Source organism: Macrobrachium rosenbergii, chromosome 13 (genome assembly GCF_040412425.1).
Source record: "Macrobrachium rosenbergii isolate ZJJX-2024 chromosome 13, ASM4041242v1, whole genome shotgun sequence".
Classification (NCBI taxonomy): Eukaryota; Metazoa; Arthropoda; class Malacostraca; order Decapoda; family Palaemonidae; genus Macrobrachium; species Macrobrachium rosenbergii.
This window is the reverse complement of record NC_089753.1, coordinates 19,619,832-19,691,920: the sequence shown is the minus strand read 5'-3', so window position 1 is coordinate 19,691,920 and position 72,089 is coordinate 19,619,832. Positions and strand designations below refer to the sequence as shown.

General features: G+C 38.2%; 2 protein-coding genes and 2 long non-coding RNA genes across 4 annotated transcripts in view; 3 read left to right on the top strand and 1 right to left on the bottom strand.

Moving 5' to 3' along the window:
• LOC136844955 (NADPH oxidase 5-like) overlaps window positions 1-11,483 on the top strand; it is a 107,749-nt gene extending 96,266 nt beyond the window's left edge. The window contains exons 5-12 of the mRNA XM_067114378.1: window positions 1,698-1,871; window positions 3,179-3,366; window positions 3,632-3,764; window positions 4,116-4,780; window positions 5,057-5,181; window positions 5,803-5,887; window positions 8,075-8,281; window positions 8,892-11,483. Of these exons, the coding sequence (XP_066970479.1) occupies window positions 1,698-1,871; window positions 3,179-3,366; window positions 3,632-3,764; window positions 4,116-4,780; window positions 5,057-5,181; window positions 5,803-5,887; window positions 8,075-8,281; window positions 8,892-9,023 (1,709 nt within the window). The 3' untranslated portion in view covers window positions 9,024-11,483. The remainder of the gene's footprint in view (window positions 1-1,697; window positions 1,872-3,178; window positions 3,367-3,631; window positions 3,765-4,115; window positions 4,781-5,056; window positions 5,182-5,802; window positions 5,888-8,074; window positions 8,282-8,891) is intronic.
• A 10,844-nt stretch (window positions 11,484-22,327) lies between these two features.
• Window positions 22,328-34,318, top strand: LOC136844954 (THO complex subunit 4-like). The gene is made up of 7 exons (XM_067114377.1): window positions 22,328-22,749; window positions 27,579-27,671; window positions 27,867-28,053; window positions 31,981-32,082; window positions 32,264-32,392; window positions 32,530-32,574; window positions 33,481-34,318. Exons 1-7 carry the CDS (start codon window positions 22,447-22,449, stop codon window positions 33,636-33,638), a joined length of 1,017 nt encoding a protein of 338 aa, XP_066970478.1. The 5' UTR covers window positions 22,328-22,446; the 3' UTR covers window positions 33,639-34,318.
• Window positions 34,319-37,522: 3,204 nt separating this feature from the next.
• On the top strand, window positions 37,523-49,553 carry LOC136844952 (uncharacterized). Its single transcript, XR_010855019.1, has 5 exons — window positions 37,523-37,949; window positions 41,383-41,469; window positions 41,693-41,800; window positions 42,008-42,077; window positions 49,242-49,553. It is a non-coding gene; the product is annotated as an uncharacterized lncRNA (long non-coding RNA).
• Window positions 49,554-49,602: 49 nt separating this feature from the next.
• Window positions 49,603-59,893, bottom strand: LOC136844953 (uncharacterized). Its single transcript, XR_010855021.1, has 2 exons — window positions 59,592-59,893; window positions 49,603-50,059 (listed from the first exon to the last, which is right to left on the bottom strand). It is a non-coding gene; the product is annotated as an uncharacterized lncRNA (long non-coding RNA).
• Window positions 59,894-72,089: the final 12,196 nt, after the last annotated feature.

Genomic DNA, 72,089 nt, shown 5'->3' with positions numbered 1-72,089 from the left:
TCCAGGAAACACATCAGAAATCAAGACAATATTAATACTGAGAGATAAAATAAGGTTTTAATGTATGAATACTTTTTAAAGATAATTATTCCACTAAAAGGAGTTCTCGTATCTTAAACAGCACAGTCCGTGTTTCCAAATCAATATTTTCACAGGGTATTTTGATCCCGTTTGAGGAGGAGCTGGCACTGGTTAAACCTCATACACTACTTTTGTTTCCTATTCCCAAAAGAATGAATTTGTCTTGTTTTGTCCCTGTGCATGAGACACACCCCTTCTGTTTTAACCCCGGTGCCTAGGGAATCTTTCCTGTATGAGTGAAGGAAAAAAATACATCTTTACAATGGTACTGTTTACATTTTTCGCCAATGATTTCAGAATCAGAATGCGCATCATATGTCCTTCCTGACAAGGGTGTCACATTTGCCGAATCACCACAAACTACTGTCTTACAATAGAATTTTGAAGAGATTTAGAAGCATACTAGAACGAACAGTGGCCGATGGCTATTTCTGAATGGTTTCAAAGAAACAGGCTAACTGCTTGTCATTTGCAAGTATTTTCACAGCACGATCTAAGCTATTTAGTGTGACCTCCTACACAGGAAGGACGTGTGATTTGACCCCCTTACTTCCCTGTCATCTTCATTTCTTATCACAATCTCTCTTATCTATATAACTTTTTTTTATTACGTTCTACGTGTTATTTTTTTTCTGTCAACTTATCAGGGAAAGCAGATGACTAAAAAAAATGTATAATTTAGGTGAAGCAGGAAATTGTTATTTTCTCCAGACGTGGAAGGTAAGGAGTTTGCACATTACTGTGATCTTCTTGAGTATCTGTCTCTCCCTCCTTCTCGCCTCTGTCAACTCTGTTTGAATAATATCGTACTCATACTAAGTATGTCTCTTACATCTTTATCCTAGTGGTATGTGACTATTTAGCAATTCTGGCCGTGTGTATGGAGTATTTATTAGAATGTGATGTATTTTGTGCATGATATATGTAGAATCACTAACTTTTAATACCTTGATTTATGACATGAATATTATTGTCCTAAAGATGTCAATTTCTAAACAACTGAAGCAAATGAAATGGTTACTGTTTCATATAAAATTATCAGTGGCTTTCTTTACATGCCTGATAAACGAATAAAACTCATTGCAACGTCACTAAATTTATTTATTTGCTTTAGTAGCAAGAAAATCACTATTTTTATAATTACAATCACATTCTAAAAACTATTAACAGCATCCTTCTTCGACACAATGTAAAAGCAGACTTCCCTATAAGAAGTTTATGTTACCTTTGTTGATTTCAATTGTGAACTCACATACTTGTCAGTAATTTCCATTTCCAAAGCTTGCTTCATTTGTCATAGAGCAACCTTATTGTTTTATTTGTAGGGTGTACCAATCAGATAAGTTTTTTTATACGACTCTTGTGAAGTGTAACTTCTAGAATGGATTTGATCATAACTTTATTGTTTTGTTTAGTCACCCATTAAATGAGAATCATAACACGACCTTAGTCTACTACTGCATCTAGCTCTTGAAGGAGACTACACCTGCACCACCAATGGAGACAGCTGGGGGCAGTGCCCCTCAGTTCGTCACCATTGCTGGTGCCCTGGGTTGACCTCGAATGACCTTATTTTCCTTTCTCCCCTCTTCTCTCGTTCACTCTACGAAATGCAGTGAACCTGAGTGAAGCCACAGGGATCAGCATGGCCACGTACATTTGGGACACTAGCCTAGGCATCGGCTGGATTGGGGGATTGGCTAATCCTACGGGCGTGGCCCTTCTCGTCATTCTCACAATCATCGTTGCCTTCAGTCACCGTATCGTCAGGAAGTCCGGATATTTCGAGGTAAGGACACTAAAACGCAACCAATATACATATATATATATATATATATATATATATATATATATATATATATATATATATATATATATATATATATACCTAACAGACTGCTTCTAAGTAAAGGACGGGAAGTCGAAAGATCTTGCAGTACTCCATTGTTTCTCTTTCCTTCGTGGATTTTGTTTTTATTTATATATTCATCACGTTCCATATTTTCGTGACTCAGTTATACACAAATACACACACACTCACACACACACACACACACACACACACACACACACACACACACACACACATATATATATATATATATATATATATATATATATATATATATATATATATATATATATATATATATATATACATATATTTTCACACACATAAAGCTGCGAGATTGTTACTGATTTTATTGTCCGATATCCAACAGGAGTGAAACGTCAGATTACCGTAGGTCTCAGAAGAACATTACTAGCTGACTCTGGGATAAAAACGCAGTGACCCAAGGCAAAGTGTTGCCTAGAGGAGGGTTGTGAACCCCATGGAGGGAGGAAATGTGCCCTAAGTGGCCTTTTTTGAGACCTACGACATTCTGACGTTTCACTCCTGTAGGATACTGTATAATAAAATCAGTAACAATCTCTCAGCATTGCATGGTGTGAAAATAATACCTGTACTCCTTTTATATGTAATGCTTTAATCTACTGCTGGTCACCCATAAACAAAGTTAAATATCGTTATGTCTGATCAGTACTAGAATCAGTGATTGATAAAAAAAAAATTCCAGATACCATGAGTACATGGGCCTTAAACATCAGTGCGGCAGAAACAGAGGCTAACAGTTTCATCTCGAAACAGAAAACAGAGCTAACAGTTCATCTCGATAACTATATATATTGAAATATCACTAAAATATTTTCTTTGAAAATGCATATATATATATATATATATATATATATATATATATATATATATATATATATATATATATAATATATATATATATATATATATATATATACTGTAAATATTTTTATTAAAACAGAATCCCATCTAATAAGGATATTATATATATAAATTATGGAGGGAAGATATCACTAAAATATTTTCTGTTGAATATATATATAAAGATTATATATATATATATATATATATATATATATATATATATATATATATATATATATATATATATATATATATATATATATATATATATATATATATAGACTGAGATAGTACTCAAACAAAATGGAGCCTTCCACACTATCTGACAACGAACGACTGACGGTGACGTTCTATCTCTCTTCTACTGGACCCATCTGCTGTCCCTTCCCTTCTGGGTCCTACTCGTGCTTCACGGTCCCAACTGCTGGAAGTGGCTCCTTTTCCCCGGATGTGCGTTCCTGCTCGAGACAGCGGTGCGGATCGCTCAGGTGTGCTCGGCAAGAGGGCAAACACACGTTATCAGGGGATCAATCATGCCCTCCCATGTAAGTTTGTCTTGAAATTCAAGCTCCCAAAGATATGATGCTCATTAGGAAGAAGTAATGTTTATATGTGTAAGAGTGAGTGGGCGAAACTGCAGCTGACCCCAGCCAGAAATTCTACCGATTTCAGCATTCAGTTATAATTCATTGATGTTTATCTCAATTATCCCAACACTCAAAGACATCTCTTGGCATCAAATTTATCTAGATCATATACACAATTCAGTACCTTCTACTAATCTTTTAATCATTAAAAAAATCCCAACAGGTTGTCAAGTTACTTATTCGTAGACCGAAAGATTTCGACTTCAAACCAGGTGAATATGTCTACTTGAACATCCCTTCCATCGCACGCTACGAGTGGCATCCATTTACTATTTCTTCGGCTCCTGAACGAGAGGGTACGTACATAAGGACGTTGTCTTATTCGACAATAGATACAACGAAGTTCACTTCTGCATTCTCTTGCTGGTATAACTAGACCATTACAAAGAACTATTGTGTTCCTTCTTCTGTAATTATCTTCTGGAGTAGATAACTACACATATTGTAACTAACTGTATGAAAAAACCAATCAATTAATCTACTGCATTCTTCGGCCATTTTAATCCATGGCTGCTATTTCGTTAATATATATCAGTTATACAAATCATGAGGGACTGTGAACCAATTCATCAAGAAGTGCTTTACTGCATAAAATTTCACTACGTTTACTGGATGAAGTTTCACCAGGCATTACTTTACCATTTCAGATGTTTTCACCGTACACATCCGATCGGTAGGGGAATGGACGCGGCGCGTCTATGAAATGTATCAGCCTAACAGGAAGATCACCGAACCGACGAACAGCGATTCTCCCGAGCAGTTGCAAAAGAAGATTACGGGCATTTTGAATCCGGCATTCACCACCGACAACGACCAGGACGTCCCAGAAGACCACACGGCCATTAACGTGGACGACGATGTGGACAATACTAAGGGAGGAAGATACATCAACAACCTGCTGGAATTCAACCGGAAAATGAGCGTCTACGCGAGGCCAGCCCTGCTGCAGGTCGAAGCCGAATGCAAACCGGCTGTGATTCCCACCTCTTTCGAGACGAAGACCCAGCCTGTTGGCAAGTTGGAGCGCAAGAAGTCCAGCAGCTTGTCCAATCTAGCCGCCTTGAAGGCCGCGGAATGTCATTCTCCGCAGCAGACGGATTCCGGCAGGTCCTCCTGTAACGGCAGCCATTCGAGCTTGGATTCGCTGTCAGACAGCAACTGTACTGACATCTTCCAGCAACATCAACACAGCATGCACTGCGCGACATCGGCCGAATGTCAGCTCGCGGGCGACACCAGAAAGAGGAGACGCTCGTTGGGTTCTCAGAGGATTGACGTACAAAACTCTGGGCCTCAGAAGAAGCAAGTCGTGGTAAGATATTAGAAAACAGTTAGTGCTTATGTCACACATTCATGTAACATACTGATATTCTCGTCTTCAGTTGCAATCATAGGTTGAATATATGATCTGTAGTACCACTGTTCTGTTTATTCAATGAGAATGTGCCTTTAATGCCACATTAATATCCTGTTTAATACTATCAACATTTCCCGGCTTATACACCCTCACAGAGTCCATTTACATTTAAGTTATAATCTATTGTTTCCTAATCTAGACATGTCTTACCACTCGTTGCAACTTCGGCAGGTTTTGGTAGATGGGCCATATGGCACCCCATCCACAAGGATTTTCTCCGTGAGTCACGCTGTCCTCATTGGTGCTGGCATTGGGATTACTCCTTTTGCTTCTATTTTACAGAGTGTCATGGCCAGGTAAGCATTTCGTGGAACTTTCCGTGTGTTATTAATAAAGGTACATAATTTTCTAACTGCAAAAGTAAGGTTAAGCTCTGCTTGGGGATATGTCATGAGCCTACCTCTACTTTTGCATGGATATACAGGCCAAGTGAAAAGCATAAGACTACATAACATTTGGCAACATTTAATACCGTCCCTCCAATTGTGAATGAACGATAACATTCAAGAAGTTCAGAGGTCATTCTATTCAAAATACTTTTTCTCTAGTAACAGAGCTACGAGGGTTATTATAAAAACTTAACACTAACTATTTTAGTAATAGGCAAATATGCCAAATTTTACCCGAAAAGGTAACGAAAGGGTAATGGATATAATTTATATAAACCAATTTATACACACACGTTGCCATAGTGGGTCAGGGGAACGCTTGCCTCACATTTTATCCAGGAGAAACAATTAAATTATGAAAACCATAAAGAAAACTAAATGTAGCTTGTAATTACAGTAAACAAAATGCATCTATATACTCAACTCTTTGGCTAAAATCATGGCTACGGTTATGTGACATTTTCACTGGAGGTTCTGCAATAACTGCTTATTCACCTATAAAAAAATTAAGATTTTTTTTTATTACAGGTATCGTGCAGCAAAAGCACCTTGTCCATATTGCCATCTGCCCAGCTGTGTAGCACTCCCAGCAACGCTAAGGAAGTTACGAAAGGTATTTTTCCGTTTACTTAAATCATCTCTTATATTGGTCTCAGAAAGCAATTCGATAATGTTTGTTTCCGGTCCTAACATCCCTACTCGATTTTTTATATCTTTCGAATCTTTATAAAAAATAAAAAAAATACTCTATATACATAATTCTTGCAAACTAATATTTGTCACAATAAAAATATATATATGTAAATAATTGAGGATTTTTTGTAAGTTTCAATTTTGCGAAATGCACTTTGGGATACTTGAAGGGGCCTTTGATCACCCAGGGGCTAGTATTAAACACGGCGAAATACATTTGACCCCCAGGGGCTAGTACTAAACACGGCAAAACAGTTGTAGATGAATCACTGTTTCGCCGTGTTTAGTACTAGCTCTCATGTGGATGGAGTTCGGACCGGAAACGAACTTTTACCAGCAATTCGGATATCTTACCGATAAATACTCTGGAAATACCCACAGCTTATATTGTGAGGTTATGCCTTAATAATAAAACAAACAAACGCTCCTAGCAGCTGTGAAATGGAAAGTGATACCTTGCTTTCACTAGTGCGAGTAATCATACCCAAAAGTCGTAGGCTATCTCCTACCTCTAATTCCACCTTCATTTAAAAAAAATACGACTGAAATATCCAAAATTCACAAACATTTACAATATTCTCGCTCGCATTTCATACAGAAAGTGTAATCGGTATTTTGAAACAAATTAACGACATTGAACGAATTGGCGATTTCACAACATAGGCCTAAACGTCATCTGCGGTTTTGGCGCCTAAAAGTGACATTCATATGAGCCTTCAACGTTTACAACAATTTCATCCCTAATTACAGCCTTTGCTGTTAATGAGGCCGCGTTTTGCTTTAATACTTGAAAGAATTTATTAATAGAATTCATAGACTGAGTCACTACCTTTGCACAGAAACAATACAAAATACTGGAAAGATGATTATTACCTGGACGACAAGATGATCCGCCGTTTGTCGTCGTCTCTCTCGTAGGATAAAACTTCAGTAGCCTATAGTTTGCGGTACGCTTTTCTTAGAATCATTATTCTGTTACTGCAATATGCTTTTATTAACCTCGCCCATGGAACACAAGATCGATTTTTGAAAGTGATATTCCAGCACTTCCGACCTTAGAGTGATATTCTAGCACTTACGGTCCGTAAGCAAACTGATCATCATCGTCATCTTCGTTATGTTTTACCGAGGAATCTAGGTCGGAATAAAGTCACACATTTCAGGCTTGAAAAATGTATGAAAAGGTTTCGTACATATGAAATACTTATGTTTCTAGGTTATAGTTCCATGTTAATAATTTATTGTCTACTCTTTTTCATTCCTTTTTAATACCTATTGTGGTAGTTTATATTAAACAGCGGGTTGACCGTTTAGAATGTAACCTTGCTCCCTGCGTCACTAACGTTATTAGCAATAAGGAAGGAAACAAATTTAGTTCTCTCCATCCATAAAAATAAAGTAGGTTCACACAAGGATGATTATCCGGGCAACTGTGTTTTGCTCAGTATTCCAGATATTATCAGGTAAACCGATGCAAAGGCTAAGAACCAAGCTCGGTGAAGCAAGATTGAAAGAACAGCGACACCACCATTTAAAGACGTCGGTTCCACGAACCGATGTTAGTACCATTATCGTTCACATGCTGAATGAAACAGCAACCAAAGCAGTTCATTACTATAATTATAGTTGTTGCTCAAGTGAGAGGTATTGGAAAACTACTTAAGTCTAACAGGCGGCAACGAAGCTGGAAAATGGTACTGTGCTGTGAAATCACGCTCTAAGCCACATGTGTCATGTCGGACGCAGATTTTCAATATTAAACGGGGGTGATAATGGAGGTACCACTATGTTCCTCGGCCTAGTACTGTGCAGTACTAGAGATTATTTATTCCCTTCGCTGCAACAGCGTGGAAGTCATTGCCTTAACTGTATTCTTTCGTATTACTTCCTCTAAAGTTGATAATACATTTAAGCCCATTTATTTGCAGAATTATTTATCATAATTTTCTCATTGTTGTAATTTTATTCTGTATGAACTTGCTTAGCATGTTAATCAAGGAAAAATTAGTGTAATTAAGGAGAGTGTGATCTGTGACTAAAGCTTAATCCTTATATAGGATTCTCACGCGTAAGTAACCTATGAACTGAGTCTGAACTTTACCAACAGGTCGATTTCGTTTGGGTGAACCGCGACTTGGGTAGTTTCGAATGGTTCCTGGAGGTGTTGGCTGCCATGGAGAAGGAGCAAAGGGTAGAAGGAGCAGCCATGGAGGCTTTCCTCAGCCTTCACTTGTACAAGACAGGCTCCATGCCCTTAAGACCATCCTTGCCCTTGGCATCCTCAATCAGGCATGGTAGACCCGACTGGGACAAGGTGAGGACACATTCCTTGGTTTTGCTGTACAGATGGAATAGAAAATAACACAGGCAGGGTGTGGTGTTCCAAGTTTTAGCAAGGAGAAAATGTTAAATTGTGAAAATCTAATACATTATTTGAATTAGCTGAAATCTTCACTACGACCATAGCCATGGAATGGATACATGGTAGTTAGTCCTATAATCCAGGCCGTGAGTAGTACATAAACTGTTGTTTAATGACAGAGAGAAATTCTCGTTATAAAGCAGCCATTATTTATTAGATTCAAATGGTCCTGGGGAACAAAATTTATTTTCACGCCAATACTATCTCTCTCTCTCTCTCTCTCTCTCTCTCTCTCTCTCTCTCTCTCTCTCTCTCTCTGCACAGATCAAAACTGCGAAGCGCTGTATCTTTCCGTGAACTGTTTTTACTTGCCAAAATTCAGTGTGAAGGGATAGCGCCTCTCTTACCCTCTATACGACCATGGTTATGCGATGCATATTGATATATTTATAACAAAAACATTTCATGAAACCAGCTCAAGGTACATTACGCAGTTACACAAGCAGTCCTATCCATCCCAATATTTCACAGACTTGTTTAACATCGATATTCCTTTTTGCAGCTCTTCAACGGCATACGTGAGTCGAGGATAGGAAAGGTCTGCGTGTTTTACTGCGGCCCCCCAGCTCTGACGGGCATCTTGAGGGAGAAATGCATTCAGTACAAGTTCGAATTCAAACGAGAAATGTTTTGATGATTCCTTGACGTCATAGCCACGATCTGCAATTGCCAGAAACACCCAGGTGGTGAATCTCAGCTTGTGATATATATATGAATATAAAAGTGGTGTGATGATACTCTTCAAGATAAACTTAAAACACGTGGTTTTTTTCAGTTCTCATACTGTAATGAGTCGTTTTATCCGTGATACTTTATACAGTCTAACTCTGAACAGAAGTGTCGAAGCACCGTACTCTGATGCAATAATCCAGAATATTGTGCCAGTTCGTTAGCCATGGTGTTACTCCATTGCCAATGAAATATGTCGACACAGAATCGAACTATTACTAATAAACTTTTCGGAACCGAGAATCTCTCGGTGGACTTGGAAAAGACCTCTACTTGATTGCTTCGTGTCGTGTGTCATACGTTTGACATCGAGAAAATCTTGTGTATTGTGTGCCATGTACGAACAAATAAGAAACTGTTGCTAAAATTTATGAAAAAAAGAGAAGAGCTTAGACTTGCTGGAAGGAGAGACGGTGACGTCACTGTCAGTAGAAATGATTACTGATCTGTGATCAAAGCTTTTTTCGTGACGTCACCTAGAGTACAGATTTGAATCTCCTAGTGTAGTGACGTTACCGTGAAAAGAATAGGAACTAATCTGTGATTGGTGGTATTTTCATGGTGTCACCAGGTTCATTTATAATCTGTGATTGGTGTTTTCTCCCTCTCCCTTTCTCTCTCTCTCTCTCTGAATGTGCTTCAGAAGTTCTGTGCTCAGTATTCTGTTTGGGCATCCATCTCCTCCTGGGAGTTTTAAAATGGATGGTGCCTTCCTATACTCATTGGAAAAAGTTGCTTACGTCACTCTTTGAATTAAAAGTGCTGCTCTAAGTCATCTCTGCGATTGTAAATGAGTAAATATTTGTGTAAAGCATTAGTAAATTATTATTATTATATTATTATTACGAAACTTTATTCTTACTATTGTTACAGCCTTTTATTGACTGATCAATCACTTATTTGATCTCTGCTACCGTAGGTTCTCAATACTTTACATATTTTTATGTACGTAATTGTATATATATAAAATGATCTTGTGATAGTTGTATATGATCAGATGTCCGCATGTCTCGTGAACGTTATTTACCTCCGCTTTTGTACATAGCTTATTTTTTTAAATTAATTTTCAAAAGAATTCCCTGAGCTATTATTATCGATAATGGTCACGTAGGCCTATAGAGGGATTTGTGCTACATTGTAATGGCAGTCTTATACTTCACTTTCCAATGTTTTTCGTATATTTTATTTTTTTTATAAGACATTCATGTGATTTATTGAGTGAAAATTATCCTGACGATCAATGTTTTCTCTCTCTCTCTCTCTCTCTCTCTCTCTCTCTCTCTCTCTCTCTCTCTCTCTCTCTGAATTTAAAAGAATGGCAGGATCGTTTTCAGCTTGCACAAGAAAAGTTTGAATCGTCTCATAGTACTTTTAAAAAATACTTAAACCCCATCTAAAGTACGAGGATAATCATGGAAGCTCTCTATACTTGTTCTGCGATTTTTTTATTTGCAATGACAGTTCCTACTTGATCACCATACTCATTTCTTAGCGTGTTTGAATGATTGCTTTGACTGTAGATGGGTCTAGATAAACATAAACATTGAAGCAGTACTAACAGGGGAAAATTATAAAAAAATTATTATTATTATTATTATTATTATTATTATTATTATTATTATTATTATTATTATTATTATTATTATTATTATTATTATTTAAACTGCCTGAGGAGTTACATTTAGGCTCATACGGTTCGGCCACAAGATTTGTTCACACGAGAATTAAAAATGGAATAACGAGACAGATCAGAGAGAACAGATGGCAAGTAAAATACAGAAAGCAGTGCACCGTGATGTCTGAAAAAATGGAACCGGATGTCGTTTTGTGCAGTTTAAAATGGAAACCATTTTGGTAGACGGAGCTAATTGAAGGTATCAAGGTGCAGATAGTCTCACGGTTTAAAGTAAAGTAAATGAATACACAATAACGCTTGCGGGAGATATAAGAATATTACAAAATAAAAAGCTTCAGAGACTGTATGCTGAGCATACGAATCCATTTGAAAATAAGTGGCGTTATTTATTTTGTTCTTATGATTATTATTATTCTTTGTTTGCCGCCTTTTTTATCTTGCAAAATGGCTCTGGGAGTTTGGTTCCTTAGTTTCAATTTTGGGGTCAAGAAGAAGCGTTATGCCTAAGCTGGTCGCACAGATTTTTTGATAATTTTTTTTCTATTTTGTTTACATGGAACGTTGCCTCGTAGCTGGGATTTTGTTTCTACCCCAGAGAAAACGGGATGAAGGGTATTTATTATAGATTTCGTAGCCTGCTTTAGTTGTTTCAGTGTTGCATCGAATATTGTATGTTATTTATGTATACACATTTATACCAAGATAATGTGATATTTATTATTAAACTATTTGCTGTATGAAGTGGCATATTATTTTCCTGACCTAAGTGTGAGTGGATCGAACTTGATCACCCTGGAAACCGTCCCGAAATCCTCAAAAGTAGATAGTTCATACCTGTAAAAAAATGTCAGTAAGAGGCTTCGTCACTGACTACTTAAAAGGTCTAGTTTGTCTTTTTAGTGGTTATAGCCCAGTTTTGGCAGCGGTTGCCATAGGCTATCCAAGCCCTCACATTAGTTGAGGTTTAAAAGTTGTACACCTTGTCCCGTGGTGAACTACCCATCCTAGTAAGAATGTCCTCTGTCATTCATCCAATGTTGCTTGGTAGCTCGTCTCTCTTTTCAGGTATTTCTCCAGCAGTCTCCACCACTGGCGTTCCCATTGCATTCCTAGTACTGTTGTCCTCAACTAATTCGCACCTATCTTGTACTTGTGTTCGATAGTTCTCTCATTTCTTGACTTCTACGAAGGAGGTCCAAACATAATCATGGTGTTTATTACCTTCCCTTGGCCTCCTTTAACTTAGTATGTATTTATGTATGTATATATATATATATATATATATATATATATATATATATATATATATATATAATATGTGTGTGTGTGTGTGTGTGTGTGTGTGTGTGTGTGTGTGTGTGTGTTAATAACTAAAGGTATATTTTCTAAACCCATTATTTGTTTCATCTGTTTCATTTTCCTTTCACCATTCAATAAACCTAAAACTTCCCTAATTCTTCTCTTGCCAGTCATAGGGTCCTAAAATGTTCTTCACCCCATGCCACTTCATTTACACTGGTTTCTGACTTTACTGAATAGTTTGTGAAAATCATCAGTGTGTGCAGCTGGAGCACACACCTATATCATATTCAGGTCAACTGGTTTTACTTTAAACCTCAAGAGAGTCACTCCTTCCAATAGCACCCAACAGTTTTTCATTACACCAGACAACCATCTGGACATAATGATACCCATACCCCTTTCCTCAGAGTCACCACCTCTATAAACATAATATCGTTAGCTTCGACTGTGTCTACTCTATACCGTCTCACTTCTGGTAGTCCTAAGGGGTTTAACAGTTACTACCCGTCACAGTTGCCATCCCTAAGACGGAGGTCGCAGCTGCAGTAATTGCAGTGTTGCTCCATTGATGTCGTTTTATTATTACCTTGCTTTTCCATGATCATGCTTGGTTATATACATGGTAAGGGCACCACTCCTTTTCTAAATTGACTGGCCAAATATTTTTTTGCCTGCCAATCTCACACTTAAGATGACACATCTGGGCTGTTTCAACATCACTGCCAGTAGCCTTCCAGGTTCAGCTGCCAGTTCTGCCATTCCAGCCTTTGCACACGTCCAGTTTAAAAACTCACAGGCGCAGTGTTATCCAAAACAACTAAGCTCATCTAGTTTTGCCTCAGCTGAGATGGTTATCCAGGGTAAGGACATCAGTGTGTAACATTATAAGAGGCAAAGGTTAAAGATGGATATGCTTTGGTGTCCTGGAATGAGAAACCATCTCCTAGGGATAGTATCTGTTTTTTCACCACAAGTACTAAATTTTCAGCAGTATCCCCTAAACCCTGGCCTAAAAGTAATGAATGAAAATTAAAGGGAAGAAAATATTGTAGCTGGGGTCAAAGGGTCTCAGCAGAGAGCATAGAGTTGCTACTGACAGCAATACCCCAAAGTAAACACTGAAAAAAAGTCACAATTCAAAACTGGGGTTAAGACTTACTGTCTAATTCATGATGGCAGTAGAATGAATGAATGATGTTGAGTTATCTGGCATCGTGATAACTGGGTCATTGACGCCGATATCAGTTAAAAGAACAACATAGCTGTTATAAAAATAATAAAAGGGTAAAAGAAAATGAATGAAAGATTATATTTTTGGGAGAAGACCAACGCCGATAATAAGTCTAAAAATGCTACTGTTATCCTCTCCAAGGATCTTGGCAAGGATGAACCTGCCATCCCGACCAAGAGCCTCGGGGAGGTAACGGCTTCTAATATCCCCAAGACTGGGGCACTCAACCAGCAAGTGTCTCACAGTCAAGGGGACCAGACAGTCCTCAAAAAAAGGTTGATTCTCCCCGGCCATCAGAAAGCTGTGTGAGGCGAGTATGCCCAATCCTTAAGCGGCAAAGAGCCGTCTCCCATCTTCTACTGTAGGCATGCTGCCATACTTCCGAGGAAATATAGCATTTGTAATTTCTTTCATTTCATTTTCTCCTACACTATCCCAATGCTCTTGACACAAATTGATTATAAATTTTCTAACGCTTGAGAAGAAATCATTATATAAAGGTGGACACTTCCTTGGAAGTAAATCCAGAGCTGCTGCTTTGGCCAGTCAGTCAGCTTCTTCATTTCCATGCACACCAGCATGTGCTGGAACCCAGCAAAAACTAATTTGTGTTCCTTTGTATAATACAGTTATAGGTGCACCCATTGCTGAATTTTTAAAACCAAGAGGTTAGTCGAGTTAAAAACATTAAGTGCTTGTAATGCACTCTTAGATTCGCTAAAAATTGTAAAGTTTGTTTCATCTGTAATTGCTGTTTTCAATAGCATTTAAAATCTGAAGCAACTCTGCCGTATAAAAGGATGCTAAAGCAGGGAGTGCACCTCTGGTGCAAAACTTTTTACTAAAAACTCCAAATCCATCACCAGCTCTAGATTTGGATCCATCTGTGAATACACAAGTTGAATCCTTATGAACCTCACAGTGTTCCATAGATATGGAACTGATGGCAGTAGAATGGTGTACAATGCACTCCCCAGTAAAAATACTAGATACTGATAGCAATAACCTGTTGGTTTAGATTAATCCTTTGCTAACAGCTGATGGTCTTATTGCAATGTATTGCAGGTTAGTTTCTACAACAGGGATTAGAAATGCAAATGGTTGCACATAGACATACAGGTGTCTCACGGGCAGAGGAAACACTAGAAGGATTCTGAATGACACTGGGAGAACGAATATCAAGGGAAACAATCTGGACTACATTTGCACAACTGGAGATTCAGATATACAACATAACTTTGTGGTAGTGGAGAGTTTAACATCACGTCATTTTGGTGTAAAGTCTGAGAGCTATTTGAATTAAACATTTAGAGAAAGATCATAGCACAAAAAAGTACAAATTGGCAAAAATAGAGGGAAGGGTATTAGAGAAAGTTTAAATGGTTGCATGATAGTCATAAGGCATTGTATAGAGTAGTATAACTGGGATGTCTCTGAGTTCCTGAAAGAGGAGGCTTTATGGAGAATACATCAGCAGAGTAACTATGAAAACCACTTGGAGCCTGATTGTGCAGTCAAGAGGATCAACTAATAGTACTGCAATAAAAAGAAGAAATGGATGAAGAAACCCACCTCAGAAAACCTTGGGATATATAAAATATTAGAGAAACAAATTCAAGAGATTAAAAGGAACTTAACAGAGAAGTTCTGGATTAAGTTCATGCAAGGTATCAAGAAGAAAACACCACCATGTGAGGATGCAAGGAGAGTACAAAAGATAAGGGGCCATGCTATCTTAATCACTTAGTGAGAAGCACTTAAGAAGGCAGGCATGTGCGATGACCAACCTACAACAGAACAGGGACTGAAGCAGTCACTTACGAGTGCAAAGTCTCAAGCACCAGGATTACATATAATATTATCAGGTTCCTCACAACACTGAATAGAAATCCAGGACGTCAGTTATGCAATGTGATATGGTCAGGACAGCTTATACCAAAGGCATGGAAGAATTCATTGATAATACCAGTCCCAAAGCCAGAAACGTCTGGTGAATTTGACCCATCTTCCTGACAGTATGCTTTTATGAAAGATATTTGAAATGGTGTTATTAAACAAACTCGTTTATCCCATTAAGTCAACGTTATCAAATTGTTTATATGGATGCATACCAGGGCGAAGCATGTACTGTCACTGTATCAATAGAATTAACGCAGCATTGGGATCAAAGTATATGGTATTCGTAAACTTAGAGAGGACCTTTGACAGTACCATTCACATCATTATCTTGACTAGGTTAGGAGAAGTGATAAAGGGAAGATTACTACTGTTGATTATTGAGTACTTAGCAGACAGAATAAGCTATGTTTATTTTGCAGTTATACAACTGAAATGTAAAAAAAATGGAACTGGGTCTCCATTGGGAGTTCTGTCACCTATACTCTAATATTTTCACAAATGTATTTGGAAGAATTAGTAAAACAAGAACCACACTAGCCATATATACATATTATACAGTGATGTAAACAATTACTTAGAAAGGAGTAAAGGAGGTACTTAAAGTAATCACAGCGCCAAGCAACAACATGGGACTGATCATATCGCCTAGGGGTACAAGCACACAGGGCAAGAAAATAGTGAAAGCAACTTAATACAAGTATATGGGCGTCATACTTGGTAATAGTTGCCACCAGTTTTATGAAGTCAAACATATAGTGCAGGCATCAGCTGCAAGGTCACTCCTAATGTGGAAGGGACAATGTGGTCCTGTTAGTGCTTATTGGTGACAGAACTTTGTGTCAATAATGAGATCAGTAATAGACTTCAGCAGCGTTATGTTATTAACCTTGAAGAAAAGATAGAGCACAGAACAACAAAAGAAGCTATAATGCAATTGTATAGATCCATTCCAACCAAACCAAATGAATGATGAGAGGCAAACTGGTTAACAGCTATCTGAGGAGTCTAAGGAATACCTGTTTACAGTTACCACTGTAAATTTAAGAAAGAAAGGAGAGATATACCCCGTACTGATGAAGACAGAGTATCCTAACGGACTGGGCAGTATACGAGGAGGTATGGTATACTACTGTTACACAGCTGGTTCACTAATAGAGGATGGATGTGCAGGTATCTGAGTAGTTGCTTATTTACATGGTGAAGAGGTAGAATTTTCTCTCAATAAGATAATCAGACGGTCGCTCCACACCACGGTCAGAGCTACTAGGCATCTCATGAGCAATGAGTATCCCTCTACGGTGGTAATGTTTTTGGAGACCTGTGTGGTTTGATGAAATACTTTAATTCTTTTATTCTTCTTCGTTTTGAATAATGTTCACCTATTTTGTCTTCACCAGCTGACTATCAGATTTTTATATAAATCTCTGACACCTTCGTTCAGTTAGTTTGCTGTGCATGTTGTATAAGACATTTCATAATTATGCTGACCATCCGTTGGATTCAGATGTTCCCACCATATAATGTGGTTGAAAGTGAATTATAAGGAATCCAGGAGGGAAATTATTAAAAAACACATACTTTGCATGTTATTTTCTTTCATTCACACAATATCAGAGAGGACGAAAACAATATTGCTTCACTTTGTTTGGTTTTATGTATAGCCCTCCACAGAGATGATTCCCTCTCTGGCAGACCCTTGTATGTCTTCAAAATGAGGTGCTTCTTATATTTTATAAAATTGTCTTTTAGTGTTTTCTCGTCAGTATCATAGCTCCTGCAGAATAGGAGAGTCTTTGATTCTTTTTTAGATTTGCTTTCTTGTATGATCTTCACTTCATGCGGTATTTAGTTGTAAGTCTTGGTGCGCATTGAACAAATGCTCTCTCGCCCGACTTAATATTTGTTCTAGGTATATGCTTTACTTGTCTGATTACAATATTCAATTCAGGTCAAAAGATATGTTGGTTCACCATATTTTAGTGCTTTAAAGAACTGTAAGAAGTATTTTATAGTATATTCTAGCTTCTATTGGGAGCCAATGTAGCTCAATTACGTACGAAGTTACGCACTTGGGTGCGGGAGAGTCGGAGAATATATGGCTTTTGCTGAGGTGACTGAACGCTGGGTTGGTGACTTAAGCCGACTGGCGAAGGCGTCCGGTGCTAGGATTTGAGGACTAACCAGTTCAGTGTTACCAAAAATTCCTCAGATGTCCATTAACCACATAATATCGGGTATTACCAGATCTCTTTGCAATAAGTTTATATTTTGAGTATATATCTTGTAAGCGATTTTTCATCTAATTCAGTCTTCCCAATTCATACGTAGATAAGTAAGAGCAAGTCAGAATGAGATATATTATAGCCTGACTAATTTTGAATCTTTCCGTGCAAACTTCTGGCATCAGTGATAATCATGCCGGCTTACTCTAAAAGAAGGACATGATTCGAAGAATTTGCATCCCCACCCATTTTCTCTTTCTCTCACAATCCTTCATACATTTAACATTTTACCTTCCAAACGTGTAAAAGGATATGCGGGAAGCCTTAGAACGCAAGTTATCTTCAACATTCATTTGCAAGCATCACCCCATGTATCAAGTGGTTGTATCCGTGATCTACTGCCTTACTTTGCAAAGCTAACAATAGTACCTCGTCCTAATTGCATCCTAACTACTGCATTATCATTTAAAGGCATTTTTCAAACGTGCTACCATCTGTTTCAGTTAATAATGAAGTAGAATGACACAAGGCTTTTTGTTTGTTTGGTATGCGCAAGGCAATGCTCCCCAGTGTTCCGGTATCAGCTTCATAAATCTTCATTATTCCATAAATTGTGAATTCTTCACGGAAAAGTACTTAAAATTTGAGTATCCAAGAAATTTATTACAGTTTTCATAATTTGCGGAACTAGTTTTAGGCCGAGACAGCTTGCACCCTCTTTTTAGGCTTGGCAACTCTTGTTGCGCCGAATGTTGTTCATTAAATCGGTGTATTGCATTTGCTGTCGTCATAAATTTGTAACTACTTGTAGGAATCATTTTGATGTATTCAATTGTGTATTTACCATTATTGCATGACTAAAGAAATGCGTAGTAACGAGTAAATGTGCGTTTATAAATAATATATATGTTGAGAGTAATTATGGTACATCTGGCAAGCCTTGGCGTGGGAACGCCATGCTGGTCCCATAGAGATATAACAAAGAAAGCGTTATACTAATAATAAGTACGATAACAAACAGTTCCTCAAAACGGGTAAAAATGTTTGAGAAAACTTAACGGTGTCTAAATATTGTACAGACATACATATTTCCTGATGCCTCATCAGATCGAATGATATCAAGGTTATTTGTAAAACCGGTGCACAACCAAAGCCTTCAAGCAAGTGCTTCAGGACTTAAGAAGGCAATATGTTAAAACTGTTGCTTCTTAATCGAAATTAGAAATCACTCAGATTTTAAAACCGAAAACAACACGAAAACTTTCTGGAATACCTTATAGGAAAGAATATTTAGAACTATATGCTTCGAAAATTCTTGAATACTTAAGTAACGTCAAATTTTTGTATTATTTACATTTCTATTAATGACTTGAGATTATTTAAGTTAATCCTATGCCAGCACGGGTACTTGCTCTTTAGCAGCTTGTATCGAGTCGTGTTAGATTTCCACGCATGCGTATATGTCAATTTGGTAAATGAGCGCCTCAGCAGACGAGAGAAAATCTATATTCTTGGCGTCATCCTGGGGTCACTTGGGGTGAGAGAGCGTCACATAACATGAAGGTTTCAACAAAGTATTTACAACGCCTAATTGTTTCTTCATTCTTATGATGTACATTAAGCCATCTTTATGCTGTCACTGGCTCCTGCCCTGATAGCAGCCTGCCATGCTCTTAAGTTTTTATGCTTTATAACTGAATCTCTCTCTCTCTCTCTCTCTCTCTCTCTCTCTCTCTCTCTCTCTCTCTCTCTCTCTCACACACACACACACACACGCACGCGCATTTACCTGATCAATCTAGATTTGTTTATTACTTGCATAATTACTATAGGTCTACACAATTTTCAAGACATTCGATAAGTCACACTGCTGGCTTCATATTAACTGTCAGATCCACACTAATATAATAAGTATCTTCAGATTACTGTAAAACAAAAAGTTATATTTTCAGTCCTCCTGATATCAAACGGAATCTTACTGTACGACCAATTTTCGAAGTGCGTCTTGCTCAAGTGACTTGAAACCGCCTTTAGCCAGTCTGTCGTTGACTCCATTCGTTTTGGATATCCTTTATTAATTTTGCAGCTTGCTAAGTTGTGTCTATTACGACAGAGTTTCAATGGTCCGTTCTATAAATGATACAGTTAATCAAAAGTTTTTAATAGAAACTCATTCAGACTTTTTTTTTTTTTTTAGCAAAGACAATATTTTTAAGTTGGTGACCAGTAACCCTCGAAACATTACCGACAGCATTCCTAAGATACGGTCAGCAATCGGACTAGATTACTATTTGTATTCAATCATGTATCACCACGGCTTCTACAGATCTTTTTATTACCCACTAACACAGATTCTGTTTTATTTCCATGTAATCTTAGTTGCTTAAATGTCAGCCATTCCTTAATAATCGTAAGAACATAATCTGGTTTCTAGCGTGTATCCTCAATGCCACTTATTGAGAAATAAAATTGAGTGTCATCGGTAACAGCTTGAACTCCCCCAACCCCTGTCTCTGAAGTACACTTGACAACCCCTGAATCGTATATATACAAATTAGAACTGGACCTAACACTTTCTTGGAGTATTCCTTTTTAACTGAGATGAATATGATTTTCCAATCTATGCACGGTACTTTCTGGCATGCAAGAAGTCTCTCAGATACTTAAAGGCTTCACCAGTAATTGCCACCAGATCATTTGCAACAGTGCATACAACAGTCTCTGTAGAATATAATTGTCTCTAAAGTTGATTGACTGTCCATTGGAGCATTTACCTTTTCCAGGTGAAAAGTTAAGTGCTGAAAAACCGCATACCTAGCTTTTCGGACACGGATAATAGATTCGGAGTAAGTCTGTATGGACTTGAGTTTTGATAATCAAACGCATCTTTCAAAACAGGTTTAAAAATATCCCTAAAAATAAAAAAAAAAGACTGTCAGCCACAGCATCATGGAGCCTTCTTTCCTTAACCTCACCAGTTAAATCATCAAGTCGATACAATTTGTTCATCGACTTTCCGCTTCTCGGATCTTCTAACCATAACATTCATTTGTTCTCCATGTTTTCATGTAACTGTTCTTGTCTACTCTGTATTCTTGTAAGGTTCCCACGCAGTTTCACTCTTTAATCTTCGCCAGTTGTCTTCTTTATGTCTTTTTCCCCCCTCTGTTTTCAAAGTCTCACTACTAGACCAAAGTAACCTGTCCTCGACTATAGAGCTTTTCCCCATCAACGAACACACATCACTTTCGCTTTCATTCGTCCAGTTGTAGCACAATTAACATTATTTAACAGTCAATATGATTCCAGTAATTATTTATAGACGACTGCATTATGACTGCTATAGGATAAAGTCCTAAGCATACAGATACCGCTAGCATCTCAATCGGTTCTATTAAAAAAAAAATTTACACCAGAACGTGGAGTTCTATAAACAACAATAAAAGAGATACTTTGGCCCAAGTATTTGAAGTTTAATTCAATATATTCAAAACTGATTACGTGAGTTCTCTCAAGAATTTTAAGATGAGAACCAAAAGTCCAACTCCTCACCCGGATGCCCACCCACTCCCGGAATGAGAAAGTAAGTATGAGTCAGAGAAGTCATTTCAGTTACCTTAGCGGTATTAGTCACCAAACCACGTTTAAGCAAGAGCTAGCATATCACCAACTGACTGAATATTTACGAACTGCGTTTAAAGAGGTTTCGCAATTTGTCGAATTCTCCAGATGTTCGATATCTCGGCTCTTACAAAAATCATCACTATAATTTTGACGAATGAAATATCCTCTCACTTCAACACACCTGGAGAATACTTGCTAGTGGCATGTAGCGTTGAAACGTAGGCTTCAACATAAAAAAAAAAAATTCTTTCCCTCGTGAACTTCCTGTATCCCTCTTTGTTTCCACGTTTCTGTAATTCCTAGCGTCATAATTTTTTAAGACATAAACCGAGCCATAATAACTCGAATAAAAAAAAACTTAGATTATGGTCAAGTAAAATTTTAAAGCAATGAAAAAACGCCAGATTACCATGAATCTCTGGTATCTCTAACTTTAAATCTCCCAAGTACCGTATCTATCACGTCCCTATGGCTTAGATCCCGCTTTGCTACGACTCATCTTATCTTGCTATTTTATTCTGTAGTCCCTTTTGCATCTTCACTCATGGTAAAGTGTGTTATTATTATTAAATTATATTTCCAGGGTCTGTCATGACTTAACCAATAACTCATCATGGTGTCGTACCTCTTCAACGCCTCTCGCCAACTTCAGTCTTAGCACTCACTTCCAAATTATTAATTTCTTCTGCAATATTATGGATAGCACTTTCCTGCTAAACATTCACTAGTACGTATTACCAATAAAGCACGCATGAATGTACTTATGAAAAAGATTTTGTGGCATTTGCAAATTTCAGCTAGAAGTTATTTTAAAAGGACTTTCGTACAGCGTCGCTTAATTCATCAACTATATAGAAGTGGCAGTCACATGATCAGTGACAAAACAAGTCTATGCAAATTAAGTCTTCGGTTTGATTCTGTGTTATAAAACAGTGAACAGACAAATATTGTGAACATTTTATTTTCCCATTTACAGTTCATCTTGATAGAACGCTTTTTAAGTGACACGATAATGTGATAAAATGATTTAAAATGCTTCTTTATTAACTTTCTAAAACAATATGCTTTAAAAGTCTGTCTTTTGATCGTCCTCATGCGTGGATTATTTCAAAAGCCGTTCCAATTTTCTGCCTACAAATGCTATACTTCTAGATATGCATCTTTTAAAGTAGAAACTATCCTCAAATTTTTAACTACTTGGTGGACAACATAGAAATGCGAGAATACAGTGTAAAATACCAAAAAAAGGCAGAAACAGTTAAGTACGACAACTTTAAGTTCTGGTACGAAACTCTCTGGGCGTCGAGCTCCGGCGCATCAGCCATGAAGCCAAGCGTTGGTCTTCGCGTAGTGGTTATTGTCCGGTGAAGACGTGCTTCTCCGTAGTCCTCTTTTTCTGTACTGTTAAACAACAATGGTTGAAGCCGAGAAAATGGAGACCAGCTCAACACCAGCCGGCGCACTGGACATGACTCTGGCCGACATCATCAAAGCAAATAAGGCTAAACAAAAGACCAACAGAGGCGGTAAAATGAGAGGCCGGGGTGGCGGCCGTGGAAGAGGCATCGTCAAGCGCGGAGGACAAGGAGGTCAACGAGGAGGCATGAGAGGCAAGGGAAACATCAGGGGTGGCGGTCAGAGAGGCAACATGCGAGGAGGAATGCGTGGACGAGGCCTCGGCAGAGGAAGAGGAGGAATTCAGCTATCTACATTAAGGGTAAGTAGGAAGGTGGTTCCGCCATTTTGTTGCGTCTTTCCGTTCGCCGGTTAAGCACCCGCTAGGTCACGTGACCTGGCGTTCCTTGTCCCGTTATAACCCATTGCTGTCCCATTGTTGTTTAAAAGTGTGTTTTATCCTCCTGGGGAATGATTACCTCGGCAGTAAGCAAGTTATGTGGAGGTTGGGCTATTTTGAGGTTTTAATGAAGCGTTCGGAGAATGGCTAGGCCTAGTGACGTCATTGGAAGGTCCTTCGCTACCCTTTGTTCGCATGTGGCCTGGCCGTCGGACTTTTCCTAAAGGCACGGTTGAGATGTTTTGATGTTCACTTTGTATATGTTGATGCGGAAGTCATCGCATCGTGGAAAATCGTGTAGGACCGTGGAAAGGGCTAAAGAGGCATGGCCAAAGGGACTCCGCCTAAAGTCTGCCATTTGGGCAAGGCCGGGTAAACTCATTCCAAGTTGGGCTTGGCTCAATATCCTCTATTATAATCTGGTTTTAATCCATAGGTGATCCCGGCACGAGATATTTATTAGCCAAATAAGATTCTTGAATTAAACATCCAGTAGGCTGTTAACGGGGTTTTATTATTTTATTATGTAAAAGAAAAATTGGGTAAATGATCGTCCGTGACGCATCAATCGCAGAGTTTTCACTTTTCACACTATATTTAATTGCTAAAACAAAAATTAAACCTTGAAGAAAACCTTCCAAAGCTTTTGAAGTTTCATTAACAAAATGACCTATAGGAAACTGACACACGAACTAAAGCTTGTGAAGTCTTGGTAAAACTGTGTAAATGATAGGGTAAGACACATCGATCGCCGAGTTTTCACATTCCACTATATTGGTGCAACGACAAAAATTAATCCTTAAGAAAACCTTCCAAAAGATTAAAGTTTCATTAACAAATTTAGCAATAGGAAACTGCCATACAAACTAAAATAGGCATGTGAAGTTTTCGTAAATAAGTGTTCGAGGCAATACGAATCCAATATGGCGTTCCCCCCATTGATGCACCCTGAACCCCCTTGTTTGCACGCTTCCACTTCTTCCCAGCGCTCAGTTAACGACGTACTGAACACTTAATCACCTATACATGCAATGTTTATCGATAGTACTCAAGAATTTAGTTGAAATCAGCACGATAAAATAGTTACTTATACTAGTGAAAGGATGAGACCTGGAATTCCCGGTGGTCATGTGGTTGAACTGAAATGCATTTTTTACCTTGTAATTCATGGTTTTATCCCTACTGACATTACAACTAAGACTCCACAGTGCTTATTTGAATGTAATGGTACACATTTTGTTTTTAATTCACTCAAAACGCGTGAGAATGGTTTGCAGCACGTCAGTCCAAAGTAGCGAAACTGGCGGTAACGATTTTCCAGCTTTTTGTACAATTACATTTGGCTGTCACAAACCTCCGAGAGCGGACGACGCATTAGTGAATTATTCGTGATAAAAATTTGTTTTTTTTTGCTGTTAGGACCTTTTGTTGATTTGATTTATATGTTGACTTAGTTAATTATGGCTGAAATAAAAGTACCCTTTAATGATTGTGTGCTAGGAAGGGAAAATATTCTTAAGGTGAAATAAAATGCATTATGGAAGACCAAAATATAATTCATAAGATATCATCAGTATTGGAAACTGTGAAAATAATTACACTAATGGTAAACTATACGACGTAATGTGTACTTGTGGATGTGACCACTTTGGCAGAAATGTGGGAAAGTTGAAATCTAGAATTGGTACGAGAGTCAAGATGCATGACATTAAAATACATAATTGAAAGGATCTAAATCCAAAATGATTACTTGGAGCACCATTTTTTTTTTTTTTTTTTTTTTTTTTTTTTTTTTTTACAAAACTTACTCTGAAATATATGTATATATATAATTACACTTATATATATCAACAAATATAAAACAATAGGAAAACGAGAAAAATACGTTGTAATGTTCAAAGCAAAAGCTAAAAAATTTGTCTCAGAAATTGCTAGTTCCCTGTGATGTAAAGGAAATGGTACCCAACATCTGTGGGTACAAATAATTAGCAGATATGACACAGGAAATGAGTTGTTTACAAGTGTCTTGGCAATTATTGAGAAGGCGTTGCTTGTCTGCATTTAAGGTATTTTTGGTATTTTAAGTAAAATTTTTGAGAGCGTCATGGCCGGTTAGTTAGCACCGCCCATGGCTAAACCTTAGTGGACCTCTAATCGAAAAAATGCTTTTTTTTTTTTTTCTAAGAGAAAGGTTGGTATTATTTCACTTATGGACATTAATTGCTTTCAACATAAAATATAGGTTTTCTGTTTGTATTATGATGTGATTTGAATGATTTTGAGGTTTATTTCCATCGCAAATGAATACTTATCCTTCCCCGCAAAAAATGATATACTGTATACAAAATTAATAAAATTACGACTTGTCAGAATACTGCCCCCTTCTATAGCTAATACGGCAAAACTGTGTTTACTGATTACAGTTTTGCCGTATTAGCTATGGGAGAGGGGGTGCAGTATTCTGACAAGTCGTAATTTTATTAATTTTTATACAGTATATCATTTGCCGAAGGATAAGTATTCATTTGCGATGGAAATAAACCTCAAAATCATGTAAATCACATCATAATACAACAGAAAACCTATATTTTATGTTGAAAGCAATTAATGTCCATAAGTGAAATAATACCGAAAGGTTACGTGGATGAGTTTTTTTCCTATGATGGGAGCTAGAGGTCTCTATGGTCTGTGTACATTTTGTGTGGGGGGGGGGATTGGCAGCGGGCATATTCAAGTATATTTTCAGGAATTGTTAAGAGCAGTAATTTGTTTGTCACCCTGTACTGTAACAGCCAGACTTGTATCAGTGTTTGTGACCCTGTAGTAGAACTGTAATATTTATTTTCCATACCTATAGGCCAACATTGGGATTGGTAGGCAGTATGCCACTGTACATAGGTTGAGAGCTAGGTCAAGTTTACGAGTGCCGTGTTTAAAGCTTCGTCTCAACCCTATGTGGTTGGACGTAGAATATTAGAAATGTCTTTACCTATAAATGTATTTAATTTGGAATGATGCTTTTTGTATTAAGCATACCTATAGGCGACAATTAAAAACATTGACTTTTGTAAGTTGCTATGGTCCTACTGCCTTAATTTACTTGTTTGCCACCCTTAGGCCTGCTGTGGAATTAATTGACCCAATATCCTTTACATTGAGAGCGTTAAGTTCCCATGGTAGGGCAATGCATAGGCGACCCCCTTACATTGGTAGGCATTTCAAGAGGGAAAACTCAACCACACTTTATCTTGGAGACACTACCCTTCCTTGGTAACGTTTATACACAATCTCTATTTAGAGGTGGTAGCCACTGTTCTGCTTTAAACTTTTGAATGGAAATATTGGTTATGGTGTAGTGTAGCACCTTTCTAGTTTGGTTAATAAATGTATTAATTATATAAAGTTTAACTGGTATGGTTGAAACTACAAGCTACTATCGTCGTATGATTCCTGCCAGTTGCTGACCTGAATATTTCCTGCCTTTTGTTCGGTTGATATTACTTTTTGTACACAACCTCAATGGTATTACATCAATGTTACTTTCACCGCTAGTTACTGAAATAGTAGTATCATGCCAGTATTGCACTTGAACCAGTAGTTACTGAACTAGGGCGCAGTAGCAGTCTGCAGTTTTACCTGGTGGTAAGTGTACAATTGGTCCATAAGAAAAAAAGATAGAGCAGGGCCAAGTCTGTTGTAGGGGTAAACTTACGTTTCCATGACATTGCATCCAGTCTAGAAATTGAATAATTGTTTAGTGTGTTTTAAACCATATGAAAATAACTTCAGGGATAGATTAGCTTAGTGCCCAATCGGTGTTTGATAAATTTACTGTCGGTAGGCTGGGGCTAGTAAATCTTGATCCAGTTCATGTGAATGGGCAGGAGCTTCCACAATATTTTTTAACAAAACATCTTACAGCCTACATATAACCTGTTCATAACTGAACCTAGATTTATAAATGCATATGATCCACTGGACAATTTAGCATAAATTTTGGATAATTTAGCATATTTCTTAGACCTTAGTTGACCAGTACTAATTTAGGATGCTAGGTGAGGATTTTCTTGGCCAGAAATCCACCAGAAAGGTTTGAAAATTTTTTCATAAAATGTTTGAAATTGTCAAATAGTTTTAGGGATCGTAAGTGTTCTAGTCTTCTGCATACTTGACAAGGAGCCAGTGTTGGTAGGTCATTCAGTTTATTTTTTAACAAAAATGTTTATCCAAGGGGGGAGTGTAGAACAGTCAACGGACTTCACTTCCGTTCGAAGGTTGCCCTGTCGCACTGCAAACTACCCTATCCCTGTTTAAGTAAAGCATGAATATATTTAAAAATTATAATGTTCCAGTGTTCTACACCATTTGAGAGTTGAGTGCATATTTATAAGGTTGTTAGGTTTGTTTCCTTACGAAGACCTTGCCTAGCATTGGTTGTGCTTTACAGGTCTAAACTCATATCAGACTTTTCAGTGGGGATACACCCCCCATTCCTGGCCTGGTGTGTCCAAGTTCCCCCTCTCGCCAACCTGCTCCTCCTTGCCCTTCCCCATCTTCAAGGGTGAAAACAGATCAGTGGAAGAATGCATTGGAACAAACAATTTTGCCTTAATACTGTCAAATTCAGTGTTCAGTGGAGAGTACAGTATATTAAAATTTTAGTTTATTCTTTTAGAAACATATCCTTGTATGTGTATATGTATGTATACACTTTTTTTTTTACCGACAGCTGAGTGTATTTTGTTTTTCAGGCAAAAATGAACCAGGGTGCACCAGTACCATCTGGACCTGCAAAATTGCTCATCTCTAATCTGGATAAGGGTGTATCAGATTCAGACATTTTTGTAAGTACATTTAATTTTTCATATTGAAGAGTTATTGGTTAGGCTGTTTATTGGCAATTTGTGTAATGACAATTACTGATGATAGATGGAAATAGTTATGGTGTTATAAAGTATAGTGCAGTTTACCAATCGTATGCCCAAGTACTGTACTTATAAAACGCTTGCTACAAACTAATTTATTTTGACTCGATGCAGGAATTATTTGCGGAGTTTGGAACTATCAATGAAGCAGCTGTTCACTACGATCGTTTAGGAAGATCTGTATCTACTGCGCACGTTCTATTTGCGCGCCATGTTGATGCACTTAAGGCGCTTAAGCAATACAATGGTGTAAATCTTGATGGCCGTCCAATGAACATGACAATAGAAGCAGGTGGTAGAGGTATGATTTCTGGAAAGGGAAGATCTCCCTTTCCCCCAACTTGTCGGGACAAAAGTTTTGTATCTTAGTACAGTACTACACAAAAAAAAAAAAACTTGAGCTTTAAGCACTAAAGCTTCAAGTAATATAAACCCTTTTCCCCCAAGCCTTGCATCATTGGCTCACTTTGAATAGTTCATTAAATGCTATCTATAGTAACTGTGCATGAGGTTCGGTGGTTATTACAACCACTGCCCACCTACCGTAATTGGCACAGTGAACACTGTGCTCCTGTGTATTCCTTTCAGTAGGCAGTCCTTGTCCTCTGATTGATTACAGCATTAACAGTTTTAGCGGGGTTTCCCACATATGGTCATGCCTAGAATGAGTGCAGTGTATGAAGTGATGCTTCATTACAGCCATATTTTTACCCCAGACTAAAATTGTAAATGGTGGTGGGATAAACTCAATACAGTTTATAACCATGATATCATCAGTCAGTCCTTGACTTGGACGTGGCTTACATTTTGTGAGCTCTTCCTTTGTTCAGTTACAGTAAACTGTCAATGCTTTATACCTTGCAGCCAGTACTTGTTAAATTTTCTTACATGCACAACCAACATTCACCCACTAAAACATCATCTAGACTTGGCATTACCATTAAGGTGAAGTAATACCCATGCCCTGTGAAATGTTATGTTGGGCAGTATTTATTTTTTTAATGTAATATATTCTAAATATGATAGAAATGTTGGTGAGAGCAGTTTAAATGAATTGCTCTCTTAATTTAGTTGGCAGTTGTGAAAACTCATCAGTAATGATAGTTGAAAGCATACTGCATTTGTTAATGCCTTAATTTTATAAATGCCCTTTCAGTTCTACTTAATCAGCATAGCTTTGGGAAGCTTGGTCAGCTAGTTATAGAGGAAAACTCATGTTTAACTGGACAAGCTGTTCAGCAGGACTCCTTACACGCAAAGTAGTGTGTATGTGAATGTTTGACCTAGATGACATTCATATCTGAAGCCTTGGATGTGCCCATGGTCACCAAGTCACTTCAGTTACTGTCTCTGACTGGAAAATGCATTCTTGGTTCTATTGACCACAGAATGCAGTAGAGATTTTCTTTCATAACTAGCTGTATGGTTTGCCATAGCAAGTGTGATTGAATATAAAGTATATTGGAAGGCATTATAACAGGTAAGACTTTTGAATTTCTTTTCTTGAATGTTAAAGCATGATTGTGTAACAAAAGAACATTTTGCTGGAAAAAGTACATTGTTAGTGGTCAGTGAAATGCTCCATTTGAAATGTAATCTAGTACAGTAATTAAAAAAGTGCAGTTTTGATAATCCTTGCATTTACTTACAACACAGTAGCATAAAGCTAACCTTTTGTGCATTATATGTATAATTGCAAGCTTGACCACAGTGGTGAAGTCAGCCATTCACAATATGCCTGAATAGTTGAGCAGTGATCTTTTTCATCAAATTTATACTTTGGAGGATTGTCATGGTTATCAGCTCAAAATTTTCAAGTGTCAAAAGTGGAACTTGAATACTTGGAATCAATGAGCTGCACAGTGGCATTTGCAGAAATGAAGGAAGGCCTTTTATAAGCCCTTGGTACTCGTGACCCTGACCTCCGGAGGATCTGGAAGCATTGCTGCAGCAGCCAGTAGATCATTGGCTTGTACCTGTTTGAAACTTCAGACTATAATTATACACTTTTAAGTGTTATCACAGCCATCAGAAACTGACTGTTGCTTAGCAGGAACTTCCAGGATGCATCCCTGCTGGATTCTCTTGCCTATTTCAAATATATGCTGTACAGTTCAAATATTTGAGGTAATGAAAATCTTCCAGGGCAAGTCTTGTCCTGCAGTGCCAGTTGTCATCAGAAAACCAATTTCTGCATCTCTGCAGTGACATTTTAACACTTGCGACAGCAATACCCCTAAGGACTTACTACAATTGGCAACCTGATGAAAAGCAAGACATTGGGTTGAGGACCAGTGCAGCAGCCAGTTCATCTTTTGGGCGAGACTACTATCACTACAGACTGGCACTGTAATTTTGTCCAGGCTGCTGCTGTAGTAATCCAGCATTGCCAGTTTGCAGTGACTTCACCACTAAATACTGAGACTCCAAGGACTAAACCAATTTGGCAATCTGTGTAGTCTAGGCACTGGCTGAGCACCATGTGTATTTGCTCATTAAAAGTATGACAACTGCCAGTATAACAGACTGACATGGTCTGTATTATCTGCAGCAGTTATTGAAAGACTACAAAGCTTGAAGACTACGATGCAATACTTTCAAAGGCTACTAGTAAGTGGGGAGAACAGTTTATTGTCCCACAAGACCAAATGAAGTTTGGAATGTGAATTTTGACTGGATTGTAGGGCCAAGAGCCTAAACTGTAATGCTGACTAGTTTTGAAAGCTAATTTTGGCTGTTGTCAGAAGACTGAAACAGACAGAGTACTGGATGAAGAGGGCAAAGTGAGAAAATGCCATACAAGTCTTAGGCTGTCTGTAATATAGCATTTGCAGTTTAACCAGTCATAATTCACAAGGTTTGGAGGCCTGAGGACTAGTTCAAGTTGGTGCCAAGAATTTCAGCAATTTGGCGTGGCGTGAGGTACTCTTATGTAGGACCGACTGTGGAACTTCTAAATCGTGGAATCTATCCGTCTTTTTCTCATTAGATACACCAGTTTAGCAATTGAAACTTTTCCATCTAGTGAAAGTGCGTTGATCCATGATGGTTTGAAAGGAGACGAAATTTGGAAAAAGATGTTCTGAACATTTGCAGGAATGAAGTTGAATGTACACCACAACTTGGAATGCTACGAAATTGACAGCTATGCAGAACTCATTGCAGCAACCAGTTGGGAGGAATCATCAATTGTTCCATATCCTACAAGACCGTATGAGTTTGGAATGTGAATTCGTCTTTGTTGTATTAAACGAACTACTGCTGAAGTTGTGGGAGGAGGAAGGCTATCTTTATATGTATACCCATGCTGATGGTTTTGTCTTCAGAAAAGCATTAGTTGTAAAACCTTGTCTTTGATCATCATGGCTTGGAGGCCTGAGAACAGTTGAAAGTTTGTGAGAAGTGCACCGTCCTTTCTGAGGTCATCGTGTTACTTGGAAGAAGTGGAACAAACTTGTGAAATTAGAACCTCTCTTGTACAATTGCGGCGGTTCCATGAAACTTGTCTAGTGTTGAAATTGCGCGTTGATTTAGAATTTTAAGGAACAATTAAGAAAATTTATAAAGTGACATAAGTAAAAATGTCAGGCAACTGCACGGTGCCACTCTGTCTTTATCAGTCGATGTATTTTGTGTTTTGGAAATGTCTGGATGAAAACAAACTTCATGGAAATGTCTGGATGAAATGGAACTTTTCTTTTGCTCTTGTGTGACATTCTAGTTTTCATGTTGCCGTTTCGGTATTTTGGTGGAACTTAATTTTTTTTTTTATAAATAGGGGAAGGATGAGGGATGTAACAATTGAATAGTTTAATTTTGAGCAAGGCCTGTGTCCAGGTAATGTATGTAGCTCTGTTGTAAAAAAAAAAAAAAAAAATGGGATGTTACAATGTGTACCTCAAACCCAGGGACAGACTTTGTACTGTTAGGGTTTGCTACATAGTAAGGTGCTTAGTGCTGTAGCTCGTCTCATGTATGATGTGAAATTATTATAGTGGCTAAAGCTTTTAATTATACGAATTACATGGTTTAGTAAACGTAACTGTTTGACAGTGTCTTATTGAAGTAGTGGCTGTAATCGTAAGATGATGTTTTGGTGGGTTAAATTATGAAGTTAGTCTTCTGTATATCAAGAGGTACATGTAAGTATACTTTGGAAAGTCTGTGCTGTGAGAATTTTTTTCCTTATTCCTGAGTCTGTGTATTTTAACAGCATTATCCGTTTTAGGGCCCATGAGAGGTGGCCTGCAGGGACGTGGTGGCAGTGTCCAATTTAATTTCAATCCTGGTATGGGAGGTGGCGCAGTAAAGAGGCTTCAACAATCACCCCGTGAGTTATAGTAGCATTTTACATACATGAAGCATTATCAGGCTCACGTTTAGTATTAAATGTATGGTAACATAGTGGGGTTATTTTCATGTGTAGTCACTATAAGGCATATCTGATTAATATATGTCCACTAGAAACTGACTCCACCAAATGTTATTTCAAGCATTGTAAATTTTGTCAGGTGGAATGGGTATTCGTGGTCGTGGGATGCGTGGAGGTATGAGGGGCAGAGGTCGTGGTGGCTTCCCACTCAATGTCAACATTGGCTATGGATTCAACAAGAACTATAACATTGGTGTAGGCAGAGGAGGTTGGTATTCAGATGTTGATTGCTTGTTCCTTCTAAGAGATAAGTCAATATTAACAAATTGTGTTGCGTGAATTTTTTTTTTTTATCAGCCGAAATCTAAACATAAAACTTTGCCTGAACGAACTTTTCTTTTACAGGAAACAGAGGCAGGGGTGGAAGAGGACGAGGCATGACTAGAGGAGGTAAGTGAACAGTAATGTTCTATTCAGTGGTCTTTAGAACCTACTGTACATTACATGTAAAGCAGCATATTTTTTCATGTATGAGTGAAAATTCCAGTAGGAAAAGTCTTAGTGAATGGTCCCTGCCATTGAGATAAGGGTTTGAAGTATATTCTGCCTTGTATTTGTTGGTCTAGAGTAGACTTACTCGGTCTACTGAAGTGCAGTCAGCATCACGAAGAATGTCATTATCCTGACAACTGCTCTGATGCTGATATTACCAAATCTTGACATTCCACGTTATCCACATGGGCTCAAAATATTGAGAGATTGAGTAACTTTGAGTGTGCAATTTAAGGCTGGTATTCCTTCTAATTTTTCCTTGGCCCTGTTGGAAAAAAATTGTTTCCATAAACTAGACATTCCCCAAATTTTGCTGTTAAGCGCGTGTAGTTCTGACGACTTCTTGTTACCCATAGGAGCAAATTGCTGAACATAACCAAAACTTTCTCTAATTTTAATTGGTTGTCCTTGTTAATAGTAAAGTTTAGGAGGAAGCGTCACATTGAGTGTGAACTTGAAAGATGTAAGGATTTAGTTCAATTTCCATTCATGAAAGCATTAGGTAGTCTACTGGGTGAGAGAATTAACACTGAGATTTCAGTTAAAATTTTGTATTATAGTTAAAAGATTCACATTGGTGCTTGGTTAACATCTTAAAATATTTTTTTTTTTTTTGTAACTTATTAGCGAATGAAACTTGACACATCAGAGGGAGTTCTTATGCAGCAATATGTGAAGCTGGTATACCCGTTGAAGTATGTTGGGCCCTTGCTCGTGTAAGGATTAAAGGAAAATATGCTTTGAAATGTGTACAGTAGAGCTACGTTTTAAGTTGGTGTATTGACCAGTGTTTTCTTCCTTTAGGTAAACGCGGAGGAAACAGAGGTGGTGGACGCGGTGCCGGACGTGGTGGCAACAGGGGAGCAGGACGTGGAGGAAAGAAGCAGATGCAGCAGAAGAAGACTCCCACTGTTGAAGAACTAGATGCTGAATTAGACTCCTACCTGAACGAGACTGCATAAATGACCGTATAAAACCTCTGGAACTACCAAAGTTGTCAGTCAGCACAGTGAAAACTATTGCTGTTATGGCTTGGTTCTGTTATGACAAAGCATTGGAATTGGTGGCCGCCAGAGAATCACTAGCGAAGCAATCTCCTGTCTAGAAAATAATGCCTTTTACAAAATTTTCTAAGTTGTCCATTTTCAACTTAATATCTTTTATGCCGATTTTTTTTTTACTTAGGGTTCATAGTTCAAGTATTGAATGTTCATAAACATTTTGTTTAAGGTATTAATTTATCGTATACAGTACTAGAAATTACTTGATTTTCCTTATGTACATTAACCCCTTACTGCCCCTTGTAACCGTGTTTTCTATTGTCACTTTTTTTTTCTAGGTTAGGTAATGAAAATGCCAAAGAGGTATCAGAATGAATATGTATGAGTTGTTTTTTGAGTGGAGTAGGGACCTTTTATGAATTCATCGAGTGGAGTTAGGGACCTTTTATGAGTTCTTAAGAGTTTTTTTTATCAGTTTCGAAGGTGCCTGGCTATGAATGGATTGTATAGATGAGCTTTGGCATCCAAAAAAAAAAAGTACACAGGATGAAATAATTATTAAATTTCAGTAAGGCCAATCTGATTTATGAACTTGTACCTGTCAAATGTATGGTAAGTGTATTAAAAACGTGAAAGTACAATGCATATGTTATTCGCCTTTGATTTTCGACCGTGATGGTAGATACCTGTAGGTTACCAGTTGTACATAAGGTAACTGCCTTTAGATTGCCATTGTTCACAGAAACTTAATCCTAACACAAAGGACTCCACTGAACACAAGTGGCTTGAGTTCAACTAAAGTGGAAATTGACATGGCTCATGCCAATTAATTGAATCTACAGTAATGCATCAGTGATATCGTGGTGGAACGACCTTTTGAAGTAACTGGGTTTAGTTTTGTAGTACGATGTTGAACCATTACGGAAAATGATCCGTGACTATTTAGAAACAAGTTAGTCAAAGGAATATTAAAAATTACAGCAGTCTGCCAATTAACTCTGGTAAAACAGTAGTGATGGATGCAAAACGTTCACACTGGACCAGAATACAACCCTAGACGAGACCACCACTCAAAGTAGAACCATGCTTAGGAACATACCAGCTGCAGCTAAATCCTGTACTGCGAGGTTATCATCACTGGTAAGTTGGCCACCCTTAGACTTTTCCCATTGAAGCGGTAACGATGCGTGGGTAGACCGGCAAACATTGTAGGAAGATTGAATTCGAATGGTTCAAGTACTGGTCCACCTTTATGCACATGCACTCGTTTGGGTCGACCCAACGGTAAATATTTAAATAGGCCCAGCCGTGGATAGAGGAATCTTGGAAATTCACTGCCGGTTAAAAGCCTGTCAGGAAGACTGACCCACCCACTGGGAGTTACCAACTTATTGCCAGGCTAAAACTGTCAGCGTTTTTTAAGGATTTGTTTATTTTAAGGGGGCCGGGAAACGGATTTTGTTTTTTAGGAACGAACTTGGTCAAGCTCGCGTTGCACCAGATATTTGAAATATCCGAAGTGACCATTTATCTGAAACATCTCCAATGATGAGCGAAAAGTACAGTTATTCTAGAGGTTAAAAAATAGACGCTGAATGGGCCAACGGCGCACCCAAGTATAGACATAAGAATTAATTCATATGTAGGCTATGCTGCAAGGGTTTTAACTTAAACCCAACTGCTTCTGATGATAAGCCTAATTGGCTAAAAATGCTAATGTGAAAAGTAACCAAGCAGGAGAGTTTTTTTTTTCGTGTTCAAAGGTCGCCAATGGCCGGCAGACAAGTGGCAGATCAGTATCTTTGAAAAGACCAAACATAATGATCAGTGCTTAAGCCCCTTCACCTATTGCAAACCCTTGAGGAGCAAGACCAGTATCTGTTATTTACACTGCAGGTAGACCTCTATACCCTAGCTCACCGGGACAATAAGGTTGTGTACCAATGAAAATCGATGGTTGAGAAAATAAAACCTTGGGCAGTAGTGTGAATGGTTAATGTTTACATTTAAAAAAGTATATGGCCTCACCTTCCTAAACCGACTTGGGGCGCCGTGCCCTGAGCCGAAGTAACTCGGAAGATAGAAAACGGACTAAGCGTCCTCTTGGAGGTAGTGAAGAGCCTGCTCCCGTTGTTCTCAAAACTACCGTATACCCCTTCGGTCTTCTCCCATGTAGCTATCAAGCTTCGACTCTTTCTACCTATGATTTCCATCAATCATTCCTGTACAGTTAGACAATTAGCATGGTGCAACTCATGTAGTTCAGGGTAGGCATTACTACAAGGTGTTTGCAGCATTCCTTCAGCCCCAACCTGCACCACTTTTTAGCTTTTGTACTTTCAAGCCCCTCTTGTATCTTCAAGCTTGCTGGCCACCTCTGCAACTATTACTAAGGTGTTTCTTCCAGTTCCACATCTGGATCCTTACTTAATTTCTTTTATTTTCTGCATCTGTCTTGCTGCCCGTTCCAACTCATTTTACTGTCTTGAGCGCTGAATGATCTGCTTGTTCCCTAGTGCTTGGCTCGATAGCCTAAATTTCGTCAGTCAATTTTCATCCGGCCAAGTTCAGCCAATCTTTGTGAGTCTAGAAAGATATCTACATATTGATTTGGTTATACCTAATTATAATGATGAATACATACTCTCATTTTATACTTAAGGCCACATTGCGGTGTTGGATGACAGTGTCGTACCATAGATAACAGCATGTAATAGCGTAACTGACGCATTTTGTTTTGACCATCATTCACCAGATAAAAAAAATCGCCTACAACTGTAATTTCTAAGATAAATATGTTCCCACTACTTTATGAAGACCTCGTTTGGGTAGTACGCAGACGGAGGGGCCACCGCTTACTTAGGGCAAACTCTTTACTTTGACTGGGTTAGGGGTTAGGCGTCCGAGGTAAGGCTAGTTAAAAAGGTAGGTCATATTCATATTGAAATATCTACCTCAGTTAAGAGATGGTAGCCTAGGTCAGACCGCGTGTCCCCTACATGTACACTGGCTCCTCAGTTTTCAGTAATTATTCTGTTGTTATTTATGATTAAGCTGACGTTATGCCAGCACGGGCTCTTGCTCATAAAGCAGCTGAGTTACCTGTTCGACTTCCAACTGCTGTTTTCTCAGGGATTTCGATGGCAGAAAACGAGATTCAGTTGACCCTTAACAATAGTTAAACGTAGTATCCAGGACGTAGGTTTTCTTTCCATTAAATCGTCGTTGTATTAATGTATGTAAACTCTGCGTATTTGCAGGTATATTTATGAGTGCTTGTTGTATATATATATATATATATATGTATATATATATATATATATATATATATATATATATGTGTGTGTGTGTGTGTGTGTGTGTGTGTGTGTGTGTGTCATCCTGAATATGCCCTATGAGGCTGATGCCCCTGATTAAACCTGTCACAGACATTCCACTTTAATTTTTTGATAATTTTAAAGTCCTATAAATCTAATTTTGCATCAAATTGCAGCCAAGAATTTTAACTAGTCAGTGTCGGACTTGTTTTAGCTGTCTTTTTGTGCCAAAGAGTAATTTATTCTTTGGTAACTGGACTCAAGTCAATAGCCTTTCCGCCAGGTACGTAGGAATACATGCAAGCTTATTACGTAATAAAATCATACGCATACTTAGTCTTGACGGTCCCTCAAATACATAATCTGCTAAACAGATCGAAAGGTTTAGGCCTTAATAGGATTACAATAGACGAGGCCTATTGTTTATTGGTTGTTGTAAAACATTGTTTGCTTGTTTCAGATGACCCTGCATCGACTTTTTATCTCGGTTTTCGTGAGTTTTATGTTCTCATTGCTACGCTCCCAAGTTTACTCATTCTTTTATTGTGCATATTCACTTATATGTATAAAAGTATGACAGAAAATTATGAACATCACTTGAAGTAACAAAATATCCTTTGAAAATGCTTTCTGCTTATACTAGCGAATGGAAAATCGCCTTAAATTATTCAGCCAATAAGGGAATGGCTAACAAGCATCCTAGCCAAACAACAAAACTTTCAACCAATGACAGAAGCGACAGAGACCGGCTTTAAGCTACGTGTGGTGCAGGTCTTTGATTGGCCAAGAAAAAGCTTTGGTAAATCTATGGTAGCAGGCAGAGGGTCCTGGAACGCCATTGCTGTCTGCATACGAAGAACGTGTTAGTTGTATAATGGGGAAGAAAATTTGTTTCAACGCTGATGATGAACAAATTCTACCGCTGCTGAGACTTGCCTAGCCCTTGCTGTCTGCTGTAAGTAATCGTCTAGTGTAATTTGAGTAATTACCAGTCCTGTTTTTGTGGTTTAGGGTTTAGTGAGTCTTCCAGGGGTACCAGAGCCTACTAGCAGATAACTATAGCTTAGTATAGAGCCTAGTAAGTGCGTGATTGCATATTAAAATTACCGTTATTTCAAGTTTAAATTGGTTTTGGCTGAAAGTTTAAGCATTTTAAGTGAATCATTGTAAAATGGTACTTCAAGATTATGCAAGTTGCAAACGTGGCAAGAGATTACGTAGTTTTAGGTATAAATAGCTGAATCCTGATTTCTTTGTACTGATTGAGTCCTCAAGCTACATAGGTTCGTATTTGTTTCTGAATTCTGATTGGGGGTAGCCACCTGAATTTCGTGTGGGTAGGGTCACTGAATTCCTGTAGACATCATGTATCCGTTGGCACATACAGGATGATTTGGCAGTGCAGTAAAGGTCGCTCTTAGGACCCAGTACTCGTGAGTGCTTACAGGAAACCTTATTGATGATTTTTTCTGTACACTTTGAAACGGGGCTGCTTTGCATACTTACCAGGTTCCAGTCTAGTATAAATGAATACTTGTTTTCCCATTTAGTTTGCGCAGTGATGATTATTCTGAAGACCTCATATTAAAAGGTTTGTGTGTAGTGCTCATATACACGAAAAAGGCACTTTTTATCCTTCTCTTATTCGGTTTGGACAGGTAGTTTGACCTTGATATACAAGACTGGGGGTATTTCGCCCAGTTTTATGTGGGTGCCAGAAGTGTATTTGTATTACACAAATATTTTGTGAAGTTACGTGTCAAGACACTTTGGCACTGCCTTATTAAATGAAAGGGAGCCGAGGCTGTGTGACATTACAACGTTACAGTGCTATATAACCTTAGTGAGTATGGGCTGAAGTGTTAAACCACAGGTTTTCATGTCCTTGTACTCGTACATGGGTTTTAAATGCGTTAAAATTTCCTCAGCCTAGGGTCCTATTAAAGTAAAATCTGCATTTGGATAATGGAACCATTCTGTAGCAACGCCACTATCTGAGGAATGTTAATAGTCCAAAGCTAAAATCCAGGCTCACCTCCACCCTCTCCCATTTTTTTTAAACTCCGTTTGAATTCTCAATACCATTACTATATTGCCTGCCGTTATTTGGTGAAAGTGCTACTGAGTCCCCAGTGTTTTAACTTTTTTATTTGCAGTCTATACTTTGAAATCCCGTAGTTATGTTTTTTTTTTTTTTTTTGGAGAGGAAGCAGCGTTGGCGCTGAGCAGTTAACTGGTGTTACATTAGTGATGGGAGGGCCAGTGGTAGTAATCAACGGGTAGGCCGATATGACATTATGAGCAACTGTGTAGCCCTAAAAATCGAAGTTTTAAGTGGCCTTATCATACTGCCTTCGCTTTGACAGTTGGGCGACTACTTATTGACAACGGGTTCGTTGTCTGTTGTCTTTATTTTTTGAGTGTTTATTATTATTTTCAGAACATTTCAACTTAGTGTATCATAATTTCGGAGTTGGTAGGCATGGGGTTGCTGTGGTTGTTAGTGTGTCGGCATAAGAGGGGCACGTAAACCTTTTGGTGAATGTTATATTGTAAACGAACGGCCCTGTGTTTTGCTGACATGCTGAAAATTTCTTATTTGAAGGTTGTTGATCCTGTTTTCAATACGAAACCTTGTTGAAACTTGAAAGACGCTTAGTTATTATTATTATTATTATTATTATTATTATTATTATTAGGTGAACCCTATTCATATATAGACCTCAGATGAACCCTTGAAATTTAAGCGTCCAAAGAAATGTGACTTTCATTTGAAAGAAATTACAGAACATAATAGGAAACACTGGAAGAAGAGATCAGTCATTAGAAAACAAAGATAAATCAATAGATAGAGATAAAAATGTAAATAAATTAAAAGTACAAGACGAATTGTTTTAGGGTAATAATGTACTGCATCTTCGTTTGAACTTTTGAGGTTCTAATTGCACAACATCCTCAGGTAGACTGTTCCACAGTCCAACGGTGTGAGGAATAAAAGACCTCTGGAATTGATGACTTCGACAGCGAGGCGCATTTACTGCATATTGAATTATATGCTGAGACTTATAAGTATAAACGATTGATGAGCAAGCTTTCAGATAGTATGGCATTTTATCCGTTAGGCTCAGTAAGTTAAGTAAGCCATTTTTTTAACAGTTTTTAACAGGGAGTGAGGCAATGGAGCCCCTCCCTTCTCGTATGCATTGCAACATTTTGCTAGTCATATGCATTGTTTCCTACTTTACATTAATACATTTTCTTAAATAGACATTAATACACGTTTGCACATAATATACACTGTTCATGTATATTCTCGTGATGGTAACGTCACCGGTCATTTGGGTTACAGTAGACTCTCAAGTTGGGCAATTTGACGAAGAAAGACACGTCTTGCTCGGCAAGCGTTCCCATATGAAGCTCGTGTATTGTATGTTCCATGGAGGACCTGGGCCAAAGTGTGCTATGGGTTTACCCTTAAAGCTGTCACTTAAAAATGAATTCGTTCTTTAAACTGAAAGTTATGGTCATTCTTGTATATTTCCTGTTTCCTTGTAGTAATTGAAGAATGTTTTAGAGTAGGGAAACATGAGCATCCTTTTATTCACCTACCAGTCAGCAGTGTAGGCCTAAATTTTTTTTTTTTTATTTAATTACTTTTTTTTTGCGTCTGAAGCGCTCAGTACAGTATGCAGTTAAACCCGGGCCAAAGTTTTTATTGGAATTTAGTATGACTTGGTTTTGTCCTTTTTTTTGTGCTGCAGTCTTAACTCATATTTATGGGATACATTCACTATAATTTAATACACTTTTTTCGCGTTATTTAATATAAACAGGTTTCGCGTTATTTAATATAAACAGGTTTCATTAATCTGCAATGGCTTGCGTTCGCTCGCGTGGTGTCTCTTAACAGCCAACTCAAGGTCATTTAGGTGCTTCAAACATATCGGGTAAAAAGTGTAAAAATATTCATCCCCTGTAAAGTTAGAATTTTCGATAAAGGAAGTGTTTGAAGTTGGCTTTAGAAGACTATTTTATATTTGTATTTTAGCCTTGTATTTTAGCCATTTTAAAAGTATATGCAATCTCCTGCAATACATTGATTTTTTTTTTTTTTTTTTTTTTTAGTGGGGCCCTTTAGTCTCAAGTTTCAAGATGTTAATTCGCTGTAGGATTTAGGGACATTGCAAGAATGCTTCGACAAGATCAGGTCCTAGAACTAGTGAATCATGATGTTCTCAGTGACTTTGACGTACTACATCAAGTGGCCTCTTCCCAGATTCCCACTGAAATATTTCACACATTAATGATATGACAACCTTTTCTCTTTCCTTCAACCCTCCCTTTATTTTTTAGCAAACAAGACTAAACCTTTTTCTTTCTTATTACAGTTGTCAGAAGCCGTGACTCAAAAAGAAGTACTGTAATGCTGGTAATAATATTCCGCCATGCAAGTCATGCGTCCAGTGATGTTTTAGGTGAGTGTTTTGTACAAATTTCATTCATAGTCAAGACCCTTGCATAAAGATAGCATGACAGTTCCTGTTTTATTTTTACTCTTCAATATTTGCTCATATGAAGCCTGCTATAATTGTTTACAAAACTCCCATAATCCGAGTGCGTTTTGTGTGTTTTAAGTGGCGTGGTTGTAAAAGTTGTGTAATAATTTTCTCAGGTTTTAATTGGGAATCATGTTATCAGGGTACTGTAGCCACTGATGAAAGTCCCGTCACCCCTTCTGGCTCCTCAGTCAAGGTCCATGGACAGAACTTAAATACTGTACGAAGTCGAGAAGTTTGCCAAAGCAACGTATGTGCCCATTTATTTACTATTTGTTTCCCATGATTTTTTTTACATGGTGTCTTTAGTTATGTTTGTGTACAATAACCATAATCCAAGCTTGTGTGTTTGTGTTATGGTTTGCTCTTAATGTTTGTGTGGATTCTTTAAAGTTTGTTGTAGTTGTGCTTTGTGTGTGTATGTTCTCATTTTTAATTTGAATGATTTCCTTTGTAGGTTTATGATATCTTTGGTGGAAGTCGCGATGATTTATACAGAACTGTCAAGAAACTTGCCTGAGGACAGTGTAAGTTTTCTTGTTATATTAGACTATTTTCCTCCATATTTTCTCCTGTGAAGTCTGCTGTAAACTGAATGTGCATAAGTGATTATTTGCTGTAGGACAAGTGGCATGAATTTGGGGCCCCATTCCGTATTCTTTGATGCAGGAAATGTATAATTTTTCACTCTATGGTTTGTTATTGGAGGCGCCTTAACTTCTGGTACTACATGCGTTGTGGTACATTTTGTAGATAAGCGAGTATAACACATCTATAGTGGTATATTTAGACTTTATATACTGTAAAGGCTTCAAGCTATCTAGACTCTGCTTCATGAATTTCCATTACACATTCACTGCTTGTTAACAGGGGAGTTGCTAACCGAGGTCATTTCATACCCGACATATAAGGAAACACTTTTCCTTGCATCAAAGATTGTCAAGGGACTACATTTGTTCTTGGCCACCTCGATGTCTTTGTCACTCGTGGGCCACCCTAAGTTTTCTCAGCCATGTTTGTCCTAACGGTTCCCAATTTTCTTACGAGCAACTTGTAATGCACGCAGATGCGAACTTGTGTATAGCAGTTTGGAAATCGTGTAGCATTACTTCCCATTTTCTCTGAATATATGTTTGGAAAGTGCAGGTATATCAGCCCACTGATTGTTTTGATTGACTTCACAGCTTTTATAGCTGGGTCTCTACAAGATTCTTCCAGTGTTAGGGATTCTTGAACTCTGTTAGTTGTTAGTTATAATGTAATTGATAAATTCCTCTGCAGTGTCATCCTCTTCTGAAAAATTTTCATCAAACTGGGGTTATGACATAATTGAAATATCTCTTCCTTTGATGTGTTATGCTTTGTGGTGAATATTTTCGTTTGCATAGAACCCATCTGAAGATGTGGGCTGGGGATTTACCTTCATGATGGAACTTTGTCATTGGTGCTAGGCTAGGTAGTCATTCAGAATGGTGAATAATTTTCAGTGTGGAGACGGATGAAATATGCCCTGTTTTCTGTGGTGCATCACTATATTGTGATCGGAAATAGTGAGTAAAAAGCCACAATGATGTAAATGAGAGACTGTATTTTTCCAAAATACAAAAAGGATAAAACAGGGGACCTTTCGACCGTTTGCACAACGGTCGTCTGTTTTCCAAATGCAAGTCGCGTTTTCTGCGTAGGTGATTTCATCCATTCCACTCAAAACCTCTGACTCCTACATCCTTGCTATGGGTTGGGGGTTTCAGAGAACTATTACCTAAAATTGAGTAGCCCTAAACTAAATTATTGAGGCTTTTTCACCTTTCACCTGCACGTTATTTACCGCATTATCCTGTCAGGATTGCGCTCTGGATGACCTGAGCTCTGAGTTTGCTTTTGATCGCTCTCAAGATAAGGAGCGGGGTAAGGCTGGATGATATGCCTTCTTAACCTTTAGAATTAGGATTAGCTAACGAATTTTATAAGCTTAGTAAACTTCTTGATAGCTTCACTTAATATCATGAAGAAATACAGTTCTCGTTCCCTCAAATCCGATTGTAGTAAGATATTTCGACGGGGAATTTCGTTCTTAACACTGTGATGTCAGTTTGACAGTTAAAAATGGTTGACGTGCACAGAAGTTGGTCCCTTAACCAGGCATTCAAAACAGATTCTGGCCAGGTTCGTTGTATCCCTTAGAAGATTAATTGTGTATAAGACTTGCTCTCTCTTTGTGGACTTGGTGGTGATTATGCACTTTCTTCCTAGACAACTGAATGCGTGTCAAACACTGGTGAAGAGGAACGTAATTGATCTTTTTAACAGTAAAGGACTGGAGTCCTTCAGGGAGATAAGTCACCTTACTAATGTGGAACCATTCATCTCGCGTGCTGTCTCACACGCAGCCTACAGAATTAAATAGGATAGTGTTGACTTAGATTTTTCAGACGTAACTATTGTTTTTCTGTCGGAAATATGTTTAACAACTTGTTTTATTACCGTTTAGAAGCTACTTTTGTTGTTCTCTCTTGTGAAACTGAGTAAATATTTTTTTCCCCCGCTTTACACTTTCCGTCATTGCATGCTCTGTATAAAATTGATAAACAATAGTTTGTTGCTGCCATTTTATCCTTGTTGTTCAATTGGCTCATAGCAGACAGTAAGAGCAGTCTAGTTGCTGGTGTCGTGCAAGGAGTGGGCTTGGACCTTATCCTGTGCTCCCTCTTGAGATTGTAATTTGCTCTCTGTGAACAATTTTATGAGCCACATAGGGTAAAGTTTGGATAAATTTCTATTAGGAATATTTTATGTAGCTTTTTCTAGAACAAACTACTTCCTGTTTCAGTGGATAGGAATTGGTAACTTCTGACTCTGTCTTGGGGTTAAATGCTGGGTAAAATTAATTACGATGTAAATGAAATTGGTAGGTATAGAAATTTTTATTCATAACAGCTAAAGTCTGTATACATAAAATTAAATGCAACACGAGCTTATATTTGCTATTGTAGTACAGATTTTGATGCTATAGTTCACAAAGATAAAATATCAATTTGAATATTTTCCTTCAGAATTTTTTAAGCTTGCTTACATCTTGTACTGTTCCAGAATAAGTAGGTCCATGATTATAGGATGTAAAAACGAAGATATCCCTACAAGAAGGTACAATAAGTTCAATGTGGTATCAGATGGAAGCTTAGGGTTCTGGTTTTAAAGATTTGAATTGTACATAGCAATATCACTGTAAACTTACCTAAAACACTCACACCAAACATTTGCTTTCTTTTGCATAATGGCACACCAACGTAATTTAGGCAATGTATCGTTTTACATGTTTCAAAGCATGGGGAATCAGTACGACAATTATTTTACTCTAGAAGGCACACAGAACAACATCGTAGGTATAGGTGTTTTTTGTACAAAAATATGAAACACTGGTAATTGTTATTTGTGTGACATTCAAGAGATAACTCTTACAAAAATTCCTATTCATTAAATCCTTTGGAGCATTTTGAGAGCTTTAAAATGATTGTGAAATGATTATCTATTTGGAGAGGGATTAAGGAAAGCTTCTAGGAAGTGGGAGTTTGTCCAAGCTATAGAGTTTAAAAATGAGGAAATAACACCATTTAAGAATTTAAAACAAATTAATTTTACTGCTATTTTGTTGTTGACAGTAAGATGGGATTTTCATTTCAGACTTGTGACTGTCACCAAGTAAAATAATAATTTGTATTAGCCTCATTTTTATTCATAAAAAGCACCGGTTGGACAGCTGTCATAATCTCTCATTTAATCCAGCCATAATCAGAGGGATCCACAGTCTCTGGCTTTGTGAGTAGTGCATAAGGTTATCAGCTGTAGATTGGCTTCTGGAGCATGTTGCATAAGTTCTCTCAGTAGGTAGGAACGTTGATCTGGCTTATCAGTTTTTTGTCGTTTTAAAGCACAGTTCATCGAAGGTACTGAATGACCTGTATTTGATTCCTTTCTTGTGCCTCAGTACGAGGAACTAAGTACTAGTTCTTTATATCTCTACCTCAGTTGTCATCACAACAAATTGTCAGTCCTTTCAGGGTATCCTGGCGTTTTTGTGGTTGGACTGAGGTCTTCAGTAACTCAAGTGGTAGAGCAGTTTCCGTTGAGAATAAGTCCCAGGTGACAAACTTTAATGAAAGACAGTAGTGCATGTATTCTTTGTTGTTTAGTTTTCCGTACACTTTCGTAGTGCAAAGGAAGACCTTTGACTTTGGTTAACATCACTTTTGATCATAGTGTGCAGAAAAGATGCCATATGTGTGGCATACAGGAGCCATCATTGCCTGCCTCTTCGTGGATTGAGAATACTTCTCCGAATCCCCACCTCGTTGGTCACTTACTTCTCTCACAATTCCTCCTTTTGATTGGCTGACGTCCAGAAGTTACAAATGTTCTCTCCTTGGAAATCTCTCTTGGAATTTTACCTCTATGAATTTCCTCAGAAAGTGGATGAATACTTTGTTTTACCCTGATAGCAAAAACTGTTTAATAATAGGGAACTTGTCTATATCCCATGATTGTATGACAGGAACCATCAATTATCTTTGCATTGATGCTGTTCTTTTTCTTTGATACTTGGATGTACACTAATTAAATTCAGGAACTCTCTACTAGTTGATCACCCTCAGTACAAATTCTCCAAGGTCAACAGAAGAATGGGCTGTGATTCATTCACACCCTCAATTAATCTCGTGCCATCAGTGACGTTGTGCTGCTGCCATGTAGCAGCTGGATTTAATCTCATTTCCTGCATCCAGCTTGTGAACTGTTGGGTTTTCTTCATGGTTCTGTCGGCATGGAACAGTGCAGGTGGAACTGGGCCAACCTCAAATGACAGAACTTTCCTCACTATGGTGTTGCACTTCTCTGAAACATGCAACAGAACAGTACTCTGGATGAAGTTTTGCTTTCCTATTTGCATCAGAAGATATTAGCTCCATACTCAGAGATTACTGCTGTAGTGGGAACAGTATTCTATTAGTCTCTCGCAGCAGTGAAGCTTTGGACAATTAGTTCATTTCACAACTACGTTGGTTGCAGTCTGGCCAGTAGTGGTACTGATCAACACCTTAGGATGTTCACATCAAAAAGGGTTTCTGGGCACTTTCGCTGGGCCAAGCTCCTATTATCCTTTGGCTTGTTTTAAGTGTTGTTGAAAGGCCCGTGGTTACTCTCTGGACACATGTCAACTTATATATGCTGCAGCATTTCAGCTTTCTACAAGATGAACCCTAAACCTGTCACATCACCAGCACCCTTTCCTTCTCTCGTTGAGTGTTTGCTCCAGAGCATGGTAAGTGGAGGCACATTTAAACACTTTTCTCTCTAAAGGGATCATAACAAAACACTTTTTCATTGGTAATGTCCGTATCTTGGTTACTTGGTCTCTTGTCTCATTTCTGAAACATGCACTGGCGTATACCAAGTGTAGTTTACTCACCCAGCCAATGGAGGAACTGAACCATCTTCATCACTATCTCGTTGCTTCTTGGCCTTTTGTCTACAGACAGTGTCCATCACTGTATAGCTGAAAGACTTACCACACAAGCATCGCATCAGATGAGATGTCTTGCTCTCCAGTAACTTAGAGATATGTTAGTCTGCATACTGCCTTGTGGTCAGTAGGCAAGGGTATGGAATTTGTCATACCCGTTCAAGGAAGATAATTTTTCTTGTTATATATGATTTGGCAGCAGATGCTTAACTGTTCTGTTAGCATAGACATTGAATGTTATCAACTAAGCCACCAAATCCGTACAGCTTTCCATTAACCAAAGAAAAGCATCGAGAAGCATGCTACCAAATATCATGGTTACACTGTCTTATGCATCTTAAGCATTGAAGACATCATCTGTAACAGCTGGGATTGTCAGTTATGACGCCAACCAAAATTCTGGCGTGAATAGCTGCCATAAAGTGGGTGACTCATAAGCTAATAGTGTTTCTTCGTTCTGCACAAAATAAGATTGCAGCATGTGTGATAGAATGTGTATGGACCATCATGATGTTGGTCTTCAGAGAAAATAAGGTGGCTTTCTAAATTTGTGGTTCAGTTGAATACCTCAACGAAAATTGATAAATGCTGCTATGGTCAATAATAGTGCGACAGATTGCCCTTATAATTACATGATTATCGTGGCACATCCGCCTGTATCGCACAATTTACCAAATGCTCTCTCTGAAGTTCAAGTAACAAACTTATAGTGACTAGCGACTCATCCTTAATGGATGGATAGAAATGTTAAGTAAATGATGCATTAACTATGCTGCTGCATATAACACCTGAAGCTCTCTCCAATACAACTGAATCACTTCGAAACTCATTCATTGAATCCTAGCAAATTCAGTACAGTACCCATATCAACCGAGTACCTGGTGGAAGTTATTATCAGTAGTTCACACAATGCTGGTGCCTTCCCACACTAGATGAGATTTCAGACAGATATGGAAAATAATCTCCAAAATTCCCCTTCAGTTTTACTTTCCATGATCTGTATAAACTTAGATCAGGTATATCTCAAAATCTCCATACAACCTGCCGTTGGTATTACTCGGATGCCATACCCTTTTCATACCAGAAAGCATGGAGTGTTCATTCTCTTCACAGTATAATTTGAGCCTTTATTCAATTTGGTTCTCTTGATATTTGTCCTTATACTTGTTTCTGCTGGAGTGTTTACAGATGAATCCAGCATAGCACACACTATGGTTAATTGCATCATACGCAAAAAAATCTTGGGATGACTGTATCCCTATTTATTTTCATCGCTCTCCTGTGGAGCTTCCTGGAACAAATTTTAATGTGTCGAGTTTCTTGTACCTGTTGGATCAAAGTTAACTAATCATTGTCTTTGTAAGAACTGCCACAACTGAAGCACTGGCTTGTGATGCCAAAGGCCATAGCTTTAGCTGGAAGGCAAGGTTTGCAGAAAATCGAAATTTTATATTGTCAATTGTTGAAGGTTTTGTTTCTGTTTGACTGGCATCAATTTGCACTCTACGTTTTACTGTAAATAGTCTGCAGTTTCTCTGATATACTACAGTAACTGCCATCTAAGATGACTTTCCGATTGAGGAAGATTTCTATAAATTGTATGGTGTAGAAGTTATGCAGCATCCAAGTCTGCAAATACCATGTTCTGTTGGGTCAGTAAGGTTATTTTTTCTTGGATGTTGGTTTATTGAAAATGGCGCAAAATCTGGCTCTTAATTTCCTCTATTTGAGGTCCATACTTTACTACCATTGTTTTTGTAACTTGCATCTTGTGGACAGGTTTTTACTTCCAGTATTACAAGATCGTTTACTTGAAGAATTTCTTCAACATCTTTGGAAGTAGAAAGGGTTTAAAAGTTGATTAAAATTAGAATTCATTTTTGTTCTTCAACTGCATTATTCTAGTGCGCCTCCGATGTATTTTCGTGTTGCTATGATATACAATCTTTGAGTTTCTATTTCACAAAACTGATTTCCTAACTACATTAGTGTCTACCCTAACGTAAATGCATATCGCCTAGATTTCCTTGAAATTCCACGTTAAATTATTCAATAAGCAATCAATCAAGATCTTCAAATGCTCTGAAAGATCACTGAAATGACTTTATACATATTTTTTCCCTAATTTTTCTATTGAATTGTAGGGTATTTTTTTCTATTTTCTCGTGTTTTCCAGGTTCTAAATGGTCGAAGGAGGAATTGAGGAAAGAAGAAACGACAAGAGGGGAAGGAATTGAGGGAAGAAGAGAAATGCAAGGGAGGAAAGACAAGAACGGCGAGAGGGGCTGGAATTAAAAAGACAAGAGAATCGTTTGAAAGAAAGAGAACGTGAAAGGCAAGAGAATCGTCGGGGGGAAAAAAATTCTAAGCCGGTAGTCCAGGACAGTTTCCAACACAGTAATAAAAAATGAATGGTCCAGATTCTAAAAATGATTTTTTTTTTTTTTTTACGGCTGGGGCTCAGAATTTATCAGCAGCCGATTACGATCCCTGGGTACAAGCTGAAAAGTTATTACTTGTAATAATAACACACCAAGAGTAGTAATAAATTTAATTACCCAATAGAATTTGTTTCTATACCTCTCCTCCCTACAGCTGCAAGATGAAATTTCTGGACCCGAACTCATGTACGAGGCAGCCGTTCTCTGTGCCTTGGCAAATAAGTCAAAGCGTGGTCCATGTCTTTCCTCAATCTCAACTCTGCATCGATCGTATTTGGCAACACACCAACCTGGAGTTATATAACTTTCATTTCCTTTTTTGGGGGGATAGATCACTAACTGGTCAGTTTAGCAGCTTTGCTGCACTAAACGTTCAGACCACCACTTAAGATTAAGCCATGAGCTGGCACAGGCTCTTGTTCCTGGAGCAGCCCGTATGTAGGTAAGTCCCTGCCACGGCCAGCCGGATATTTGTTAGCTTCTCATTTCCTATGAACATCTCAGTCCATTATGCAAGGTAAAACGTCAGCAGATCCCTCTCGGTACAGCCCTCCTGGAAAAAACAAAGGATTTTAGTAATACAAGAACAACTAAGACTCAACTCTCGTCTTGAATATTCATGTGGCAGGAATAGGGGGGGGGTTAGTAATTTTTTGTGGAGGGACATTAAGAATCTTTGTTACTAAGAGGTATAGATGCCATACCACGCACAAATTTAACAAAAGGCAAAACAAGGGTGGCACTTCCGTATAAAGGTCCAGTAGTAGAAAAGATGATCTAGATTTTAAATTACTTAGTCAATACACACAAAATCATTAAGACAGGGTGAACCTAACAACACACCGCACATTTTTTTTTTTTTTTTTTTCAAATTAATCAGCAGGTAGATAGTATCAATTCCAAGGCTTTATCATTGTTTATCTTTAATGAAGTAGATGATTTGAAAGGATTTTGTTGTAAGAGCCAAAAGAACTCTCTTCCCTAAATAGTTTACACATCCCTAACAGCAGCATGTGACACGAGCGTAACTGTCCAGCAAAGATGAACATTGACTGACAGGTTCCGGTGCAAAATAGTAGCACCCCAAATTAACAAGACGCTTTAGTGGTTGGGTTTCTGAAGCGCAACAAAGACCCTGCAACGTAACCGGCACTTGAGTATTTTCAAGATATCTAACAGCTAACAGCAAATTCCACAGTTTCCAACCCTAAACTAACTTGTTATTCACATTTATTCAGTTAAGGGGATTAAAATACATCGCACCTTATTTAAGTAGCAGCCTAACTGGTAAATAAAGTCCGTTAAGATATTACGAAAATAAAACTTGTACGAGGAAATTAAATCTGACGCAAATCGAATCAAAAGTTGCCCAAGATATTTTTTTTGGTCCAATACTGATCTTGAGCATTTTTAAGACCCGCTGAAACTGCATCTCAGGTATTTAATTATCATCAAAGTCAACCATTAACTCCTCCAAATAAAAACAAGATGATGATCATTCTCACTGACTGACAACTTAAATCTTGAAGCACGCCGTATAGGAATTGTAAGTAATCGTGGTGAAATTCATTTTTTGTATTTTAAAGTAATAAACAGAAATCTGATATACTGTACCAACGAAATCGCGAGTTAACTTATCTTAGCCACACTTGACTCGCCTGTTACGGTATTTTGTATCTTTACAACTAGTTTACTTCATGTGGAAATTTAAACGAATGTAAGCAGTCTTTTAACTTGATATTACGATGTCATATTCCCTAGACCAATGCATGCCAAACACACATTCAAGCCATGCGACAGATGAGTGTCCCACTTACAATAACAATTCTACGTATCTTTATATTACATCCATGGATTCTTATTCGCACCAACAGACACCTGCTAACTACATACATCGTAGCTACATCACTTTATGTGGTTACATCATCACTTGACGTATCGGAATTAGCAGCTCTCAGTACTGAAAGGACACTACGTTTGCACCAGGACCTGAGAGAAATCTCCCCACTACAAACTCCTACACGCCCAAGAGAGAATGCAAATTATACAAATTAACGTTTTAAAACATGGGAAAAATCTGTAAACCATCACCTACTGTGTTAAACGCTACACAACTTAGTCTTATATTCACTGTAATGGCAATTAAAGGAACTACCATGCGGTAATTACTAAATTATTTACGTAATAACTCTACCCACTAGCGTAAGTGGGTTGACTGAAGTAAGACGAGTGAATAAATCGCTCAAGCATGCTGTAAAAATATTTTTGAACGTACTGGCGGAGTTTAAGAAAAAAAAAAAGGCTAAATCCGCTAATGATTCCTATGGCTTCTTGCAAGTGGTGGTAACAACAATGAAGAGATTGTACCACAGTTATAGACCTTAAGAAAGCATCGAAAACCAATATAGTTTTAGACAGGCATCATGAAGGCAGAGGGCACTAAAAGACTTTGTAGCCTAACCCGTGAGCCAATCAGGTTAGGCTACAGTGTCAAATCAAGAGTGAAGATAGCGGCAAGCGTATCGTACCTAGAGTGAAATGTTTGTGTCCGGAAAGTCCTGATCCCTTTCCCGCGAATGGACCATGATAAACTGCGAAGAGCGACGCTCATCGGAAGCTCTCTAATAGATGGAGAGGAAGGGTGCGTAGAAACGCTTAAAAGGTAGGAAAACAGACAGAGAACGTGTAACCAAAACAAACCTTACGTGATTGGAAAATTAACAAACAAGCTTGTAAAAAAATAACTATTTAGTTACATTCCCTTTTCATTCAGAAAAACCTACAGCCTCGGTCAACTACTGCAACGAAACTATTTCTAAGCACAAAAAAAAAAAACCCCTCACCATTCATTGTGATTGTACATACTTTTTGAGGTGAACCTTTTTATTTTCCTAAGTGGAATAATCAAGAAACTTGGAAGCTCTCTTTTCGTTTCAACTACTCGCGTTCTACAATACCTATCCAATCTGTAAGTTTCCTTTTTCACACTTACAAATATTAATCTGCTTCCTATTTACACCAAGATAAAAAAAACAAATATTAATCTGCTTCCTATTTACACCAAGATAAAAAAAACTTTCACTTTTCCCAGTCATTTGTGTCCTTTCTCATAATCGCTTACTTCCAATTTCAGGTTCAGTCCTCTAACAGCATTTCTGGAGCATTACTTAACAACCCTCCTTACACTAGTTAAACCACAAACGTTTGACGTACCATCTGGAACTACAAATAAACAAGTTTTTCCACCAATTCGTAATCTTCCTATTGTGGTTTTCACTAGACAGCAACCGTTCACACAAATTCTTTACAATTTTCACAATACTCCTTGTTCATCCAGCCTCGCCCCCCTCTTGCATACTGGAAAAATGTCATTAACGACTGCCCTTTGAAATACCAGACATTTCTTAAGCCCAGCCGTCTTGGGTAAGGGTCTTAGGGTCATGACTAGACCCAGCTGCTAATAGTACACTTGAATGAAGTCAGTCCTCCACACTTAATACATGTCCTTGCTTCACCTTTCAACCCTACTATCAACCATTCCTGGGTAACCTTTCCTTTAAAACAGCGCCTTTAAACCGGTGAATAATTCACCTGAGGATGAATTATATCATATTTGGGGTGAGTGTTAAGAGATGAATGAATGGTTAGTACACGACTCGCGAAGAATCGATGAAGTAACATGCAATTTGGATGTTTTTATTTCCCCACCTAAATTGACGAGCTAGTGGGACGATAATTTGAAAAATTGAAACCAGAGCTAGGGAAGCAGTGTGTCGATGAGTTTTAGTTTTGACGAAAGTGAAATTACCAGGAATAGAGAGAACCAGTGTGAAGGTTTATAAGAAACCTACGGATAATGACCTCAAAAAATGCTGTCATATTTACAAATACTAATGACTAATTAATGAGGTCGTGAGAAACCTCGACAGGAAGGATATGCTGTACAAAAGGCCAAGACTCAGGCTGCATAAAACAACAGTTGTACAAAGTCTACCAGAAATATTCCTTGATTCACCAGTAGAAACTAAGCAATATTCCCTTATCTCAGTCAAGTATACGAGTACAATATAGCAACCAGTAATGGCACTTTTAACATTACACCGAGAACAAAACAGTATCATTAGTTACAGTTTTACAAAACGCCCGTGAGCTGAAGAGAGCAGAATCTCTTCCCATCGACAGTAAAGAATGACCCTGTGACTTAGAAAGCTTTTTTGCCTTTCTTTGAATAATTCAAATGTTCTTGCAAGCCAAGAATGCACCACAGAGGTAAACAGTTGTTAAAAAAAACTTTAAAATCCATGCTAATCAACTCCTGTGCTGAGGTAGTTCAAATTCCTTTCCCCATTAAAACAAGATAACTTTTATCTACTTAGGTTGCTGAAGAAGCAGCATCAACTGGTGAAAAAATGAAAAGCTTCATTTCCTTACCAGAAATGTTTCATGAAACCAAGTGGCATTAAAGCAGTTGGTTAGCCAGGGCTACACAACCCAACCATTGCTATACTAACGTTAGAGAATAGTAAAACCCTCTTTAGTAAGTTATTTTCTTTCTTAACATCATACCTTAGCATATTACGATGGCTAACTATTCAACAAACTCACTTTTATAAATCCTCACTACAATGCTAATTAAATATTTCTCGTGTTGTTTTGGTAATTAGAACCAAAGGCTAATAATCTTGCTAAATTCACTTTCTAAAAACTACCTATGATTGACACTGATGGAGAGAGAGAGAGAGAGAGAGAGAGAGAGAGAGAGAGAGAGAGAGAGAGAGAGAGAGAGAGAGAGAGAGAGAGAGAGAGAGCTGTAGCAGTTTCCTTTTCATGGTTGCCTACTAATAAGTCAAGCCTTCCACTATTTCAGCAATTTTGCCTATGAGAACACCTTCCTTGGAACAGTAAGAATTCTTGAATTCCATCGTGAATGCAAAAGCAGGTTTTCAGATTAGTGCTAAAAGAGCCTAGATGGTATTTGACATTCATCTTCATCACTAAGTCATCTTGACCTTTTTAGGATATGTTGTGGATTTATGTTAAATTTCTAGCATATGTGTACAGTTTCTCCATCTGTATAGAAATTTGGCGCTAGATTGCTCAAGTACTTATTGAGCCAATGAATTTAGCCCCGATCTTTGTTTTTTGATCAAAATATCTAGTGTTTTCCTACAGCCAAAGAAATATCATGTCTACTCTGGATCCTGTTTCAGCTGGTTAATGTGGTGAGGTGTACCGTCAATACCTATAAATGTTCAGCATTTTCGGCAACAACAGAATATTGCGCTATGACATTTATTGTCGAGGGTCACCCCATGTTATGCATGTAACTTTTAGTCTGCTACGTAATCTTGCATTTTCATCTGCTTTCTTCAGTCTGAAATCACGAACTATTGCTTATTTAAATTCATGCCGTGCCTGAACGTATTACAAAATCAGTGAGTCCAATGAAAATCGCTCTAGTAAGAATGTCCTGTCTAATGAAATTACCACAAACAAGTAAAGCTTATATTAATTTGACAATCTACCAACTATCAAGTAATCGTTGTGGATTTTAGTAAATATCTTATCAAGAAGAACGTCTAAAACTTCGCTTATCTGAAATTCGGTCCCCTCAATTTCTTGAAAGTTAATGTCATAAGGCAATAAATACAGCTTTTGAAAGTAAATTTATACCAATCCGAAGAGAAAGTTATGATATTAGAGGTACTGAAAAAACGATAAAGTGACTCGTAAAAAAACTATTCAACACTGAAGCAAGAACGCCTATTTTCAATAAACTTCACTTTTATATATAATTTATATATCCTGCTGCTGAAGCTAAAGCTATAGGCACAAAGGGTCTTCTCTTCGCATATTAAATAATTTTCCTTTAGAAATTAACATTTCATATCAAACCTTGTTAACTTCCTACTCTTTCGACTTCAGTGCAAATGCCATCGTCAAATTTAGCGACCACTACAGCCTAGGAACAACTTAAACCACGTTGTGTTAACTACAGTCCTTAAGAACCCCATTAATATTTCAAATCAGCTCCGCCACCGAACCATTACTTCATACGGGGGTGTTAGTAGTTATAAGGTTAAAAGAAAGATAAGGATAGCTGTACAGTAGTAAGTATTAAAACTCCAAACATTATTAATTACCGTATTAACCTTGATTTACTCGTTAGTAATTGTCGTAGGGTGGACCTTGGGAGAAGACCGTCTCGAGTCGGTTCATTTACCTGATGTAAAAATAAATAAACTTAATTTAGTCATCACGGGTACATATACAATTACTCTGCAGCATTTAAGAACTATTTTGGAGAGAGAGAGAGAGAGAGAGAGAGAGAGAGAGAGAGAGAGAGAGAGAGAGAGAGAAATATTCTCATGTCATTACCCAGAGCACTTGAAAATGAAAAGAAAAGTACGTAAAGTACGTAAAAATGAAACTTCCCAAGGAAACTGACATATAAGCTTAACCAAGCACCCAATGCTCCTATTAGACCTAATTATACCCACTTGGGTTTTTATTTTGCCTCTCCACACTAGAAGGAAAGCTAACTTTACTTACAAAGTTCTGCCACCAGAATTTTTATTTCATTTTTAACAGTACCGGTACTGCTCTGCTGTTTGCCTGTACGAATCGGTTTTCTGGCTATCGAGAGATTCACGAGTTGCCAGTAACTACCAGAAATGTAAGACATAATGACGCAACCAGCAAATGTAAAATATAAAAATATAATCTCTACTACCGCGGAGCATTTGTTCGAATGTTCAAAGATTGGAAATATTGGGTATTTCAAAATACTTTTTTTTCAAGGGTTTTCGGCTAAGCACCGTTGTAATATAGGTTAATTGTAATACAGGTTACATCGTAAGATTGAAGAGGTCTAGTAAATGGCTAGTATGCAGCCAGCGACCGCAGGGATGCAGCAAACCCTTATTGTTACTGCCTACAGAACAGCACTCGAGGAGCACCTAGAATATGGCCACCGGTTTCCAAAGAACCTGTGACAAAGTCTAATTTCATAGTTTGTCTTGGCTTGGACACTGCGACCATGCGGTAGAGAACCCACATCGAGCCCGCTACGCTTTACAGACCGTCCCCGGGCCCACCAATTCACCCATATACAAATGCGCACCAGTGAACCCTGAGGCATGGTCAAGAAGCCAAGACAAAGGGCACGGGGAAGCAACCTTACCGCAAAGGCCCGCTGAAAACCTGGGAGTCCGTGTCCGTACCCTCCAGCGCCACACCATCCAGGTGGAAAAATGGTGCACGCTGCACGCAGCACTCGGTTAATGTCTCCCTTCTAGAGGGGACGGTACACAAACGGCTCAAGTTTCTTTGAATTTTCGTTTCAAGGGAACATTGTGTTGAGACGCCTAATCAATAATTACTGAACCTGATGCAAAATGAAATACTAACGAGATTTAGAGTGCAAATAACGACGATGTTAGGGTTACTATAAAGAAAAAGAAAACTGCAACTGATGCGATGCCATTAACTGAATTTGCTGGAGAAAGAAATTTGTTTTTTTATACATTACTGATATTTATGTCAGTTCCTACTTCTGATAGTAGTTATTGTTAAAACAATTTTGAATGTGCACTTATCAAAATCTAAGTTAACTCACGCTTGTCTCAAATGACAAATAAAAAAAATGCTAGAATGTGTAACGGAGAAATTATTCATCTAGAGGGTAATTGCTTTGTCGGATAGTCAATCGGCTTATAGAAAATTATATTCTACCGAGACTGCCATATGCTCTCTTGGTAATAATCTATTGAGAAATGATGGATGACAGCAAATGTCGTTTGTCTCTATCTTAGCGCTGCTTTTGATAGTTGTGCACAAAACACAATATCGAATTTAGGCCCAAGGGCCAAGCGCTGGGACCTATGACGACATTCATCGCTGAAACGGAAACACAGTAAAAAGGTTTGAAAGGTGCAGCACCCACTAGGTGGGTCCAGAAAGGTGTAACAGAAGGAGAACCTCGCAGTTGTACTATGAATCAATTGTTAGGACAGGGAGGAAAGCAAGACGGAAGAAAGAGAATATGAACGGAGGTACAATAAAAGGAATGAAAGAGGCTGCAGCTAGGGGGCCGAAGGGATGCTTTAAAGAACCTTAAGTAATGCATACGGTGCATCTCATGCGGTGCAATGACAGCACTATCCCCCTACGGGATTAGTTGTGCATGAACTTCTAAATGAATTACAGTCCACTTGAATTACTCAAGATGCCTCTGAGTATCTGAAAGACTACCTGTGTGACAATGTACTGCTTACAGACAAACTCATTCATCTTAGGCACTTGGAGGAGGTGTATCCCAGTAGTGTATTAGGTCCAATCCTACTTCTGCATTTATACGACTGGATTGTCAAATGTACTACAGGGACACGGGGGCAAGTTCAAGTTACTTGCGGATAATACCCAATTTCATTTCTCCATAAAAATCCATGATACGCACGAGAAAATGTTCTAACTAGTTTAAAGGAATGGGCAACATTTAATCGTTAAAATGAATTTAAAATTGAATTTACGTTGGTAGGATGTCGAAATAACGTTGATTTTCAGCGAAATACATATAGCAATATAGTTTCGACCACTGAAGAATTATGTGGTTTTGGTATACTACTGGACTAAAATTAGTTTGTGTTCATATCAAAATGTTTTAATGGTTACTGGCCTTCACCACAGAAATACTGCCTTTAAATGTCTTGAGGGGTGTTCTAAAAAAACAAAACTTGATACATTGGTCAAAGAGTGGACTATTGCAACTGTCTAGCAACCTAAGACGCAACTTGGAAAACTGCAAAATACATTACACAGAACAGCAAAATTAAAAAATGGTGTTGCACCCCGTGACAAGATTGCCCCTGTATTACTCAAGTTTCATTGACTCCCCATCAAAACTATGTTGTAAAATGTGTAATGACTTACTAAGCTATCGAGACTGGGTGTCCAAATTTTGTGAAAGAACTGCTGCGTAGAATACAGACAACGAAGTCAACACAAGAATAGCCACAGATGGGCTCGAGTCATCTGAGCCACAATCCAATTCTTATGTTGGTATTACAGCCTTTCAATTTGCCGCTCTAAAACTGTACACTAAGCCCCACCATTCGATATATAGGACTGACAACTGTGTTCAATAAAAAATGAAAAGACTTCATTCTCCGACTGCCATGACTGTGGATTTAACTATATGAAGTGCGCCTTATGAAATCTCAATGTCTGCAGTATATGAGTGGGTGAGTTTACTGGTCTCGCCGAGCGCCTTTAGCGGAGAGGGACCTTTATGGCAAAATCAGTAAACGCCCATGCGCATACACACACACATTACACTTGAACATACGGTAGTTCCTGTAATCACAACCACGTACTTATTTATGCATGGAAACTAAGTTGTGTATGAAAGGTTTTATCCAGTGCCTAACTAAAGTACTAATAATGTGTGGGCATGCCTGCACTTTGAACAGTCCCAAACTTTTAAATGGACTAACACAAGCAAGGTCTTCAATTTTCACTAAAATTCAGTACTCAAGGAGCCAAGTGTTGGGTTCTAACAGCAACACATTTTTCACTGTCAAAACTATCCCGTGCCTTTGAGATAAGTCATCAGAGAGATCAGTGCACCAACTCACACGAAACTGATCCAAACCACACTAAATTCAGTCACTACCCTAAACAAATTCAGGTACCCAACCCTCACAAAATTTCTTGAGATTTACGATAACCTGAGTTTCACAATTAATGAGTACGCCACATACGAATCTCAGCTTGCCTACGCTATTGTGGATGACTAATGTGCGGGTCCAAACCGGCGCAGGGATCAAGTCTGTCTGCACCTTATACTTCGTCATTTCTTGTTACCTTTGAAACTTCATACTGTTGATAGGACATTTTAATAACAATCACTTGAAAATGCTTGAATCTGGCTGCCAAAACCATTTTAAGCTTTAAATAAAACCACTTCCTTTGGCATACAACAGTCTCTGTTAGTGCATTTGCTAACGCACCTTTAACAAAAATGGCACCGGATATCACCGAACATCGTCAAAGTTGAGAACATAAAAAAAGGCTCACAGACTTACAGCATACAATAATGACTACTAGTAGAAGTCTCGGCAATGATGACAGAATTCGTCGATTACAGAAGTCGAATAGAAAAATGTTGCGTTTCACAAATAATCTCGAGGACTTATCCGGCTCACACAGACATGGGTGCACTACACCATGACTGCTCCTACCAATTTCTCAGAGTCAAACGTCCAAAGATTTCTCTTGGCCAATCAGAGACCTCCACAATACCTAACTTCGAAAGCAGTAACTGTCGCCTTCTCTCATTGGCGAGAGTTTGTGAGCTATTCCCTCACTGGGCGGAACTCCCTCACAGTTCCAGTCGCTGGTATAACTGCATGGCATTTCCCGAGGATAACCTTCGTTTGTAATTCTTTTAACGCTGTCACCTTTACTAATGCATATGAAATCATTTACAGACCTTTATTCATTTATAAAAATATTCTAAATGGAATAAGGAAGAACTCAACAACGTACCAAGAGAACATAACAACAACAGGAAAACTGGGGAGCGAGCAATTGAAGCCATGTCAAGACCAAACGAACAAACGAGATGGTACAGTCAATACCTGCACTCTATACCTTGGATGAAGAAATAGGCGTAAGCGGCTATAATCCTAAACAAGCCTTTTCTATCTATTCAGCGAAAAATTCATTACTGGAGCCACCAAGACTAATGATCCATATTATTATTAACCGATTTTCTCCATTGGATAACTCCTCAAAAAAAATGGCCACTGTCCCATTCACACTTAAAATCCTGTATTATGGATGATCCTCTGCGTAGATAGCTTCCTTTATTATTATTATTATTATTATTATTATTATTATTATTATTATTATTATTATTATTATTATTATTATAACGCATTCCCATGCACCTTGCCGAAAGGCTATTCACTTGACTAACTTTGCTCCTTTGAAAAAATAATAATCTAAGAAAAGTCTGACATGAAATAAAGGTAACCTAAGAATAAGAACAAATATCTAAAACTACATTTCCGTTCAAAACTGGGTGCATTAGAGTTAGCAGTGCTTAATAACTGACACGAGCATATCTGATTGGTGCTGTTAGCCTCGGGTATCATAAGGGTTATAAGGCACACAAAGCCGTGATTCACACATGTAAAAGCATCTTGTCAAACTGCGTAATTACTCACTTCAGTATGGAAGGTTGATAAACAAAATAAAAAAGCTGCCTTTATTGCATTGCACAGTAAATTGACTTGCCAAGCACTGATCTCACAAACTGAAGCCTCTATTTCAAAAATATATAGATACCAGACTCTGCAGTAGTCAGTGACCCAATGAGCTTCGTTTTCTATGATGGTCCTGCTTGCAAAAAAGCGCGACCGTAATTACATGGGTAACTAACTTATAACGGAAAGACAACGTCAAAGACCTTAGTAAATAACAGTACACATACTGTTGTGAAATTGGACTTCTCATAGACAGACAGAGAGAGAGAGAGAGAGAGAGACCTCATTAATATAGAATACAAAGTATCCTGAAAGACTTCTTTTGGGATGAATGGTGGAAATCTGAGGTTGATAAAGTTAAAGAAGTCTGACAGATACCTAGAAAAAGACCCAGTGGAAAGGGTGAAAAGTCACTAAGGACGTTCACCGATTTACCTGCGGTCATCAGTAGCCATCAGCTTGGTTCTCCAACGGTCTCTCGTGGGGTTTGAGTATTATGTGTCTGATTTCTACGACATGACATGTTGCGTGCTCCCTGACGTTCATTAAGGACCTTTTAAAACTTTCAACGAAGGAAACAACACTTTCTGCTTGGTTACTTTTCTTTTTTGTTGGTTGTCTAGCCCTCACCTAACTGAATATCTGAATAGAATATACAGAATTTAGGCCAAACGCAAACCGCTAAGACCTGAGGTCATTCAGCACTGAAACGGAAATTAAGTGTAAAAAGGTTTGAAAAGTGTAACAGGAGGGAAACCTCGCAGTTGCACTGAATCAATTGTTAGGAGATGGTGGAAAGTAAGATGGAAGAAAGAGAATATGAACGGAGGTACAGTAAAAGGACGAAAGGATTTGCCGCTAGGGGCCGAAGGGACGCTGCAAAGAACCTTAAGTAATGCCTACAGTGCACCGTATGAGGTGCACTGACGGCACTACATCCCCTACGGAATGAATAACTGAACAAATTGTAAATGTAATAAATATTCGGAATCACCATTCTGTATTACCGAATCCTTTAGTCTGACCTTATGCTTAGTGGCAAAATCTACTAGATACAGAAGACGCCATAGTAATACCAACACCTGAAACATTCAAGATGTCCTACAGCCAACGGGAACTCTATATAACAAAATATTCAAAATATGACACCAACCTCCAGATCTATTAGGCCTATGACTCACAGGAGACTTGGTCAACACAACTGCTTCCTCCCTCTTTATGGAAAATATCAGGACACTTAATTTACAATGCTAAGATTACTTTCAGCGGATCAGCAAACTTAAAAACTAGCAACATATTGTTTCAGTACCACCACCTTTAACCGCAACCTTTCACTGGGGAATGTTCGACGTTCACGGGTTCACAGTTTGTCAGCGTGCTCAGTTCATGCTTTCATTCAATCAACAGCATTATAGGTTAAGTGGGATTTGTTAATTCTTGAAGCTTGGTAAAAATGACTCCAAAGTTTCAAAAGGTACCACATTTAACCAAGTTCATTTCATAAATTAATTTTTTTTACATATACTCTGTATAAAGGAATTGAACAGCTATAGACAAAAAAGTCACGTCGATTAAAAGCTAACCAGCAATACACCTAAGCACTCAATTATTTTTAAAAATTGGATGCCATAAAATCTACGAAAAATGTTGATATAAGTTTAAAGTAATAACATTTTATAATCGTTTAATTAATAAAAATGGAGGTGAACACTTATTAATTTTGATAGATGGGTATAATGAGGGAGAGAAAGCTGAAAAGATTTAAAGCTTTAAGCAAAGGGAAAATTATAACATGGGAGTGTTGAGAGACGTTACTTATTCGAAAATAAGGGGACAAAATTTCACAAATATTTTGAGGATGCTATTATTAATACTGTACAGTATATGCATGAGAAGGGAGCACCCAGATACTAGGGGGCATGGTTAACAGATAATTCAAGGATCCAGTTTGTGTGAATGTTGGAAAGCGCCCATTTATTATTAGTAAATAAGTGGCAAAACCTTTAAAAATTTGGTGGATGCGAATGCATTAAACTAATACAGGAAGCGGCTAGTTAAGGCCTGGTCAAAAGAATGACAAATTTTACTAGAAAACGCAACTCCTGACTTAACACAAACATCATGGGCCTAAATAAGGTCTTCCAACGGATTTTTCTTTTGTTAATGTATGGTACTATTGGAATAGCGGCTACCAGCACAACTATACAGGAGGTAGGAATTGAGATTTACAATATTAGGGCTTTTAGGTGCTGGTTTTTGAGACTTCCATTCCCGGAAGTGCTATAATAACGATATTTACCACAGAGATACTGTACATAATTTTTGTACACTTTACCTGTATCAGATATTAGGGCCTCATACTTGTAGGAGACCAAATTTTCCAAGTGGAAATGAGACAATTGCATTCTTTCTCGGGCTCACTCTGACACTCACCAAATATTCTCAAAGAAATTGCCCACGGACGATGGAAGGAAATCCACTGCAAACCTTAAAAATAGCATATAGGAAAAATGTGTAAATGAAGGCATTTTTGCAACAAATTTTGCATAGGCAGTTATAAACATTAGAGCAATATCAGTTATTACACTGTAAAAACAATATAATTAAGTATGGAACAAACACGACATGACAAACAAATTGAGAAACAGCAATATGTCTATATTAAAAATCAATAACAATGCAAAAATCCTAGCAATGGAAAAACACAAATATAAAAACGTTGGAAAAAACGAGACCATCAAACTATAAAAAACTGGTTAAATGACAAATGATCCAATAGAAGACAAAACCAAAATGCAAATGCAAAAAGTTACAATGTCACGAAAAATATGCAAAAAATCTTCCAGGCGACGGTCTGTGACTATTTTATCAGGATGTCAAAAGTTCCGAATTCTTGTATGAAGGATATGTTACAGTAATGTCCTAACTGGGTGAAAGTATCTAAATTACGTCAGCTCATACAACAGGATTCACACTTGACATTATATTACTATCCTAAGACAATAACAATAATTATAACCTAAGCCGTCCTAATAGTCCCAAATAAACGTAACCCGAAAGCTGTTTAACCTACGATCTGTTTCTTAGGAGTCAACCAGTCAACACTCACAAAAAAGCTCCAATGGTAGGCTGCACATGGGCGGGATGCATATTCCCGAGATGTATATAGTACTGCACCAGCCCCGGTTTTTTTGCCATGCCCCTGGTTAGATTAGGTTAGATAATAAATACTCGCTACATTGTTGGGTGTGGGAAACGTAATGAGATTATTTTCAAGAAAATTCTATGGTTAGTTTTTAAGATATCGCGTCCCGCTTTTTCTCAGGGAAAGGTCCCGGGCTGGTACAATATTTGGTTACATCTCGGGAAAATGTGGACGGGATATGTCACCAGCTGGGGAGGGGTGGGTGCCGAGAGCCGGTGGAGGGTAATAGGGAAAAGTGGCGGGAAGATGTGGAGAAGGATGAGGCGGTGGAAGGGGAAATGGGGGTTATGGAGGAAGACGTAGCAAAGGAAAAATTCTCAGGTGTTCATTTTAGTCTGCTGTTATAAACCCAAGGTCAACCAGGCCTAAAATCATCATAAGGAATACCTTATGAAGGTAATTCTGCAGACGATCTTCCCAAGGAGATATCGCTTATTAATATTCTTTTCACTGAACCATATAGAAACGGCTGTATATAATGCAATACAGGTGAGATCACCTGAAAAATTTACAGAGATAATTTGAAAATAGACCCTAATTTGTTAAGGTTTTTACGTTCATCCCCAAGGGACTGGTACTATGCACGGCGTCCCCCGGAGCTTTTCTGTAGAATTACCCTAATACAAAACTGAACCAGTACCTCAAAAACAATAGTTAATTACACAATAAGGAAGGAAAAATTTTGTTTAAATTTCATACAACATTAAATTTAACATATTTTCCATTAAAATTTCACAAACATTTACAACGGTCAGTGAGTAGCCAAGTTTTTCAAAATATTTTGATAGAGGCTTGGGGCAAATTTTCTTTGCAAAGTCAACAGCTACCATATTTCGGACCCAAGTAGTTTTTCCAAGTTACAGTAATTACAAATTATCATCGTGTTCACCATTATTTGTAACTGACCGATTTCTGGGGTAGCATGTAATGGATCAAGAGACCCTAGGATAGGAAATGTTAGGCTAGTTAAGGCTTGGTACTCTATGGTAAAGTTATGTCTAGTAAGGCTGCTAAGGTGAGGATGTGGTTAGATTAGGTAGTGCCGGGTCAAGCGTTGGATTATCTAGGCGAGATAAGGTATTTTTTGGGAACTAATGTTAGGTTACTTTGAGAATTGTAATGTTAAGTTAGGTAGGTTAAGTAGACTATAGTCCTTTGCTTTGATATACATTTCCATAGTCCACTAACAAGGATATTTCCTCTAAAATAACTAACGCCATGCTCGTCCCAACACAGATGCAGCAAATTTAATTAGTTTCCTTATGTCAGGGGCATTTAACTTTAATTAGACTTGGGTTTTACGGATAAACATTGCCCGATACCCTTGTTAAATAGCAGTTAATTACACCTAAAAATTTCACACAAAAAATCTTACAAACTACACCGTAATTGAACACAACTTATTCTGTCCAATCACCCATTTACTCCATCTGGCCAGACCAAATTTGCCCTAATACGTAATTAATTGCTTCCGCGATAACACGGTATCTGGCAACTGCCGTAGCTTAATGTCAAAACACCGTGTAGGTCTTCGGTTTCTATCACTTTGCTGCACTTGAACGCAGATAACACTTACACCACTTGCCCCAGGAACTAAGCAAATACTCACTGTAACCATAAGAAGTTCGATAACAACTTGCAGCATCATGCAACTCTGAAAATACAAAGGTTTGCCAGTCAAGTTCGGCGGAAGTCACAGAAACCCCTCCTCAACTGTCATGTCAAACCGCGACCCCGCGTCGAGAGAGAGAGAGAGAGAGAGAGAGAGAACTCTTCGCTGTTACTGGTTCTCAGGAGTGACGTTTAGTGACGTTTTCATGACGTCATAAGCTATAAGAGCTGACATTGGCCCTAATTCCATCTAAACTGCTTTCGACCACTTTGTATGCAATAAATGTTTTATTCTTTTGTATAATTCTGATTCTCGTCCTTTCGCTTACTTCTGCGACTCAACACACGAAATGAAATGCTAGATACAAGAGAACTGATTTTTCAAGCCTCTTTTTGTTACTGTCCAAAGATTGTTTCCAAGTTCTAGTTAGTACCTGGAACTTTGGAAGGGCTTGCTCATAGAGCAACCCACAAGTCGTTTTGATAATAAGCAAGTGATAAAATGGTGATGATTATAAGTGACATCAATGATGTAAAAGTAAAAACAATGGCCTTGATGAAATGAAAAGTCCAGCGCCGCTAGTTGTAGATAGCCAGCAATAAAAATGGGAAAATTTCATCATACAAGAAAAAGAGGAGACTTGAAAAAGTCTAAAGAGTTATCATACCGTCTTTCATTTACTCGAGACGATGGTTTTCAACAGCAAAATGCTGAGTAGTTCATGAGGAACGACAATTTCATGCATTTTTTGGTAATTCTGAGGAAGAGCTCCACATTGGGAATATAGTCTATTAATGAAACTTTTTGAGTGAACACTACAGAAAAGGGCTTATATGGTCAGTATAGGTACGATAACTTGAGAAATTTACCGAAACAGGAGAAATTTAGTCTTTTATGTTTTTTCGCTCGTCCCTGAAGGGCTGGTGCTAAATACGGCATTCCGCGGAGCTTTTCTACGTATGAGCATAAACAAAAGACGGTGAATTTCTCACATCTTTTCGGTAAAATTTTGAAGTTATCTCACCTGTACTGCATCATATACACCCTTTCCTGTTTTGCTCACTCAGAAAAAATCATTAATAAACATTTCTTCGTTGACAGGCCCAGGAGAGGTTACTGATGTAGGAATAATACCAACATTTGGAAATGGGTTTTGAGGTATTAGGGAGTAGTGACTGGTTACCCTTGCTTAAATTTTTGCAGACACTCTTTGTATACATGTCCCCGCTAAACATTTCACAAACTGTTAGTCGTCTGCAACGATCCTGATGGTGACCAAAACTCTGGGACCGGAAGCACCGAAGGGCTCTTGTGTGCTACTCAGTGGGGAAATATCCTCATCTGCTTAGCCGCACTTAGCTTGATACTGGTTCTTTGATGGTAGCGAGAATTTTCTTTGAAGGCGCCTATGTTTAGCATCACACCACCGGGCGTCGACGATGTAAGAGAGTTCCAATAGATGGTCCAAAGGAAGCTCTATGGGGCATAAACAGATAATGGCCTTGTTGAGTTTTTCATTCGGGTTTAGAAGTTGACCTGTTTTTAGGAAACTGTTTTTCCAACCACGCTGGCCTTCAGTACTGGCCGGGGTTAAGTCCACTTGCCGGACGAAGGTTGCCGCTCAAACAGACTTTCGGTGTTATCGCAGCCCCTGTTGGATGGATTTTTAATTACCGCGATGATTTGGTCTTAGATCTACCGCATCTTTTTTTGACAGGGTTTTGGTCTCCCAGTTCTTCCTGTTCTCATGCGTGACCATGTCAGCGTACGAGTTTAGTCCTTCGAATGGTAGCGCTCGAACTTCGTCAGAGGAGGGTATTCTTCCGCGTCCGAGGTTTGGGCGGGAAGGGATAAGGGCTAAAGGGCAGGAAGAGGGATAAGAATGTCGGAGGACGAGAAAGGGAGGAATGTGAGGAGGAGGCGAAGAAAGAGGTGGGGGAAGAAGGTTGGGAGGATTCAGCGGGTGTTGCCTTGTTTCTTGTGTTCTTCCTCGTTAGTTGGGGGCGAGCTGCTTTCGGTATAATAACCTGAAGGTGGAGGTCTTTTCTTTCCATGACGAGTCATGGTTCTCACTAACGATTCCGAAATCTTCCAACATTTTCCAGGGTCAAAGAATATCCAAGTAAACAGCTGTAGAATGGCAACTGCTCAAGCTACCAAGAGTTTAAGAAAGCTGTTGAAGTAACCGCTGACCAGGGGTCTTTTTATTTAATAAGACGTTAATGACTAACTAGAAGCTTGCAACAGACTTTGGCAGCTAGCGTGGGCGGCACTAACATAATCTTTAGTAACATGTCAGAGTAATCATTATATTGAAGGGACGATTTAAAAGGTCAAACGAGAATGAGATTCATATGAACCCAATCTGCTTCTGCAACTCTCGACCCAGGTTCATCTTGTGTGTCTTCTTAACTGATGCAGCTTCGAGCGTTTGACCTTTGACACACTTTTACAAAAAAAACTATGATGAATCATATATTGTTAATGTAAGTGAGTGTCATTTGAAAGGTCAGATGCTTAGGGATACTGTAATTAAGGGAACACGTAATTATAAATCTATATCAAGATCTCCAAAACATTTTAAATACATCTGGAACCTTATTTGCAAGTCTTCTGGATGAACGCACTTGCCTATAACCTGCATGCAGGTTCACTTGCAATTTTTAAACCATTACTGTTAGTCCTATTTCCTTGTGTAATTTGTTGGAACTCTCAGTAGAGAGAGAGAGAGAGAGAGAGAGAGTACATTATTTATCAAGATATATCCACACTTGTCAATTACTGCAGCAAGAGAAGTCACGTTAACATCGGCAACAAAAAGTAATTAAACGCGAGAGAGAGAAAGAGAGAGAGTACATTTATCATGATACATCCGCACTTTCAAATGCTGCGGGAAGGGAATTCACGTTAACATCAGAAACGAAACGTAACTAAATGACAGTTCATCAATATTCGTTCATCTCTGTTACGGGATTCTTAAAGGTCGTACAAAGTAGGGACTTACCAACAAGTTTCTTCGGCGCAATCGAGTTTTCTGACAAGCGTATAATCAAGGTCACCGAAAACAGATCTGTCTTTCGGTGGTCTCGGTATAATGCTGTATGAGCCGCGGCCCACGAAACTTTAACAGCGTCCCGGTTGTGGCCTGGCCTATATCGTTCCCAGAAGCACGATTATGGCTAACTTTAACCTTACATAAAATAAAACCTACTGAGGCCGGAGGGCTGCAATTTGGTATGTTTGATGATGATTGGAGTGTGGATGATCAATACCAATTTGCAGTCCTCTAGCCTCAGTAGTTTATAAGATCTGAGGGCGGGCAGAAAAAAGTGCGGACAGAAAAAGTGCGGACAGAAAAATGTGCGAACAGAAAAAGTGCGGACAGAAAAGTCTGGGACAGAAGAAGTGCGGACAGAAAAAGTGAGGACAGAAAAAGTGCGGACAGAAAAAGTACAGAAAAAGTGCAGAAAAAGACAGAAAAAAAGTGCGGACAGAAAAAAGTGCGAAAGGACAGAAAAAGTGCGGACAGAAAAAGACAGAAAAGTGCAGAAAAAAGTGCGGACAGAAAAAAAGTGTGGACAGAAAAAGTGCAGACAGAAAAAGTGCGGACAGAAAAGTGCGGACAGAAAAAAAGTGCGGACAGAAAAAGTGCAGAAAAGTGACAGAAAAAGTGCGGACAGAAAAAGTGCAGACAGAAAAAGTGCAGAAAAAGGGACAGAAAAAAGTGCGGACAGAAAAGTGCAGACAGAAAAAGTGCGGACAGACAGACAAAGCCGGCACAATAGTTTTCTTTTCAGAAAACTAATAAAGATAAATAACCGTTAATAAAGAAATAAATAAATATATAAATCATCGTAAAAATAACATTCTGTGTATTTTCTGTCCCTTTCCTGCCCGTTGTGCCTCTTCTCAAAATTCTCCTCGATGACCTTGATAACAAAAGAGAGTTAATGCACTCTGCTTTTGCAAGCAAGCACCATAATGGGAGTTCTTGGCTAGACTGCGTGGTCTCCATTATTTTGTCCAGCACCCTTCTCTCTCTCTCTCTCTCTCTCTCTCTCTCTCTCTCTCTCTATGTTCTTTGTCCGTTTTTAATTAGTTTCGTTTTTCTCTCTATCCGCTTTTTTCATTTTTTACGCTCAATGTTCCCGTACTTCACACTGGACTTTATTCCGCGATATCATTTATTATTTTCGCTAAATAATTGCTGTACACGATGAGGTTCCTTCTCTTCTCTCTCTCTCTCTCTCTCTCTCTCTCTCTCTCTCTCTCTCTCTCTCTCTCTCTCTCTTTCTGTATATGTATATATATGTATAGATATATATATATACACTATATATATGTGTATATATATATATATATATATATCATACAGGTATGTATATACACAGACATGTATGTAAATATATATATATATATATATATATATATATATATATATATATATATATATATATATATATACATACATATTTATTTATTTATAATGTAAATACAACATGAAACCGATTCCCCTGACAGGGGTGGCTCTAGTGAAGAAACATTATATAACCGTCACTTCCACTCTCATACGTTGCTGAATCTGGAATGAATTACATAACAGGCTCATCAACAGCCCATCATACACCCCCCATATACAATGCACCGCTTATCCTCTCCTTGGACGCATTCTTGTGCTTGCTGGATACTATGACTGTTCTTTTCCAATATCTCCATCACGCCGTCTGTGTAACCCTTTTTAGGTTTCTGTAAAAGAAAACTATTGTGACGGCTTTGTCTGTCCGTCCGCACTTTTTTCTGTCCGCCCTCAGATCCTAAAAACAACTGAGGCTAGAGGGCTGCAAATTGGTATGATGATCATCCACCCCCTAATCATCAAACATACCAAATTACAACCCTCTAGCATCAGTAGTTTTTTTTTTTTATTTAAGGTTAAAGTTAGCCATGATCGTACTTCTGGCACCGATATAGGTACCAACAACACAGGCCACCACCGGACCGTGAGTGAGCTTCATGGGCCGAGGCTAAGAATTTCAGGGGCCGTGGCTGAGGCCATGAAACTCAGCCACGGTCCGGTGGTGGGATGTGTTGTTGGTACCTATGTCGGTGCCAGGAGTACGATTATGGCTAACTTTGACCTTAAATAAAATAAAAACTACTGATGCTAGAGGGTTGTAATTTGATGTTTCTACTTGTTTTAGGTTGTGCTCTCCTACCTTTACTCTAATAATCCTGATTGTGCGCTATTTCGATTTTTTATCAGCCTATCTTCGGCCATTATTTCCACATGACCACACCACATCAAAACATTCTAATATATCATTTCACTTACAATAACCTTTTTACTACTGCTTCTATGTATCTCCTAATTTCTCACCATATCAGTCCTTTTATGCTAAGATTTTATCTTGACAGCTTCTAATTGTTTTCTTTCGTTTGCATGCAAAATCCCCACTTAACTCCCATAAAGCAGAGTTGGCTCAAACATTACTTCATACTTTCCCAATTTGGCACAAATAGACGATCCTAGTATCCTTCCAAGTTTCTGCGCAAACCTAACTATCTTTCTTATTTTACCTGCTACGTGATTCCCCTCTTCCTTCTTCAGGCTATCATCCATTACATTTACTCTCATATAATTATGTAAATCTACCACTTCCATTCTTCCATAATCCTTATTAATATCCGTTTCTTCATCTTCCTCATGCTTGCTCATATTTATAGTCAGTCTTTTCCTCTTGCAAACAGTTTCAGATTCTTTTAGTTTTCCTGGAGTTTCTCTTCATTATCCCCAGCCAGCTCTGCACACCAGTCATGATTCATTTTCTTGCCCCAAACATAACTTGTCTAAACGTATAATGTTGTTCTTCTATCACTCCTGTTATCTATTTTACTCTCTTAGTCAGAATCCTACCAAATACCCTCCCTGGTAGGCAAAGCATGCCACCTATACAGTCACCCCTCTGACCTTTACTATCGTACAACTTAACAATCATTCGTCTCTCTTAAGACTTCGGTACATTTCTCCTCATCTAGAAACACTTTACAAATCCTGGTGAGCTGCTTGACCAAGCTATCATCCCTGTATTGTACAGCAGCATCTCACTTGTTATTCCATCAACTCCTGGTGAGTCTTTCCTTTCGTCAGGCTCTTAATTGACTTCCGTTACATCCCCGACAGTCCACAAGCATTCTCAGACTTATACTAACCTTTCAACTCTTTCCTCATTCAACTCTGCCTCTCTTCTACCCTGCACATTAAAAAAATATGCAAAATATTCACTCCATCGACCCAAGTCTGCACTGATTTCAGACAACATCTCTCCATTTGCATATTCTATTACAAGATCCATTCGTTCATTAACCTTTCTGTCTGAATTTTTCTTCTCACTTTCTTCTTGACTACTCTTTCCATCTTTCCATCAACCTGTATGTCTGTGCATATCGTCAGTCATGCAAATGCATCTCAAATAAACTGTTTTTTTACTATTAAACA

Bases quoted from the DNA above. Each gene is read 5' to 3' on its own strand.
- LOC136844954 (XM_067114377.1), top strand. From the start codon at position 22,447: ATGGTTGAAGCCGAGAAAATGGAGACCAGCTCAACACCAGCCGGCGCA. The intron at 27,672-27,866 runs GTAAGTACATTT...GACTCGATGCAG, and splicing joins TATCAGATTCAGACATTTTT to GAATTATTTGCGGAGTTTGG. The intron at 28,054-31,980 runs GTATGATTTCTG...TATCCGTTTTAG, and splicing joins AATAGAAGCAGGTGGTAGAG to GGCCCATGAGAGGTGGCCTG.